Source organism: Juglans microcarpa x Juglans regia, chromosome 4S, assembly GCF_004785595.1.
Source record: "Juglans microcarpa x Juglans regia isolate MS1-56 chromosome 4S, Jm3101_v1.0, whole genome shotgun sequence".
Lineage (NCBI taxonomy): Eukaryota > Viridiplantae > Streptophyta > Magnoliopsida > Fagales > Juglandaceae > Juglans > Juglans microcarpa x Juglans regia.
The window spans coordinates 19,480,424-19,552,512 of NC_054601.1; the positions used below are offsets into that span (position 1 = coordinate 19,480,424).

Below are 72,089 nucleotides of genomic sequence, written 5' to 3' on the forward strand. Positions count from 1 at the left end.
AATTTAATTAAAAAATTATTTAAATTAGTAAAATTAAAATTAAACAAACTACTTAATGTGGATTATTTAATTAACTCATTAAAAAATAAATAATGATAATTAAATTTATATTTATGATGTTAAATGTTAATTGCTAATTTATTACTAACTTAGAGTATGTCACATTGTCAATGAGTCAATGACTCAAATTCAATGTATTATAAATTTATGATAATTTTCAATTCTTCCATGTTCCATCAATTAAACTTTTAAGTTTTTACATTTTGTATATGTAAATTTGTAATATGATTAATAAATCATTGTATTAGGTATATCATTATATGATGAATAAATCATTGTATTAGGCTATTAGCCTATTAGGTATATATAGTTATAACTTATAATGATATTAATACTATGCTATTATACATATATTATGCTATAATACTATAACTTTTATAATATGCTATTAAATTATTAATGCTATAACTCTTATATGAGTAAAGTTATTATAACTTATAATAGTTATATAGTTGGTACTTATTATAATATAATACTTATATTATACTAAATAACTATAGATTATACCGATACTAAATTACTAATAGTAATAGTAATATATATTATAATGATATAGTGATACTAATGCTATATATTATATAATAATACATTAATACCATAGACTTATAGTGATTAGTTATTATGAATCATGAATCCATGATTAGTATAAGTTATAACTATATAATTGTATTAGTATTAGACTATTAGTAAATAGTAATATACTAATATTACTTGTAGTGACTTAGTACAGGTTATAACTATATTATAATGATATAGTGATATTAATACTATATATTATATAATAATACATTAATACTATAGGCTTATAGTGATTAGTTATTATGAATCATGAATCCATGATTAGTATAACTATATAATAGTATTAGTATTAGACTATTAATAAATAGTAATATAATAAATTACTAATATTAGTTATAGTGATTTAGTACAAGTTATAACTATATTATAATATTTATATTATAATGATATAGTGATACTAATACTATATATTATATAATAATAAATTAATACTATAGACTTATAGTGAATAGTTATTCTGAATCCTGATTAGTATAAGTTGTAACTATATAATAGTATTAGTATTAGACTATTAGTAATATACTAATATTAGTTATAGTGATTTAGTATAAGTTATAACTATATTATAATATTAGTATAACTATAACTATAGTCTTAGACTCTTAGTCTATATTAGACTATTAGTTTTTTTTTTTTATTTTTTTTTATTTTTTTTATATACTATATTAGAGTCTAGAAGTAGAGTCTAGACTATTAATATAATACTTGTATAAGTTGTATTAGTATAAATATTAGTATTAGTATAAAATTATAAATATCAGTATTAGACTATTAGTTAATAATTATTTAATGGTGAGTTAGTGATAGGATTAGGTTAATTGGTTAAATGAAAATTAGATAATTAATATATATATATTTTAAAATTTTCATAGGGTTCGGTCTGAAAAACCCCTGGACCGTGGACCGGACCAAATGAAATCGGTCCTATAAAATTTGGATCGAGACCGACCTGGACCATTCCTGGTCCAGTCTGGTCAGTTTTTCCGGTCCGGACCGACTGATTCTCACTCCTAGTAGAAATAAGGATGACCAAAATATTGCGGCTTACCTCTCCAAAGTCGAGATACTAGACAAAATTGACATTCCATCTAGCTAAGATATCAAGATATGCCGTATATGATTGTATGTTTGCCAACAAGTATCTATCCAAGTCTGATTGGTTGTCTGAATTCTTCAGAAGCTCAATGGTATCACCAAACCTCTCACTCTAACTACACTTTTTCAGCCTATCGATATCGGGAGGAGGCAATGCAGTGGACGTTGAACCATTATATTAACACCCCTGAATGTGGCAAACTTATTATACAACCAAGTAAGAGTGTCATTAACCCTTGCAACAAGTTGATCCGCCCCATCCCTTCCCTTTAGTACTTTCCAAGCCAAACACAATGCTATCGATTTTGTATAACAGGTCAAGAACACTAGCCACATATAGGAAAATGTTGTTCCAACTTAAATCGCATCAATACTTCTCATACTTGAACTTCATGCTCAACGCCATCATCCGTAAAGTAGAATCATCCCCCTCGCACATTTCATCAAATTGCTCTTTCACCTAACAAACTTGCTGAGAATATTTATTGGATGTCACATACAAAGATCCAGAAACGGTGCATGTCACCTCATAAAAAAGCCTTAGAAATTTTACAAAAATTGGTATATGATCCCAATCATAATCAATGGGACGCCTTGATCTCTCTTCGTCCTCCCAAAGTGGCGAACATATTGCATGTCCTTCTCACCAATGGCATTAAAGGCCAATCTATATTGCTCGGTCATCCCCAACATCAAAAAGGTTGAATTTTATTTCGTAGGAACATCAAGACACAATATAATCTTGCACTATATGCCCGCAACACGAACAAACACTTTGAACTTCTTAAGCCTATTGGGTGAAGATTTTACAAATCTCACCACACTCCTTATTCTTGCAATTGACTCATAAACATCTCTTAGACCATCGATCATAATAAGACTGAGGATATGTGTACAACATTGAGCATGCAAAAACTCACTACCCAATATTGACTTATTGTCTTCTCTAACCTTATTCTTCATATACTCAAGTGTAGTATTATTAGACGAGGTATTGTAAACAGTTACTTTCACCTCCCATTCCAAACCCTAGTCTTTTACTACCTTCCCAATGGCTTCACCTTTGTGGTTGGCAATTAAACAAAAATTGAGAATCTTTTTATTTAACCACCAATCATTATTTATAAAATGGGCAGTCAAAGACATATATAGTTTAAGTTTTGGACTAATGTCCATGTATTAATGGTGTGACAAACTCTTTGTCCTTTCAATTAGTTTTTTTAATAAATATTTCTTTACATCGTATAATTTAAGAATATCCTTTACCACTGTATGGTGAGAATGAATGTTAAACCTAGGTTCGAAATACTTAGCAACGGCTTGGAACCCTTCACTCTCCCCAAACTAAAAATGTAACTCGTTTATTATGGTCATACGAGCTAAATGACTCATATACCCCTTCAGATTATACTTGGTAAACCCCTTCAATGTACTTCCCCCATAACTCTCATCTACCATCTTCTTAAGTCCAATCTCCAATCTAGGGATGGGCAGCGGGACCCTGCACCTCGTTGCCTTACCCAACCCTACAGGGAGAAGGACCAGCGGGGGTAGGGGGCGGGATGACCCTAGCGGGGCCCTGCCCCACCCCGGCCCCCGCTCCGCTCCACATATATAAAAAATATTTTTTTTATATTTATATATATAAATATATTGTATATAGATATATACAATTTATTAAAGACTTGAAACTGTATTCAAATTATTAGATTGTCTTGGTCTCCTAGGCCAACCTTTATATAGGATGTCAATGCAATACAATAGTCATATTTAATGTTGTATGACTATTGTATTGCCTTAACCTCCTATATAAAGGTTAGCCTAGGAGGCAAAGACAATCTAAAATATAATTATAATGAGTTTAAGTCCTTTTTGTATTTATAAATTTTAATTTATAATTTTAATTATATTATAATTTGGGTCAAAAAAATATTTTTGAACCCATAAATAATTTTTAGACCCAAGGGGTTGGCCTAGGTAGGGGGCAGGGTGGATGGAATTTTTCAAGCCTCTCCCCTGCATGGTCTGGGGCTGGGTGCGGGGAAGGGTCCCTCTCGCTCTGCACCATGCGGGTAGCACCCCTACTTCAATCTATATTGACTCTTTTCAACTAAGCAACGTCTTATCAGACTCTTCTTGCACTATTTTTCTAAATGGTCTTTCATTTTGCTTGTGAGTCATTGAGGTCGCTACCTTCTAACTTGGTAAAGTGTTCCCACACGATGGAAATAGGTTTTTTCTTTGGTGGGTCCATGGATGTAGAGGTAATGGTAGGTGTAGGGGTAGGGGTAGGGGTAATTGTAGGTGTAAAGGTAGAGGTAGGTGTAAGTGTAGGTGTAGGGGAGCTAACACTGGTGCTAATATTCGGACTTCAACTACTATTCATGTAGTCACAAACTCATAAATACTCGACATGAAACAAAAATTGCAAAATAATTAAAATCATACAAATCACACAAGCTCGAATGTTTTGGGGTTTCAAAAATTGTTTGGGATTTCAATTTTGAAATCCCAAAACAATATGGCAAGTAACAAAATAAATTAGGTTAAGGATTTCTTAATGAAACCCTAACCTAATTTAAGGATTTCAGATTAATCATTCCCAATTAATTTAAACAAACACGAACATCAATCAATCCCATCCCCCACAACATCCAAACCACAATTACATTCTCCAAATCTAATGAAACAATCACATCCTCCATAGTACATTGCAAAAAGGAAAAATAAACAGAAATGAGGTTTCATGAGATACTTATAGAGATAGAGAAAGCAAGGGTTTTGGGCCTCAGCGACAACGTGAACTGCGGCAATGAAGACGACGACGACACTACAAGAAAAATCACTTTTACCGACATAAGTGTTAGTAGCGATATAAAAATTGTAGCTAAAGGTTTATCTTTAGTGAATAAAATTTTAAATTCGTCGTTAATGTTACTTTAAACAACCAAAATTATACCGTCATTTATATTGGTCACAAATATATGAGCGGAAAATTTTTTCACCAAATGAGAAAATAATTGTGATGACAATTATAGAAATAGTAACGACTATAATCGTCGCTAATAATTTTGATGCAATAGAGTATTGCCAACTAGTTACATTTTGTCATAAAAAATAGGTTTTAGTGAAATTATAATTTTTTGTCAATTTTAGTCTAATAATTGACTTTTTGTGACACAATTTATCTTCGCAAAAAATAATATTTTAGCAACGATATAAAACTTATAGCTAAACGTTTATCTTCAGTGAGAAACTTTAAATTCGTCTCTGATATCACTTTTAACAACCAAAATTGCATTGTCATTTATATTGGTCGCAAATACATAAGCGGAAAAATTTTCCACCAAATAAGAAAGTAATTGTGACGACAATTATAGAACTAGCAACTACTATAATCATCGCTAATAATTTTGATGCAATAGAGTATTGTCAACTAGTTACATTTTGTCATAAATAATAAATTTTAGTGAAGTTATAATTTTTTTTGTCAATTTTAGTCTAATAATTGACTTTTTATGACACAATTTATCTTTGCAAAAGGTAATATTTTAGCAACGATATAAAACTCGTAGCTAAACGTTTATCTTTAGTGAGAAAAATTTTAAATTCGTCGCTGATATCACTTTTAACGACTAAAATTATATCGTCATTTGTATTGGCCACAAATACACAAAGCGAAATTTTTTTCTACTAAATGAGAAAGTAATTGTGACAACAATTATAGAATTAAAATGATTATAATCATCGCTAACAATCTTGTTACAATTGAGTGTTGCCAACGAGTTGCATTTTCTCATAAATAATTTCTTTTTAGTAAGTAAACATCATTTTTTCAGAAATAATAAGTTTTAGTGAAGATATAATTTTTTGTCTTTTATAGTCTAATAATTAATTTTATGCGACCCAGTTTATATTCGCAAAAGGTAATGTTTTAGCTACGATATAAAATTCGTAGCTAAAGATTTATCTTCAATGAGGAAAACTTTAAATTCGTCCCCGATATTACTTTTAAAGACCAAAATTCTACCATCATTTATATTGTTCGCAAATACATTAGCGGGAGAATTTTCCATCAAATGAGAAAGTAATTGTAACGATAATTATATAACTAGCAATGACTATAATCATCACTAATAATTTTGCTGCAGTAGAGTATTGCCAACGAGTTGTATTTTGTCATAAATAATAAGTTTTAGTGAAGTTATAATTTTTTTGTCAATTATAGTCTAATAATTAACATTTTATCATCTAATTTATCTTCACAAAAGGTAATGTTTTAGCGACGATATAAAATATTATTATAACTTTATAGTATTAATTCTTATTATTATTTTATTAGTATTGATATATGTATTTATTTTTTTATAGGATTTAATAAAAAGATAAACTTGATTTGGATATTAACATAAAAGAAAGAAATGAAAAAAAAAAAAAAAAAGAGAAAAAGAAGGCTTGGATGAAGAGATGTGATAGAGAGAGGGAAAAAAAAAGGAAAGAAAAAAAAAAGGAAGGAAAAAAAAAAGAAGAAAGAAGCATATAACTTAAGAAAAAGAGAGAAAAAGAGTTGGGTTGGCACAGAAAACGAAATTTAATTGATATATAAATAGATCGAAGCAAAGGGGCAGTACATGCACACTAAATGAAATCCAAAATATATATATATATATATATATATATATATATATATATAGATCAATTGAAGCAAAGTGGCACCTGCACGCCGAACGAAATCCAACAAAAAAATAAAAAATAAAATAAGTTGTGCTGCACAGGAGTATTACTGATTTGAGAGAAGAAACAACTGCGTTTATATATGTAATTTTTATTTTTTTATATTTAATTTTAAATATTATTTTAATGTTTCTTTGCATTCAAATTTTAGAATTTATTTTTATCAATATGTCTAGTTAAGTTTGAGGATGAAATCTCATTAATGATTATATTGTAGTATTATTTATGAGATTGATTTTTTCTCCAGTTATGTATGTGTTCAACGATCTATTATTCTTACTTCATATTAATTGAGAGATAAAGTTCTTGATATGGGTTCAATCATATTTTTCTCATGATACAAAATAATCTTAATCAATTGAGAGCCTTATTTATAATTTTGTCAAAAATAAAATCTTATATCTTTTGTGATTTGTTTTAACAGATATAAGTAATGATTTGATTTTATATCTTTAAGCAAATAAGAACATGCATACTTTAAATATTTTCTTAAAAAGGGGTTTCAACGATGCTATTTTTCATTATAACAAAATTAAATGCTAGATTATCATGTAAATATTACAGGAGAATCAATTTTCATAAATATATTATTATGAATTAATAATGTGGATTCCAAAACTTTAGTTCATTATCCATTAATAGTTTATTCGTTTTTTAGATTAATTTTCATCTTCATGATTTATTTTAGTTCTTTTATTGTTATTAGTTTATTAAATTAATTATTTCTTGTTTTGATTAATTGATTGTTTAGTTCTTAATTTTTTGTTTTATTTTACAACTCATCTTTCTGAACTAGTTTAGAATTTATTTGATTTATAATTAATTAGTTTTCTATGTTTTTACAAGTCCCTGTGAGTTCGACCTCGTTCTTGCCAAAACTATACTTTGGTATGATTCGTCCAATTGCGAGTACAATTAAAATTTCACATCATTCTTGCTGATATCATTACGTTCTAGAAGCACTGTAAGTGTTATTTTTCTTTCAATTAATTATTTTAATATTTATTTATATTCATGTTTTTGAGTTTATTTTTGAGAACAAGTCTATCTGAATTCTTAACTAAGATTGCAGACGAAACCTTATTATTATGAGATGTGATTTCTTTCCCAATTGTTTGTGTTCAATGATTAATTGTTCTTGATTCAAGTCAATTGATAGAGATGGAATTATGGATATGGGTTCAATCATAATTTTCTTACGATCTTGAATAATCTTAATCAATTGAGAATGATAATATCAGAATAATTTCACTACTTTAAATAAAGATTTATCACAATTAAATAGTGTTAATCATTATATTTTTACTAATTTTGAAATAATTATTTTTTCTCATTTAACTTTTAATTTTATTTTAATGAAGTAATTGAAATAATTATTTTTTTTCTCATTTTATTTTAACAAATATAATTGATGATTTGACTTTATTATTTTAAAAGAAAATGAACGTGCCTTATAATTTTTCTTCAAAAAATGGTTTTAACGGTATTATATTCCATAATAATGAAAGTTAATTTCTAAATTATAATATAATTGCATAGACACTAATTTTGATCCTCATATAAGGGGACAAACAGATAAGCATATATTTCTAAACTAAAAAACTTTCAAATAAACAAGTAAAGAAAGAAAGAAATAATACAACTAATAACAATATAAGCAACTAAAATATAAGCTAAAACAGAGCTGTTGCCCCGTAACTCTTTCTTCAACATACTGCTAGATATAGTAAAACACATTAGATTTGAAGCGCCCACAATAATATTTGTAGCCTCAAGCATAATTTTAGATATACCAAATCAAGTTCCATTTATTTTCTTACATCCAAAAACATAACACAACCCAACCAAGCATACCAACAACATCCAATACGAGTGAAGTTAATCCCAACCAACCAAGCATACCAGCAACAAACTCACTACAACTCCATCATTCAATCCCAACATTTCAAGATAATTCATCAATAAACATAGTCCAACTCAAATATAATCACGCATTTAGAAATTATTTCCGTGCTCACAAATCCAATATGACTGAAGTTAAAGATTAAATATTAAATCCATCAACTACAAACAGTCCAACCAAGACAGAGTCCAATATTTAACATCAATTCATAGGATTCCACTTCACACTCCCATATGCATAATCTAATAATTTCACAACCCAACAACATCACAAACCACACCAGCTTTTCTCTATCTACCACATCAACACAATCAATTTATAAAACAGATATATACATAATTTAACACACACAACCAATCACATAAACAACCTAGAGGAGATAAAGAGAATAGTTGTTATACTATAAACAATGGTTTCCGTGCGACTGGCCAAGAGTTGGGGCTGGGTCACGAGGGGGACCTCGATTTCAAGAAGCCAGCTGTGAGACATGGGAGGAGCAATCGTGGGTTGGAGGTGGTTGATCTCATTTGTGGTGGATGGTACTCGGCTAAGGGAGGAGGAGAACCGTGGGAAGAGAAAGGAAAGGAAGCGTTTGGTGCCGTGTGTAAGGGTGGCTGGTGTGCCTGTGCTCTTGGTGAGGCCGTGCTGTTGCCCACGGTGGCGCTGGGTTTCCGTACACAGTGGAGGCAAGAGATTGAAAGAGAGATGTCGAGAGAATGTGAGAAAGGGATCCTTGGGTAAGGAAGGCTGAGGGGGAGGAGGGCTTTTTACTGCTAGTGAGAAGTAATGGCGTTGGGTGGATCGGCGGCGACGGTAGCTCTTGCACCGTGAGGGTTTATGCCGAGAGGGAAGGGAGAGAGTACGCGCACGCGCGGGCGCTGGGGGTGTGGAGTGTCAATGAGAGTGAATTGGGGAGAGAGAAAGGGGGGGAGTGAGGGACGGCTACGGTTTATGGGTTTTAGGAAAAAAAAAATCTATTCATCATCTTAATTCTTATCATCCTCTCATTTAATACAAAGTAATTGCTTTATGTCAATATTATTATATATGCATGCATCTTTTAGAAGAGCTACACAATAGTAATTGTAAAAATGATTTCTTCCTATATTTTTTAGCCACTCCTAAGGTGAAACGAGGTCATGGTAAAGCACAATGCATATCATTTGAGAAACTGAGAAAAACTGGTCTCATTCTAGTGAAGATAGAATTGGCAATAAGGGAGCTACTGGAACAAATAATACAGCTTTTATTAGCAAGGTAGACTATATTGCTAGGCATTTTGCTTCCATTACATGCAAAAGCTAGAAGCACATCCCTGGAGTAGATAAGGAGGAATTGTATGCTCAGGTCCGCGTAAGTAATTATTGTGCTTATTTATTATTTTCTTATTTTAGTTTAAAAATTATGTAATACATTTATTTGATTCAATTATGTTTTAAGGAGAGTTCCTCCTTGATTGGATGAAGATGAAGTCAAAGAAAGCGTTAAAGCAAAGTTACAACGAAGCTATAATGACTATCACCATATATTGCACAAGATATTTAAGAAATACTCAATAAAAGAAGAAGCGATTGCTTATGTCCTAGATGATTTGAATCAAGCTGATTGGGAGATATTGTGTGATCGATGGGCAGACCCAAAATACAAGGTATCTCAACATTAAAGTTTGTCACGTATATATTCATAAGCTATTGTATTAGTTAGTATCAATTTCATCAGTAACAAGCATGCATAAAAAATTATTTTCTTCATAAGAAAATAAATGTAAATTGATGTCTATATTATTTACAAATAATGAAAACTTAAAATTCATGGTGGGCGTTGTATATATAGTAGGCTTGTGATGGAATTGGAGTTTGAAAATATGTATATATGTTAAGGGTAGAACTAGTTGGTTGGTACTAGTTCCATTTCTAAATAAAATAAATATTGAGTTAGGATGGACAAAGTGGCTAGCTGTTATCTACTCATAAACCTTGCAATTCTTTTTTTTTTTTTCTTTATGTTTTTACTCCTAGAATTAACTTGCATTTTTTGGTTAATTTCTTTTTTATATATATATATATATATAGAAATTGTGTGATCAAAATGCTTTGAATAGAAGCAACCTAAAAGTTAATCACGTGGCTGGATCAAAATCATTTGCTCGACTTTTCGAAGAAAACATATTTTTTAATTGTCATTTATACATTGTGATTTTTAATATTAGAGAGTTTTTTTTAATTTTTTTTAATCTGTTGAAGCGTGGGGAGGATACTACTCTGATTAATTTTAATAAACTCACATACTCGAAAGATGACTCTTTCACGACTCCTACAGCAGAAGAAAATTATGTAAATAATGCATTTTTCTTAGCGAAATATCTTACTTCAACTTGAGTCTTGATTTTTTATCGCAACTCTAGCATGTAGACGTTATATTTCTAGTTTTTTCTTTTTATTAGTCTAAGGAATCTAATATTTTTTTTGTCATTATCTTTGTCTAAGTTATTATATAGAGTTCCATTTTGAGTTAGAGTTAGAATATGCTATCTTGCACTATTTGCTTACTATAGTTCATAGATGAACTGATATAAGTAACTTAAACGTTATATACAGAGTTATTTTTTATGTGTAAGAGTTTGATATTTACATTGTTGTTTATTAGTTTTTATATTTGGTGTTTTATGGCACATGTAATTAGAATGTTATTGCATTCTTAATTATTATGATTATTTTAAAATAATGTATTAGAAACCCGAGATGAGACCTCTTGCTCACTTATGTTAACCATGGTTGTAAACTATATTATACAATAATGAACAAAAATAAAAAGTCAATTTCAACTTTGAGATATTACTTATGTTTGTTTTTTCTTTTGTGATATTTTATTTCTTAAGGTTAATTGATTTTATTTTACTTGGGTTATGCATTGGACTTAGACAAGTACAATGCATACATATACTAACTTACTTTTTTAAGAAAAACTTGCTTTTGCTTTTGCAGCATAGGATGAAAGATTTATGGAATGAGAGAAATGTTGTCGGGTCATCACGGACTGCAGAAGATATTTTCAACGAAGTTTTGGAGCATAAATCTGGATATGCCAAAGGATTGGAAAATTATGTCATACCTATTCCATCATCTTCACGCTTATCCAAAGTCATCCAACTCACTCAACAAGTAGAGAAATACAAAAATGAGATGGAGGTTTATAAGGAGAAATGGGAGGAGTCGGTGCAAAGGGAAGAATCTACGCAATCAAATATCAACAATATGGTAGAGAAACAAAGTGAATATGATCGTTGCCTTTCATAAATTATGGCACAATTAGAGACTCATAGAGAGTCCTAAAGAGACATTCAATTTCACATTTCTATTTTAGTTTGCAAAGAATAAACTTTATTTGAGTGTTTTTATGAACAATGGTACTAGATTTAAACGATGGTTTTAATTTTATGCATTTTGTTGTAGCACTAAAATTTGTTATTAATTGTTTTTTAATATTGATGATTATTTGGTCTTCTATTTATAAACAATGAAGAATTGTGCAATCATACGTGATGAAATATATTTGTTACTAATTCTAAATGCATGTCACCATTTACGATGATAAATATTTGTCACTAATTCTAAATCATGGTGTGTAGTGACGAGAGTTAGTCGTTGATTGAGTTGAACTATTGCATATTTTATACATTTAGAACTAATATATTTTATTTATTTCATTACATTATTATTGATTTTAGATGAAAAAATGGTTACGATGAATAAATCCGAATTGTGCTTTAAATTGGTTAATAGCATGATTTATGCTTAATTTTATAACTTGTGATTTAACTGGACAATATTTATTTACATGCATAACATATTTTTGATATTCTATTATTCTTATTTTATTTTATTTCTAATTTCTATTATTTTATTTCTAATTTCAAATTTAAAGGACTTTTAAGTGAGTAAGATGTTGGAACAACATAGGAACTTTCAACGAGGGTAGGACTCTTCAAATAAAGATAATGATGGGGTTTGAGAGTGATTCGGATCAGAGTCCAAAATGCGTTAGGAGACAGAATGGACAGACTTTAGTATTTTAATCACAACTTTCCGCTTAAATATCGGATTGATATGATTCTTGATGCTTTCAAAATCTATCTTAAAGGGCTACAAAGTTTTCTCTAATAAGGATTTCCAAATTTAAACTCCTGAAGCACGTACGTGGCTGTCAAGTTGAGTCCTAAAATTTAAGCGATTTTGTGTGCTGGAATATAAAGATATTAAGGTTTCTTTCCTACCCTATTAAAGCATATTATTAGCACGAAATTGAGAACTTTTTGCAGAGTAGGCTACGCATTTGAAGAATTCCTTTGGGGTCCAACTGCCGTTCCAGTCTTCTCCTTCATTGCCTACCACCTCCATCTCCATTTATTTGGCTTGCTCTTTTCATTCCTTACTTTTTATTTAATTTCATTTTAAAGTTTATAGAATATTTTTTGAGATATTTGGCTTAGACTTTTGGGCATTTTATTTTTTGTTTATTTACTTCGTGTTATTTATTTTTCTTGCTTCTTTAATCTTTCATTTAACAGTGATTACAATTGCTATGGATTAATTTTGAGAATTTGTGATTTGAATACAAGGATGAATCCTAGAATCTTGATTTTGAGGCTTTTCAATTTTCAGTTCGTATTTTGTCAATTACTTTCTAATCTAGTTTAATTCTTAGATTAGTTTTATTAATCTCTCAGTTCCATTGCATATGAGATCGATTAAAGCTTAATTAGGATTTAAATAATTTATGTTTTGTTGTTTAATTTTAAGATTAATTAAGATTGTTTAGTTTAGTTGATTTTCTTTATTGTTAATTTCAATTTGTTAATTTTTTTTACATTTCATTTCGACACTTAAAAATCTAAAAATATGAATCTAGTCCATGACTAGCGCCCTTTTCATTTTTGTTGCACTCGTCTATTCATTGCACATACCATCATTTTTATTTTCTCTTTGTGAATATTTTCACCATTTTAAATGAATTTGATTGTAAGTAGCTTTCTCTGAGGAGAAGAACTAGGAATTTATTTCTAATTAATACGCGACATCCTCCTACACTTGGGATAGCCTTTGTGTTACTTCTTTTTGAGTGAGTTAATCGTCACTAATAGTAAACAGTAGCGACAAATTTAACTCGTCATCTATGCTAGACACCAGGTTCTTATTGTATTATTTGTGATAAATAAATTTTGACGGCAAAAATTAGCTTGGTGATGACAATACTTTCTCACAAATAGTTTTCTATTAGTGATAGTTATTTTGATCGCTATAATGTTCATATTTGAGACGAATTAATTGTCTAATATTAATGATGAATAAATCTTTCGTCACAATTACGTTAATTTTTGCGAGTATTTTGTTTTATGGGGACTTTTTAGAATCGAGTATAAGACCCTTCTTGCGACAAAAATATCGTCGCTAAATATAGTATCTTTTGCAATGATATGCTTTTATTGTCATTAATAACTTTCAATGGCGAGATATTTTTGACAAATGTGTGAAGATTTTTTTTACTCGTAAAAGACAATTTATGACTAAAATTTAATTTTTAGTGACAAACTTTTTTCTCGAAAAAAGTTTTATTTTTTGTAGTGCGCGACAAGTGAGAGAGTTGAGAGAGAGAGAGAGAGGCTGGGAGCAGAGTGAGAGGGCTGTGAGAGATTGAAAGGCAACTGAGAGGTAGTGAGGAATCAAGACATCGAGGGGTTTCATTAATCTTGTAAGGAAACAACACTCCAAAACCACGTGGTTTGATTACAAATCTAATATATATATATATATACACACATATATCAAACAGGGAAAATCATGGGCCTTATCCCTGCACCTTTACAGCATGTGGGCGGATGCTCGCACACCAACACACAAAGGATGGGGGTCTCGCCCGCCCGCGACAATGGCCGGGCCCTAGCACAAACAATTTACCTACTATTAACAAAATTATGAGACAGTCCAAACGAGCTTAAGATCTCATTTAAGGTTCGTTTGATTAGACACTCAAGATAAAAGTTGAATAAAATATTATTAAAATATAATTTTTTAATATAATTTTTATTTTAAAATTTAAAAAAGTAGAATTGTTTATTATATTTTGTATGAGAATTTGAGAAAATTGTAATAATTAGATAAAATGAGATAATATTATTTAACAAACCAGGCCATGTCGCTTATTGTATCTTCCTTTGCTAGTTTTTCCATGGCTCGTAAAAGTTGTTACTAATTCCCCATAAACCTCATTAATCTAAATTGGATTCCTACAAATTAAACTTTAAAGAGAAAGGACGTGATCTAATTTAGTATTTAATTTGTTTTTGAACAGTTCTAATTTGAGGTAGTATTTGTCTTTGTTGGGTATCTCTAGGGCTGTAATCGAGTTGAGCCGAGCCGGTTTTTAACTTGTCGAGCTCGGTTTGACTCAAAATACTTGAACTCGAGTTCGAGAATATTTTTTTATTCTTTGTTGGAGCTTGATTCAATAAGTTAAACTCTCAATTCGAGCTCGAGCTTGTCCCACAAACGAGTTCGAGCTGAGCCGAGCTCGAATTGTTTATTTTTTTAATAAGATTTAATAATTAATAAATTAAATAAAAAAAAATAAAAGATCTAATATTGAATTTATACAACTGACAAGTAGAACTTCTATTAAATTATAAAATTTTAAAAAATTTATAAATAATTAATATCTAACTAGTTGATATTTATCTAAAATAACAATATATTATATATTTATATATATTATTAATACATACACTTAATATGATAGCATATATCTATTTCATATATAGTTTTCACATACTAATATATGAAATTATTAAATTTTATCGACTAATTATTATACAAATTATAAAATATACCTATGAAATATATTCACTATATAGACATAAATAATTAGATTACATATTATATATTTAATTATAAAAGTAGTATGCTTATATTATTAGTTAATACATATATATGTGTATATATATAGGTGTATGTATATATTTATCAATATATGAATGAGTTTTAATCGAGTCGAGCTAACGAGTTTACTCGAGTATAAACGAACGAGCCTTAACGTGCCTTAATAGAGTCGAATTGAGTTTTATCGGATATGTTTCATTTACAAATCAAACGAGTATCTGCTTTCAGGAACAAGTTTTTTTTTTTTTTTTCTTCACGAGTCGAGTTCAATTTGAGTTTAACTGAGCGAGTACCGAGTGAGCTATCAAATAGACTGATTCATTTACAACCCTAAAAATCTCAGGGGGAGCCTTGGCCAATGAATTTGCTTGGCTAACCCTTTGAGCCGGCCTACTTAAGAGTCATCACTAGTTACAAAATATAAGTTTGAGAGAAATTAGTAATTAAGATTTAGATTTATTGTACACTTAATAAATTAAGTGGGTAAATTAAATTGATCTTTAAGTAATTTATCTTATGATATTCTAGACATCCTAAAATAATAGGTTTATCTAGACATTGGGTTTTCTTCTGTTGATTGGTGAAGATGGTGACCAAGACACAGGAGACTGAGTTGAGCAATCTGGAGAGCCAGGTGGACAATGGAGGAGGAGGGGCTTGGGAGTACCTCTGCCTGGTCAGGAATCTCAAGGTCCGGCGTTCTGAGAAAGTTTTGAAGCATGGGCTATCGATCCTCAGCGACCCCAAAAAGCGATCCAGCCTTGGCCCCGATGGTGAGTTCCAATCTTGTTTGTTAGTAATTCAAAATAGGAATAGATCAGAACTTGGTTGGGTAAGGAATTTGTTTAGATTCTACATTCGGCTTCGATTTGTGTTTTCTCAATTGGATTCTGTTTATTATGCAAATGTCATTAACGTGAGCTTCTTGTGATGGGATTCAACAGAGTTAGTTTTTTTTTTTTTTTTTTTTTTCCGAATAATTCTTTTAGCTGGTTAGATTTGCAAGGCGTAGTTTGGGTTTTTGTGGTGAATTTGGGAGGTGTCTAATAATGAGAGCACCTACTTCTCCACCCTTTATTATAGGTAAAAAAAAAAGCTTTTATATATATATATATAATATATATATATATATATATATATATATATATATATGTAATACAATTTCATTAAAAGGAGAATCCAAGTACACATAAAATTTACAAAAGAGACACCTATCTAGAAGAAAATAATCTTTTTCTTTAATAGGAGTACCGTGCGAGTTCCGATTGTACCAAAAATAGAACTTCAAGGAGATGTTTTACAACTAGATTGCCAATACATCACCATTTACCAAAGCCACAGAAATTTTTTGAAAGGCTGTAAATCTCTCTCTCTGAATAGGTATAGCTTCTGCTCTTTTTTAAATATCTTAGATTCTTATATATCTTGCGGTAGGAAGAATTATACCGAGAGTGTAATCCTTCGCAGTGCACATCAATGAGAACATACCGTGATTATATTTATATGGGGTAGTATCTACAACTATAATCTTTTATGCGAGTAAAAAAAAAAAAAAAAAGGTAGAATTACAATATTCAGTGCAAAGAATCTGAAAAGCTTTTCTTCACTTTGTTGGCAAAGTGCCATAATGACTATAAAGAAGGAGAAACTTGGGATTTCTGTGTTGAAGACTGTAGAATTATGGATGAAGACTCATGCCAATGTGCTGACAAATGTGTTGAATATTTACTTGATCTCTTCATATCCCTGTCCAAGTATAATTTGCATTCAGTTATAATATTAGCTCCTTAAACGAAATGGATCATCATTGAGTACTGTCTTAGATCCCTCTATGATGCTAAAGGGCGCAGGGGATAGATGCATACAATGCAGAAATACTTGACTCTAAGCGACCTATTAATGAGGGCATACTTATGATCCATGAATCATTTTTTCTATAAGATGGGAGCTTTTGAACATAGATCAGATTACTTTTTGCTTTTTCTTTTTATTTCCTTTAACAGTTTTATTCTGATCCCTGTAGATCATCTCCAATAAAATGCTAAAGTGAAATGTGAGTCTCTTTCCTTTGAAGTTGTATGTCAATCTTCCATTAATAATGTTATATGTGTTAATTATTCATCTGGATCTTAAATGGCGTTTTGATGTACATAAGCATACAAAACGTAGAAATTATAGAACATACTTAGGCCTCATTGCTTTCTTGGTGATCCAATTATTTTGGCACCACTTTGATATGCTGTATATGCTGACAAGTAGACTTTGGGAATTGTTACCAAATTTCATAGCCAATGAGGGGCAATTTTCATTTGCTGTCCTCTGCAACAGCTTTATCTATCAAATTTTGTTTTCTAGTGGTGGATTTCCAGTCCATACTTTTGACTCTTCTGGCTATATATAGTTATTAGGTCTGTTAATTTACGATGCTCCTTTTACTGGACCAAATATCTGACTAACCATTATGTATTTTGTATGAAGAATGGACACTATATGAGCAAGTAGCAATTGCAGCTATGGACTGCCAATGTCTTGATGTTGCAAAGGTACGTTGAATTCCCTTATGTTTCATCCATGTGTGTGAGTTCCTCTTATGCTCAAAGGAGATATTAAGGCTCGTTTGTTTTCACAATTCATCTCAACTCATCTTATCTCATCTAATCATTACAACTTTTTTAAATTTTCACACAAAATAAAATAAACAATTCAACTAACAATATTTTATTCAATTTTTAACTTTAATCTCAACTCATCTGTGAAAACAAACGAGGCCTAAATCCATTTATATATGTGACCCCTTCTTTTACTTAAGGTAGCCACTTCTTTTTTTCTTTACTCTGTTTCTCAATAAATACTGGGAAGAAATATTAAAAGTAAAAAATAGTGTTGGGTTACATTAGAATAAAAAATAACAGTAGGAAGGGACAATGGATTCTCCATGCCTGCCATATGCTGAAGCCAGAGAAGACAAAGTGGATGCTTAGAGTATGACCGAATTTGCCATTAACTTTGGGATGGATGGTGAAAAATCACTGTAATGAACAACAACAAATCTCCCTCAATAATTATGTAATTGGTGCATGACTCTTGGGATTGGGAAATTGCAAGTAAGGTTGCGTAGACTTCTCCAATTAGTGGGTCAATAGGAGCAAGATGGGCTATTTAAACTTCTAAGACGTCCCCAGAGTGGGAGCATAGATGGTTGCTACAACAGTTGTAGTCAATATGAATCGACACATTGCTTATAATAAATACGATTCTTCATCTTGAAATTAATTTTGTTGGAGGTAGATGGGTGCAGAGACTAGGGGAATGTAGGCTTGGGTTGCTAGGGCTCCATGTCCAAGCCACTAGGTGATCATGGCATGCATGGGTGGTGTGTTGGGCTGGTTCAATGGCATCGAGGTAGTGTGATGGTGCACCACTTCAATCCTTTCTTGCTATGTTTCCATAGTTTAGAGCTTCAAAAAGAAGGAATGACTGTGAATTAGTCTGGGCTACACCAAAAGTAGATGTATGGTGCAAAAGGGGATTTGATCAATGTAGTGCCTTGGTGGTGTATGGCATGTGGATTGAGTGGCCATGGGAATGCGTGCTAGATGATGTGCATGAAAGGACAAGTTAGAAAGTGGTGTTTGTGGGTTTTTGGGGGTGGTGTGGCAGCCAAAACTGTTGAAGGTCTTCAAAATGGAGGGAAGGAGAATAATTGTGCGTTTTGGTGTTAGAAACTTTGACATTCACCAGGAGAATACACTGTGCTAACTTCCACTCGAGAAAATTAAGGCAAGCATGAGGTTTTAATTTCCCAAGGATGGTCCAATCTGTCTCAATGAATAGGCTGGGTGAAGGATGCCTAGAATGGATATCCCATCAATATGCGGATTTAATTGAAAAGTGGCCTTTGCTTTTAGGGACCCAAACTAACAAATCTTCAGATGGGTGATGAGGTAGGTGGATGTGTATAATGTTGTTGATTGTGTGAGGATAAAGGATGGAGTGATGATACTCTCCTTGCAAGTGTTGGTGGACGTATCAATGTGATTGGTGACGAGTGATTTTGCATGATGTTTGGCCAAAGAAAGAAAGGGCCAAGAATGGTTGTGTAGCAAGGGAATCCACGCAAATGTGGAGGGAAGATCCAGAGCCTACCAATTGGCAATTGTCGTGCATTAGTAGATTCTTTGTGCTGAGGATTCCTTTCCAGAGCCATGAGCCATTGGGGGCATAAAGATGCATGGAGACGGATGGTGGGGAGTGACAATCCATAGATTGTGCTAAATGTGGATGGAAGATCTAGAGCTAGCCAAGTAGCAAATGTCGCATTAGTAAGGATGCAAGGAGGTGGATCAACAATTTTTAAGGAATCTTTGGCAAAACGCATAGACCTAAGTGGTGATGGACAAGGAAGAGTGGAGGAGTTTTCATCCAAGTTTATCAATGATTACACATTTTTATTCAAGTATTTTGTGGAAACTGAGACTAACTTAATATTTGGGGTGGGTGCAAATGGAGTCCCAAGAATTTGGAGAATAATGATGGAAAATGGAGTTGTTGACTCCCCAAATGGAGTCAAGGGATGCACAATGTATATTTTGAGTGGGACGCTAGACATGGAGTAGGAAGAGCGGATAAGGCCGCCAATTGGATGACAGTGGAGGCTGCTGCTTGAGACAAAACCTTGGTCTTCCGACCACCAAGTTTTTTCAGAATGCTATATCTTCAAAGGTGCATTGCTTACAATATTGAGAACATCGGGGAAGTCCAAGATAGCTAGTTGAGTTTGAGGAGTGATGGAAGGGAAGGATGGTGAGAATGTGGTCTCTAAGTAGAAGGCCTAGTGTTTTTGCTAAAAAACTGTTGGAACTTTACATGCTTGCTTTTTGTCCTGATCGGGTTCTGTAGGTTCCTAGAGTGGATAGGATGATATTGACTTGTATTCTTCCAATAAAAGATGAAAAGGTTAGCCTTGAAAATATGGTAAGTGGAGGACCTCCTTTGCTGCAACGACTCGAGGAAGGTCCAAGCCACATTTGGGCTTAAACTCCAAAAGAACTAGTTAATGTTACAATTGGAGCCAATTGGAATCATTATATAGGACTTCAACTTTTCCCTTGCAATCCCATTCACCACCTTCCTATTCGTAACAAACATTTTGAGGTATTATGATTCCTCCATTAAATTCTTGACGTCCTCGTCAAGACTAATCCATCAATGGTGGTATGGCTCAAATCCCACAATTCTAGTTGAGATTGGCTTTGATACCATCTGTACTAAAACAAGGAAGGCCCATACTCCAAGGGGAGTAGTCAATGTTACAATTGAAGTGCCTTGGAATCATTTTATAAAGGGCTTGAACTTCTCCCTCCCAAGTAACATGGTATTCCATTCACTACCTTCCTGTACACAATCACATAATCTGAGATAATTTACCTGCTGAGCGTGGTGCCATGTACAGTAACTTGGAGTTCTACTGAGAGGGCATTGCCTTAGAGGTCGCAATGGGGATGAAACGGCCAAAGGGAGAGCAGGAAGAGGTTATGATGCATTGCTCCACCCATTTTATGTTGGATCAATTAACCTGAACAATTTGAGAATAAGGAGGAGGTAGGAACATTCCATGTGGTTTTAGGCTTTTTCCATATTGATCTTTGGTGCCAGGAGACCTTCTAAGTTTATTTTGGAATTTGACCAGGTGGAAGATTATGTGCAGTGGCGGAACCACATGTAGAGGTCATCGATGTGGCTCCACCAAAAAATTTTTAAAATTTAAAATTTAAGCATTTTCTTTGTAATAAAATTTAGAAAGATCCTCCATGATTCCCCATAACTTTGAAAAATCTCTCAAAGATTAGCCACCCTCCCAAAATTTAAAAGAACTCTTATCAGGGTTGAAATCGGTTCGGTTGGTTTTTGGGAAAACCGATGAACTGAACCGATCAGACAGGTTTCAATTCTACAGAGGTAATTTTGTTTGGGCCTTTTTTGTTGGACTGGTTAATTTTGTGACCCAAACGTATAATATTTTAGCCCAAATATCAATTTTTTACCCCAACTATGTAGAAGCAAGCTAATAACTTAATATTAATATTCATGTATAAGAGTAAGTTTATATTAATATGTAAGCATAAATAATTAGGTTACTATTGCATGCTATATATTACAATTTCATGCTATAATTCTTATCTTTATAATATGTATAATATGTTGTATATAAAAAAAATCATTTTGGTTTGGTTCGGTTCGGGGTGAAAACACAGAATCCAGCTCCAAACCAAAAAGGTGGATAATATGAAATTCAAAACTGAAACCGACCAGCTCATAGAGAGAACCGGACCGACCAACCGGTTCAGTTGGTTAGCTCAGTTTTGCGGTTTTTTTAACACTCCTGATTTGTATAACCTCATGAGGTTAGAAATAGTTCTCATGATGCACAAAAATTTCTAAATAAACTCATACTGTCCTTTAAAAATCTTACACATAAAAACTGTGACCCCAAAAAATTTCTGAAAATCCTAATAGATTTTTTTTTTTTTTTTTTTTAACCATGTTGTTATCATAAGATAACTTTATTACCTCCTTTTCATTTCCAATAACATGGCGATGATGACAGCATACCATATTAGTACTTTTTGGATTTAATCTTGCAACTTGCTATTCAATGTACTGCTCAACTTTAAATGAAATATAATCTTTTTGATGGTTACCTTGTCTGGAACAAGATGAATTTTGTATTGATAGAATTCTCTTTGAACCTATCTTGACTTACATATTTACATTTATACATCCTTTAATCAATGCCTGGTCCATTGATCAACTCACATAATAACACGAAATTGGTCAATAGATTGCTTTCTTGAATTCTATGTCTCAAAGTTGATAATTTTTTTCATGGGAACCTTTTACAGGATTGCATAAAGGTTCTACAGAAAAGATTTCAGGAGAGCAAAAGGGTTGGTAAGTTGAATAACCTATTGCAAACTGTATATGTGTGCATGCCTCTACTTATATCAGATAAAAAAGCATATGCAAGCTTATGCGAGTTGTTCTTTAGTGATTTGTGGTGTATATCATCCTTAATTGACATGACCTGCGGACTCGACATAAACACAGAGCTATATTTTGTGTCCTTTTTGAGTTTTTGTAAAAATTTGAATAAATGATTGATCTCTATCGATTGACCTGCTAAAGACCCATACCATAAAGTACTTGTTGTTTTTCAAATTTATAAAAATATCTGGCTTATTTTAATCTTAATCTTCATTTGAATTCTTGAAAATTAAAAATTTCAGACTTAGGGCTCGTTTGGATAGTGAGATAAGATGAGATGGTTTTAGATGAATTGAATAAAATATTGTTAGAATATTATTTTTTGATATTATTATTATTTTAGGATTTGAAAAAGTTGAATTATTTATTATATTTTGGGTGGAAATTTGAGAAAGTTGTAATGATTAAAGATTAGATGAGATGAGATGGGTTGAGAGTGTTTCTGTATCCAAACGGAGCCTATAGTTATAAAAAAAGAAATTTTAAATATTTTGAACTTATAATATATTCTTAATGCTATGGATGTTATCAATGTATTAATATGTGTAGATGAGTGACGTTGCAAATCACTAATTGTTTGGCGAAAAGCAGATAATAATGATGAAATTGAAATGGATCGATTAGAAAATGTGTCTACAATTCTAAAAAGAGACAAAAAAGAAGGCTGACCTAACACAAGTCAGAGCGACACATTTAGTTATTTGGGTCGGGCTAGGGTAGACTAATTGATGACCAAACCCAATTGACCTGACATGTATTACTACCCCTAAATCCCTTAATATAGCTTGGCATCAACCTCTCACTTGCAAAAGGAAAGCTTCTTTCATGATGCCAAAAGGAGTTAACTACCTTTGTGAAAGTGAAGGGCTCCTAATTTTCAGTCATGTGTTACTTATCAAAAAAAAAAATTTTTAGTCATATGTCAGTAAGGGCATGTATAGGCAGGCTTGCCTGCATATGTGTATATATATATATATATATATATATATATATATATATATTCTGTTAATGCTTTCAAGAGGAATAAATATGGATTGTAATAGATTTGAAATTTATGTAAATGCTTAAACCTTTTCTCATTTTGTGGCAAATGGTAATCATGAAAATAATAATTGAATATAGATACCCTAAAATAGTAATAACAAAACTGTGTAATACTCATGTTAGGCAGAGGCTTGATTATACACTTTTTCTGTCGTTATGTGACTACTGTTATTTATAAATTTTGACAAAATTGTTCATATTTATGCATAAAAATTGTAATATTCAGTCATTTTATCATCAAGTGCTTTTCGCCATTTGATGGTTTTTTTTAAGTGCAGTGAATATCATGGTTAGAAGCATTCTTCTTATCAAAATGGTTAGAAGCATTCTTCTTAGTAATAAGTACTAGGAGTAAAACCCCTCTCAAACCTGTGGCTTCACCTCAAATACTAGAATTAAGTGCCTCAACACCTTGTTGATTCCAAAGAACTCCAAGAGTTGGAAAACAAGAGAGTATTTGAGGCTGATGATTGTATTTTCACTAGCTGTTGATATTTGATGACTTACCCCTCCTTTCTTTTTATGACTGTATTTTTTGATGGCATTGTATTTAACATGGTATAAATCACAGGCAGGCTGGAGGCATTGTTGCTTGAAGCAAAGGGATTCTGGGAAGAGGCAGAAAAAGCTTACTCAAGCCTCTTAGAAGATAATCCATTAGATCAAGTAATTTATGTAACTGATTATTCATGAAGCAAAACATTTGTTTTTTGTAAGAATGGGTCCTATTGTTACTAAGTAAAAGAAAATGGAAGAATGGACTGTATTATTGTTTTATCTTTCTTGTGTGTGAAAATACGTGATCTCTCCTCATATAGTAAATATAAAAGCACTTATAAAAAAAAATTAGTATATAGAATATGATCAAGTGTTCGTGTGTGAACTTGCTTTAACTTTTTCATATACAGGCAATACATAAGAGGAGGGTAGCTATGGCAAAGGCACAAGGAAATATTTCTGGGGCCATTGAATGGCTCAATAAATATCTTGAAATGTGAGATTGATCTGAAAAGCTTCTCTGCGTCTTTCTGTCATTCATAAAGAGTTTTCTCATTAGAACATGTTACTAAGGTTGTTTTTCCTGCAATTAACAGATTTATGGCTGATCATGATGCCTGGAGAGAGCTGGCTGAAATATATGTCTCCTTGCAAATGTATGGCTTCTTTCAATATTTTTTCTGTTCTCCAAGGAAATTAGTGGCTACCAAATTGCCTCCTTTTGGTCTTTCATGATCTATGTCTGTGTCTATATTGTAGGTACAAGCAAGCGGCATTTTGCTATGAGGAGCTAATATTATCTCAACCCATGGTACCCCAGCACCACTTGGCGTATGCTGATGTAAGTGGTTTTTTTTATTTATTTTTACTGAGGTAGATTCTTCTTTTTCACTGTTCTATTCCCTTTTCGCCCCTTGATTTTTATGGGATTTTTATACTACTATGCTCCTGGAAACAAAAAAACGTGAGGTAGAGAATCAGGTATCGTTTGGATTCGAAGATGAGTTGAGATGAGTTGTGAATAGTAGTGAGATGAGTTGTGAATAGTAGTGAGATTTGTGAGTTAAAGTTGATGAATAATAATAAATAGTAGTGAGATGAGTTGAGATGAGTTGAAATGAGTTGAGATGACTTGCGAATACAAATCAGGCCTAAGTCTATAGGTTTTAGGTTTTAGGCTTTGAACGTCGTATGTTACAAATCTATCCGCCAGACAGTAAACAAGTTTAATTGGAATGCAAAATATCATGGCTCAATTCCACCAGTATATAGAATATGTGAATGCACATTTTGCACGCCATTGGATGATAGAGAAGGACATGTTTTATTCATTTCGCTCAGTGTCTTCCGTAGCATTCCTACTGCACTTGCCTACTTGTCATTCATCAAAGGCCTAGAAACAAACCAAAAAGACAACTTTGTATACCATTTCAGGCTTCCATTTTCTGTCTGGAATTGTGCCTTCTCATTGAAATTGTCTTGTACCTTCCCATGCTGCAAATTGTCTAATACATTGATCTATCTGAAAATCTCCCGTTCACCACCTGACAAAAACGGCTGTGATGCCTGTCTGATCAGCTTAGTTATATGATCTTCTTTCTGTCCGAATTTGTTGTTCTTGAGCTATTTTTGACTGGGCAAACAAACATTCATATATTGGTTATACCCATCATGTATGCTCAAGTAAAGGCTGAAGCTAGCAGGTTATGTCCTCTGCCCCACCCCACCCCTCTCTGCCACTCTGGCTTTTGGAGTAATGGAGTATTTGAGAAATGTTCTATCAGGACTCAGTTTTGGACACCTATTATCGTACTCCAGCTTCATGAGTTCTCCAACTTCTATTGTTATCCTTATTTTTTTTCCAGATGTGCGTACAAAATCAGTAGTGTCCTATTCTTTTGTGAAAGAGATGAGTTCCACAATGATAAGCTGTGGTCTTAGTGGTGGGTTTATATACTAGGCGGACACTCCTCCCCTCCTGCTAGCTTAAGCTTTTAGTTGGATTCATTGACATGGTATTAGAGCCTGGTTTATTATTCTGGCTCCATGCCTGGATTGCATGGTTATGACTGGTTTGCTTTCCCATTTATTGGATATGGTCTTGGTTGTGGGTTTATTACTTGTACTAGTTGGAGATATTTCAAAATCTTTGCAGGAGATTGAACTTGAAGATAATTTTAGACAATATTAAAGAATGAATATGAGTGCATAATTTTTAACAATAACCATTGAACAAACACCTCACTTTGCATCTATAAACAACAGGTGCTTTATACAATTGGTGGACTAGAGAACCTTCAGACTGCAAAGAAATACTATGCATCCACCATAGACTTGGCCGGTGGCAAAAATACCCGGGCTCTCTTCGGAATTTGTTTGGTGAGCTCTCTGTCTTACTTTTAACTACATATAATCATATACTTGCATGTGCGTGCACATGAAACTATTTCTCAGTTTCTGAGGTATTTTGGATTGTTGTGATCTTTAAGATCTAGTTCTCTCTGGCTGCACTTTATTTTTTCCTTCTATCCTGTCTTGCAGTAGCCAGTTTCTGACTAGATGATTTTATTTCCTCCCGTTATCCAGTGTTCTTCTGGCATCGGACAGCTTTCTAAAGGGCGGAACAAAGATGACAAGGAAAGCCCAGAGCTGCAAGCTCTGGCAGCAACAGCTTTGGAGGCAGACTACAAGCAGAGAGCATCTGACAAGCTTCCTCTGCTTACCACTGCCCTAAAAAGCTTGAAAGTTTCGTCATGACTTCCCTGATTATTGAAGTTTCTCGCATTTCTGTTGCACAATCCTCCAAAAACTACAAGGGTTCGTCAACAACTTGCTGCCCATATATCGTAATATTTGCTAATATTTCAGGCTCCAAAACTAAGGGTTGTCATTAAATCTAATCATGGGATTGCTGAAGTTAAGTGAGTTCAGCGAAGTCGATATGGTAACCTCGAGTCCTATTAGTCACTGTTTTAAGAATGCAGTGTTTACAAAATATGAACATGATACAGAATGACATTATCGTGTGCTATGCTGGATGATATGTTTGCATAGTGACATACGTGGTATGTAAAATAGGCCATCAAGAATTGAATTTAATAATAACTTATCTAAGCTAATATGTGATGATTTTAATTTGTGATCAAATTAATTATCTCGTAACGCAAATTCTAATATCTTACTTTATAAATCATTACCTATACGAAATATCACACTTCACTAATTTGGTAAAAATGTCATGACATTCTATTTAATTAAATTGATATCATAAAGAATAAGAAACATATTCCCTTATTATCCAATTAATAATAAAACATAATAATTTTACCAAAATCCAATAAAATAAACAATGAAAATTCATTTTACTAATTAAACTTGATTATACTTAAAATTCAAATCCTTGTAATTTATTATCATAATTAAATCATAAATGAATATTTAATAATATAATATAAACTGTATACAAAATGTAAGTGTCAACTACATGCAACAAGGATTAAATTAAAACCAAGTCAACATATTATATTTATAAGTAAAAGTAGGCTGATGTAAAGAGACTTATTTTAAACACATTTTGTCATGCCCACACATAAGCTAAAAACGTAAGATATCTTTTTTACGAAAGTTGAAAAGTGGAGTAAAAAAGGTTGGAGGACATTATTTTGAAATAATAAAAAAGCTTGCAGGGCTTATGGGAAGGCTGATACTAGGGGTGTACACCGATGGTTTCGGCGTTGGTTTCGGAGCAAAATCGAGACCCATCGACGTCTGCCATGAGAGTTTAGCACTGGCCGAAACCGCTCTATTGGGGAGAGAAAACCGATATTATTGGTCTCGACGCGGTGCGGTTCGGTTCTTTGGTTTGCTGTCAGCGTCTCTGTGACGGAGGAGGGATGCCGCGTCCATTGTCGAGTGAGAGTAGAAGCTTAGGGTTTAGGGTTGCAAAGAAAGGAGAAGATGTGGGAGGAAGAAGGAGACGCGAGGAAGAAGAAGAATGGGGGGTTAATGAAACCTAATTCAAAACGGCGTTGTTTGGTTTAAAGACAAATGGCACCGTTCTATATGTTTTTTTTTTTAAGTTCTACTTTTAAAAACGATGTTATTTCACTCATTTAAATGAAACGACGCCGTTTAATATACATATATTCAAAACAAAGAAAGGGTCGACCGGTTCAGCGGTTTCTCAGGGGTTCAAACCGGCGCCGAACCGCCGACGTCGGTTTTCCCTCAAATCCTCTATCCCGCCAACCGGTTCTTCACTGGTTTCGACTGGTTCCTGAATCTGACGATCGATCCGAGTGGTTCCTGTACAGCCCTAGCTAATACACGACAAAACCAAAAGGGCAAAAATGAGATTACACTAACAATGAGGCTTCAGCTTCTAGAGACTTTTTATGGAAGTTAAAATATATTGTGTGAAGGGTAATTTGGTGATATGCAAAGAGGTGCAGGGCTTTATTGGATAAAGCTGAAATGAAAGTAAAGGAGATCCGACACAAATGCATGAAAACATAAAGAGACGAATACTGGAGAAGAAAGGCATTGTGCGAATTAGTGAGGTGCTCGGGATTACCGTGAGAAAGCAAAAGCCGTGTGACAACGGATCTAGGTGGCTGGACAGAGATCAGTAATGGCAAAACTTCGGAAGCAAAGAAATATTGTTAAGAAAATGATGGTGAAAGAAATCAGAGATATTGGCGTGGTCTTACCGAGATGATGCCAGAGTGCAACGATGGTGGCTAGCGGCTAGAGATCAACGACAACAAAAACTCTGTGAGATAAGTGGGATTTGTGCTGTTAGCTTGAGAAGTAGAGGGTCAAAATGAAAGAGAGTGTGTGCGACAGTTCAACTCATCGAGGGACAACGTGCGGTGGTGGGTTTGGTGAAGATCGACGGTAACAAGAACATTGTGAGAGGCCTCTATTTGTGGCTAAATACCAGAGAATAAAAGAATAAAAATACATTTAGTCTTGATGGTGGTTACAAAGAAGGAATTAGGTGGAGGAAGTGTGTAAATTGATGAGAACTTACCACGAAAGAGATGGGAAGTGACGGAGTTGGATGACGATCTACGCCAGTCACGACTGGGGTCTCCTTCGAACGGGGTGGTGGAGAAGCATGAACTGGCTGGGCACTATTTGTTTATGTGAAATGAAAACTGATTTCTCAATTGAGTTTGTGTTGTTTGCTCTGTCAGTGTGTTGAGGAGTCGACAGAGGGAAAAATATATAGATAAAAATCAGGGTTTGTAGTGTTTAAACCAGAGTGGTTCTAAGAATTCCCAGTGGGAGGAGGACTCGGTATGATCATGAGATTAGAGAGATAAGCTTGGAGGAAGTGGTCTTAGCAGTTTGAGTCGTGGGGAAAGTGCAGTTTGAATTAAACACGTTTAAAAACACAAAGAAGTAAAAATTTTGACAAACTCTTCGTTCGTAATTAATAATTAGTTAAAAAATGTTTATGAAAAAATTGAAATAAAGAAACAGATAAATACTTTAAAAATAATGAATAATAATAATAATAATAATAATAATGAGTAAATTTACTTTATTGTATAATGAGTAAATTTACTTTATTGTCCAGATTTTGAACCTGTATGTTACATTCTATCTTCTATCACTTAATTTTGTTATCAACTCTTTCAAATTTAAAGCAGACTTTAACATCTACTAGGGAGGCAGTAGCTCTACCATTGAATCAACAATATTATCAAAAGATTGAGGCAGAGAATACAACAAAATCAGGATCTGATTCTCATCATCAAACTTAATATCAATATTTCTTATATCTATAATGATTTTATTAAATTCATATGGAGAGTATATAACGTTGTTTCAAATACAAACGGTTATTTAGAGACTTCGTCACAAAAAATTCTCTATCTTTTTCCAAAGTCTAACGATTGTTTGCTTATTAGCAACTTCTATAAAAACTCTATATGAGAAAGACAACAAAAGTGCACTATGCACTTTCTCTTCAAGTGCTGATAAATCTTCCTTTGGCAATGTTAATGGCATCTTGCCATCTTATCATTGCCAAGCCTTATTGTTGTAACAAGGCACGCATCTTGATGCAACATAAGTTGAAACTATTCTCACTATTAAACTTTTCTACTTAAAATTTGCAATAGCCATCCGTCAAAAGAAAAAACATCTGCACAAGCTTTAAAAGTAGTTTTTTGTGATAAGTAGAAATTTTAGGATCACTACAAAATAAAATAAAAAAGATAAGAATACATATTTAACAATCACACAAGACACTAAGATTTAAGTGATTCAGCTTGAACAAATGCTACATTCACTGGCAGAGACAATCTCAAAGAAATTCAATAATCAAAAGATAGAATATAAAAGATTGTTAACAAATCACTCGAACCTAAAACCCAATACACCCAATCTCACACACACATAAAACATAAAAGAATGAGAAAATATCCCGAAGATTTCTCTAAACTCATAACAAGCAAGATACAAAAGAAAGAATTATTTGGTTATACTACTTCTCTTTTTTGCACAGTATAAATAAAAAATCATAAATTCTCTTCTCTAAAGGCCCAAGCTCTCTCTCTTTTACCCTTTAGATGCATGCCTATTATAGATGCATAAAGATGGCTAGAGAAAGGAAAATTCCACAAATCTAGTAATGGGCTAGAAAACATATTTTCCACAAGTCAAGTCAATTGACTAGAACACAATTTTCATATGCCTAAGCAATAGACTTATTTTTTCGACTGTTAGATAAATCACTCATTTAACACATTCAAGAAAATTTATTCTTCTTGTAGATAAAGAAGCCAAGTAAGTTAACATTAGCAATATTAGTGGAGGAGAAGGAAGAAGAAGATGAAGGGGCCATGAATTGCTACAATCTCCTTTATTTTGGTCATAATCTCATTTATCGATTTACTTTATGACATGTTCTTGCTCTTTCTCCTTTTGTTGCAAACGTTTTCCCTCTTATATGCCCTCTATACCACTTTCTTTCTTTATAACTATATATCCCATTATTTCTTTTATTGTTAAAAGATTCTCTTTATCTCTTCTCTTTATGCATGGTGCCTTTCAATTTATAATGGACCATTGGTTGTGTTTATTAATATGGAAAGTTTTATACTAAACATGCTTAGAAGGCTCATCCATGGTCTGAACATTAAGTTGATGCAAGAAATAAATATCAAGAGATAAAAAGAAAAAATCTACGTGGTTTGGCACTAAAGCCTACGCTCACTGGTCTTATGGAGGGAAAACTCACTATTTATGGTGATTGTGCAAGATTTTCTGATCACTCTCTAGGTCATTGATACAATATTCATAGAGGAAAAGAACGAAGATGAAGAAGAAGATGCCCCAAGTTTGCTCCAATCTCTCTTCTTTTGATTGTAATCTCCCCTTGTCCCACTATTCCCCTTTGTTGTATATGTTGTTTATACTTTTTTGAGTGGCTAGCTAATACCCATTTTTTCCTTACATCTTCTGTACCCTCTCTCTCATATTTTATTCTTTACAATTTTATGTTCTTTTTGTCTCTTTTCTCTTTACATGGTGGGTTTCAATTTATAATGAGCACTTGGTCTAACTAATTAACAGGGTGAGATTTATACCCAACATGCTTGGATGGCTCACCAATAGCTTGAATAGTAAATAAATGCAACAAATAAAAACATTGAGATGTAACATTGAGACCCAGATTTTACGAGCTTGGATAAATATTTTATTATTTTATACCACAAGCCTATTGTTTTGTTTAAGGCTAGAAGGAAGATTAGTTTATTGGGCCCATTAGCCCTACATATTATTTGAGGATATACTATTGAGGAGATATGATTGGATATGAAATTATGAACCGAGATTCAATATGGAGTAGGTTTGGCCCATTAGGCCTATATATGGATCGCAAATGGATAAGTCCAAATATTTTCTAGCGAAAGCCAATTTAATATTTGGTTGTTAAATTCGTGATAATTTGGAACTAATCTTTTGAATAAGTTAGAACTAGATTAGATGTTAAGAAACCCTCTAGATGAAGGTTATCCACACTTTGGTTGTTATAAAAGAATTTTTGCACCAACACGAATATGTTACAGCTTACTAAGATTCTTTTGAGATAGAACTCTCATGGGTGGATGTACAAGCCATAAATCTAAATGTGGTATACTATAGTATGTTAAGATAAGTTAAGCGGTTCCCCTTAGTGTTTAATCACTTGATTAAATCAGTTTCACAAGCTATTAACTATTCAAATTCATGTCATTACACCCTTATTTATTCTTTTATACCTTGGTAATCACATTGGGCCAAGAAAATTTAGATTTAGGCTTGAATCCAACCGAAACCCCAAAATGAAGCCCATAAAACCTCAAAATTGAGCCCATTGGTAAGGCCCACTGAAAGCCACCACCAAGGGAGGCTTATTGAGGAAGTTTTTTCCCCTTCCCAAGGCCTAGATAAGGGTTAACACCACAACTTATTTCAGCCCTCAAGAGCCATTTGATGTAAGACAGAAAGGCTACAAGATTATAGCCATCCATTCAGCCAGAAAACTTTTGCTGCCAATAGCAGCTGTGCAGCCCTTTGACCCCCATCTTTGGCTATCAGCCTCCTATCCAAAAGTCACTCATCCACCCATGTCAACCCTACATCTTTTAAAATTCATCCTTTGCCTCCCACACTTCAAAATTTGCATTCACAATCGTTTTTCTAGAGAGAACCCAAGAGAAAGTCTTCAGGTAGTTTTCCATATTGTGCTTGCTCGATTTTTTCAAAGCCTTTGTAAGTATATTCTCATAAACTAACTTCATATAAGTTGTTTCTATTTGAGCCTAGTTTCCATTGGTATATTTTTTTTAATTGTTCGTAGAGATTTGACTAGTAAAAAGTCTATTTAAGAAGCAAAAGTCATACTGAGCGACAATCTGGATATTGTGTGAATCTTTGATTTTTTGATGAAGTTTTTGGCAAGATCTTGGTCCGATATTTTTATGGTTTAGATTTATTATGTTAACATACAAGTTGTACTTAGATTTGTTGCATGTTAAGAGTTTTTACTAAATGTTTTGCATGATTTTAGAAAGTTGGAAACTAGAGGTGTAACAATGGTTTCTGTTTTAAGTAAGTGTTGATCGTTTGTTATGGAAGTATGATCCTATGGTCTTGATATTCACATATGTTGATCTTATGACTTTGATCTATACATTAAGAAGTTATTTTTGAATATTAATGGTTTTGATCTTGATGAAAGAAGTTATTTTGGATTTGGATTGTGCGATCTAAGTCAAGAATGCATGATATTCTATTAGGACATAAGCTTGAAACCCATGGTTTGCTTTGTGTTTTAATGTAGTTTTTGCTACGTGATCTTAGGTTTAATGCCTAAATCATGTTTAGAACTTGAATATGAGATATATGATATTATTTCTTAATGATTTATTTAACGAGAAATTTAGATCTAGTGGTTTGGTCTAAAATCAAAGTATGTGGTACTCAATTTTTGAAGTTTGTATGCAAACTGATTATGTTGGTAGATGTTTTGTGATTTTTATGATCTTTGACTTATTTGTTCAAGCATGCTATTTCTTAGGGTTGACTCATGAACATGTTAGGAGTATGTTTATGGACTTTAGGAGTCCTTCGAGTTATTGGCAAGGGGAATAGTTCCAAATGCATTAAAGAGTTGTTTGAGATTTGGTGTTTAAGCATTTTCTTGTCATAAGAAGTTTATGACTTTTTTGACATGTATATTTTATGGTCTTAGCATGATTTTAAAACATCGGATGTGATGTTTAGATGTTGTATAAATTGATTTGAATATATGGTTTGAAATTAGATAGAATTGCAACAAAAATCAAGGCTTTTAGCCCTAGCATGTTTCGGCCTAAGCTTAGTTCTCATAGTTGTCCCGTGTTTTAAATTTTTCTAATTGTATATTTGGATTTAGTATAAAATTGTAAATTTTGTTGAGTTTTGAAATTAGGATGGAAAATCCTTAAATTAGGATTAAAATTCTCATTTTTCACAAGTAGAGGGGTAAAATGATAATTTTATTTTAAATCAGTAACTTTATATTTCTAAGTTTTTTAATGAGGAGTTTCTAACTCTTAGAAATATTTTCTTTCAATTCACGTTATTTTGCTCTAATTTACATCAAGCTACAATCACTATAAGTTGACCTCTAACTTACTTACAAGATAGTTGTATATGTATGATGGTGGTAAGAAACCATCATTCATGTTGGTTATGTTTATATATGTACATGTTAAGTTATGACATGCCATGTTTTCCTTTCAAGTATATAATTTATTTATTACATGTTATGTCACACCATGCCATGTTTCCTTTTCAAGTATATAATTATATGTTAAACGTTATGTCATGTCATGCCATGTTTATCTGTTACATGCTATGTTATATCATGTCATGATTTATTTATAAGTACATGTTTATCTGTTACACATCATGTTATGCCATGCCATTAGTCACACAAACATGTCACGTCACGTTATGCCATGTCATGAGTCATACAAGTCTATAAAAAAATATTTCTCAAGTCTAGTCATGTTACATCTATGTACAATCAATTAAGTTATTTTTCAAGTTATTATTATTAAATCATGGTAATTTTATGAGACAAGACTATACTATCATGGTAACCTCATGAGACAAGAGTATCATAGAAACTCCATGAGATATGAACACCTTGTAAGAACATCGTGGTAACCCCACGAGACAAGAATATGTTTCAAGTTCAACTCATGTTTAGTTCCAAGTTGAGTTTCAAGATTTCAAGTTCAGTTCATGTTAAGTTCATGTTCATGTTCATTTTTTGTTCACGTCATCTTTATTTCACGTTCAGTCCAGTTTCAAGTCAGTTCAATTCATATCAGTTTCCAAGTTATGTCAACACATGTCATGCTATTTGCAAAGTCATGTCACACTCATTCATGTTCATGTCAGCATTCATGTCTTTTACTATCATGTATGCATTTGGAAACTATTAGTTTAAGTTGGTTGTTAACTTGCTGAGATTTGTAATCAAATCTCATTTGATAGTCCCAACTACCATCTCCCCGAATGGTAGAACATGTGTCAAGATCAGGAGGACCCACGAAGGATCATCTGGACGAGGTCGATTAGATCGCAACGCGAGAAGGAGGAGCTCATTTCGTCGATGCTCCAATTTTTGGATAGGATTATGACTATCCTAGCCAAGTTGCGCAAGCTACTCCTTAGGCTAGTCTAGTAGTTATTATGTTCGTCTTATTATGTACCTGAGGAGCCTCGTCTCAAGTACTAGTGATGTTACAAACATTTTGGACAAGTACTGTAACTTTTGGACGTCAGTTATTATATGTTTATGAAGTATGCTTATGTTAATTTGGGATATGTTATATTTGGTGCATAGTATTGCTCAAGAAAAAAATTATTCGTTGTGAATATTGCATATTGTTAGATGCATGTTAGGTGTTTTGCATCTTTATCTGTCATGAATGGGGGCAGGTAATCTTGTGTTGCATATCCTGTTGCTTCAGAGTCCGTCAAATCTCAAACAGAATCTAGGGGCGTCACAACTTTATAGTCTATCATGGCCTCACATGTATAATGGAGGGAATTAGAAAATTTGGAGGTTGAAGGAGATGTCATTCTCATGTGGACAGGAGACCTTTTTAGTCGTTGTGAGTAGTGGAGTCCTTATTTCAATCTGAGGAGATTTCTTCCTTTTATAGAAGTCTATTTCCTTATAGTGATTGAGTCATACTTGTCTTATGAAACCCTTTCCTCTTACGTGCCTTTTCGTTATGCTTGATTTTTGGTCTTATCTCTGGGCTGAATTCTTGGTTATTGACTTTATACCTAACATTATCATTTGTTAATAAATGAATTTATCTAAAGATTGTTTGGCTTACGTGGCTTGAAAGTTATTTTCTATAGAATGTGTTGTACTGGATGTGAAGACTCATTTAAAAATGATGTTATGAAGTTTAGGAACATCATGAAGTGGATTATTTGAAAAAAAAAAACTCTGTTACCCATAACAAACTCAAACAAACACTCTATCTGCGTCTGTCTTATTGATCGTAAAGTTTTGGGTTTGGACAATTGGGTTAAGAACTAGCATAATCGATACAATTTAATCAAAGTTACCAATAAAAGTGTATGATAAGCTTTTCAATGAATGTAGTGCAAATTAGATGTTCAGTGCAATTATTTGCAGAGAAACAATTTACAATTAGTTTTATTCAAGATCCATAGACAACTATTAAGATGAAGAATATCAAGGAATCTATATTCTATATTGAGAAGCTCATACAATTTTGTGTTTCCATGATGCTTTTTCCAACTTTCCATCATGCTTTCGTTGTGGGAGCTATACATTGGTATTTTATGAGAGTAAAAAAGCTTTTTTTTTTTTTTTTCATTCATTTTTAGACTTGATTTGTAAGGCAATTTGAACAAATCATTGGAGGTAATGACTAACTTATTATGATTGTCTATAGGGATATAGTTCTAATTACTTCAGTGTGCACTATGATTATTATGGTTTAAGTTTATATGTTTTCTCTATTGGAAAGAGTATTCCATCATTGTATTTATTAAATACTACATGTGCATTTTCAACCTATAATTAGGTGAGTGAATGATCCATGTTTTCTCACAGTTGAGTCCTATAAGCCATTGTCAATAACCTTAATTTATGTATTTTGGTGACCTTTGACCATGTATGAAGTTGAGGTTTTAGTGTTGCCTATAACTATGTATAATATGGTTTAAAGGGACATTGTTGGGAAAGCTAAAGAACTAGGACTTACAAACATGAATGCAAAGAGAAGATTATTTGTTAACATACATGTATTGTGTTTATTTGATGTTGTGGCATAATTGCAGCCTACATCATTGCTCTGATTTATTTGGACTGAAGAGGAATTAGAGATGCTAGATTTGATGTGACAAAATGAGTCGAGGCATAACAAGTTACTTTCAAGATATTGCTTTGACGGTCTTCTCTATTCAGAAATTTGGTATAGTATTCCTATTTCTTTTTTGCAAGTGTGCTCAGTAGTCACATAGTTTAGTTTTCTTTTATAGGCCACTGCATATGAGTAAAGGGGCATCCATATTGGGGCATGCCACCTCTCTCTTCAAATCCCAAAGCATATAACACCTAGGGGTGGCAATATATGACACGACCCGTCAACCTAATACGAACACGACACGATAAAAGCGGGTTAGGGTTAAGTGCTAATGGGGTTCGGGTCAAAACAGGTTGACCCGTTAAGACACGATTGCTTAACGGGTTAAACCCGTAATGACCCGTTTAAAATTTTAAAATTACCCTTATAACCTAAAACTAAAAATAGTAAAAACAAAAAAACCCTAACTTGGTCTAATGTCCAGCCGTCCCCCCTTTCTGTTTCTTCTTCATTCTTCTTCAGAAACTCCTCACTCCTCAGTCCTCGCGACCAAGCCGCCCCCCTCTAGGCTCGCCGCTCCTCTTCACGGTGATGCCGCGTCGCCCATGCCCATAGTCCAGTGTGCTTTAGCCTTCACGCCTCACGGTGACGCTGCCCCCCTCCAATTTCACAGTGACGCCGAGTCGCCCACACGATTTAAACCATGGATTTGTAGTTGCCGCCGCCACTCCCCCGTCGCCCACACCCGTTGCCCACGCTGCGCCGCCCAAGGTAAGAAAATTTGATTTTTGAGATTTTTGCTGTGTTGTACAGTTGAACTCGATAGATTTTTCGAGATCCTCACAATCACAATCTCAATTGATTTTTGACACTGACCTAGAGCTCTAGAACGTTTGTTTGGTTGATTACCCAAAAAAAACGTAGGAGAAATTTGAAAAAAAAAAAACCTTCCCCTAATTAACGACTGCATAGCCGCCCCCCCCCCCCCCCCCCCCCCCCCCCCCCCCCCCCCCCGGTTTCTGTTTCTTTTCTTTTTTAAATCTGTATATTAGCTACTATTGAATTCTTATATCTCACTGAGAAGGCATTGCATAATTTGAATGGAAAAAATAAAGCATTTGAGGGGAAAAGGAAGTTAGGAACATGTTTTTTTCACTTGAGAAGAAAAAGGAAATCGAGATTGTGATTAATGCTATATGTTGATTTAGTTATTAGGAATTGACATACTTATCTCATTGAAGCCAAACAACTTGTCGGTTGGTTGAGTGTGAACAATTTAATATTGTTTCGAGAATCTCAATAGTTTTTATCTGTAAATGATAGATTTTCAAAATTTTAGCATACGGGATTGTGATTAATGCTATATGTTGATTCTCAATAGTTTAATGTTGGTTGAGGGAGGATGAGCAATTTGTGAAAATGGAAATGAAATGAACATAAAGTTTTATGTTTTGCTTTGGTATGTGCTACATATTGAGCTAAAAGTACCTTATAAATAATGTCCTACTCTTATATTTGTTCTTGTTGTTTGTTGTCAGATGAGTTTGGCAGCAAGTAAAAATGACGAGATGATTGATTTGGACCCGTTTGACTCAGAAGGTTTTCAAAATGAGGAATTTAAAGCAAAAAGAAGGAAAAGGTCAAACGTGTGGCCTTTTTTTGAAATGGTTCCTGACTCTGAGACCAATGATGGCAAGCCACGAGCCAAGTGCAAGATGTGTGGAGTTACTTACATGGCAACAAGCAAATATGGAACCGGCAATATGAAGCGTCACATTGACACATGCCCTAGGAGAAGTTCACGAGATATTAGTCAGATGATGTTATCACAAAATAGTGGAAATATTTCGGTAAGCACTCATAAATTTGACACTGAACAATATAGAGAAATTTTGGTAGCTGTCATTGTGAAGCTTGAATTGCCTTTTCGGTTTGTTCAATATTTGGGGGTGATATCTTTATTACAATATTTGCGTCCAGATGTTCCAATTATTTCTAGGAATACTGCCAAGGCTGATTTGGTTAAGATGTATCATTGAGAAAAAAAAAAGATTAAATGCATGTTAAATGATTCTCCTGATAGAATTAGTCTAACATTTGACTTGTGGACTTTTATAACCACTGATGGTTATATGTGCATTACAGCACATTTTCTGAATAAGAATTGGGTTCTGTAGAAAAGGGTTTTGAACTTTTCTTATATGCCACCACCACATAATCACATATCTTTGTCTGAAAAAAATTTATAATTTGCTATGTGAGTGGGGAATTCAATACAAGATTTTTTCATTGACTTTAGACAATGCTTCTTCTAATGATGTTTCAGTAGAGTTGTTAAAAACTCAATTGAACATTAAAAAAGCTCTTCTTTGTGATGGAGAGTTCTTTCATCTTCGTTGTTGTGCTCATATTATTAATTTGGTAGTACAAGATGGGTTAAAAGAGATTGATGTTACTATCCAAAAAGTTCGTGAAAGTATCAAGTATGTCAAAGGATCACAAACAAGGAAAGTAAAATTTATAGATTTAACAAATCAAATGTCTTTGGATAACAAGAAAGGGTTGAGACAAGATGTCCCCACTAGATAGAATTCTACTTATCTTATGCTTGAGAGTGCTCTTTTCTATTGTCGTGCTTTTACTCATTTGGAGTTGACTGATTCCAATTTTAAGCATTGTCCATCAATATCTGAGTGGGAAAGAGTACAGAAGATTAACGATTTATTGAGAGTTTTTTATAGAGAGACCTGTAATTTTTCTAGGATGAAATACCCTACAGCCAATCTCTGCTTGCTAAGTTTGAGAAATATTGGTCCGAGTTCAATGTATTGTTGGCTATAGCAATTATATTGGATCCTCGATACAAGCTTCATTTTGTTGATTTTTCTTATACAAAACTTTATGGAGAATGTTCCATAGAGTATATGAATGTTCGGAGCAAAATGTCATCTCTTTTCATGGAATATGATTCTTCTAGTGCTCCCACAATGACATGTTTTACCACGACTTCTGATAGCACAGTTACTAGAGAGGAAAGTCAGTCTTCATATGATAATTTTTTATTGGAGGTAATATCAAATAATATTTTTTGTTTAATGATTTATATTATATTGTTGTTTCATATCACATATTGGCTTGAAAATATTTTTATATGTTTTTTGTGTATAGGAATTTGATACATTTAGACCTGATGAACTTTCTGGCTATATGAAAAAAAGTCAATTGGATCTTTACTTGGATGAACCTAGGGCAGAAAGAAATGTAAATATTAATATTCTTTCCTTTTGGAAAGGAAATGAATTTCGTTATCCTGATCTTGTTCGTATGGCTCGTGACATTTTGAGTGTTCTAGTTTCTACAGTTGCATCTGAATCTACTTTTAATGTTGGTGGACGTATTATTGATCAGTTTAGAAGTGCACTGAAAGCAGATATTTTTGAAGCATTAGTTTACACTAGAGATTGGTTATATGGCAATGAGTAAGGTAATATTATTTTTATTTTATTGAATAAATGACTGTAATTTTCAATAATATAAAACTTTACTGATGTCTTTTTTTTAATAGAAACACAAGAAGAAATTAAATTGGATGAGTTAACTGAAGATGTAATGGAGTTGGAGAACAACAAAGGCAAGGGCTTGGAGGACGCTCCACCTCATTCTTCAACTTCTAGATTTGTTTAGATTTGTGTTTTTAATTTTTATTATATTTGGGATTGTAATATTAATATATTTACTATGTGTGTTTCGTTTATTATATTGGAGATGTAATTTTAATATATTGTTACAATGTGTGTGGATATTTGTTTGGATTATAATTTTAGACTTGTAGTTATTTTTTTGTAGATATTATTTATATTTAAAATTTATAATCAGGTAAAACGGATCGTGTCATGTCATATCGTGTTTGTTCAACCCATTAACATAAATGGATTGGAACGGGTCGGGTCGGGTCGTGTCATGTCAATTTATTTCTTAATGTGTCATAATGGGTCGTGTCGTGTCAACCCGTTATCAAACCATATCGTGTTCGTGTTTGAAATTTTGACACGAAACACTTAATGGATCATGTTCGTCTTGACCCATTAACTATAATGTATATACTCTGACATGATATGAATACGACCCGTTAAACGATTTGACACCCCTAATAACACCAAGCATTAGGCCAAGCACTTTGCCCAAGTAAATGAATAAAAGCCACTTCATTATGCTTGTAGCTAGGCATGGTATAAAAGTAGATATAGCCCTTCCTCTCCTTGTTAAAAATCGGTCTAGTTTCGGTTTTAGTATTTAGAACACCGGTTTAAACTAGACCGAGCCGATACATATATATATATATATTATTTTTAATTTTTTATATTATGTATAAAATATTTTTTGCATGATGGTTTATATTATATTATATATATTATTTGTTAAATTGCTAATTAATATAATATGAAATTTTAAAATCTTATTATTCATGTCTATTAATCTTATAAGATAAAATTAATATAAAATTTGATATAATATAAAACTAATCTTATAAATCTTAATATAACATTTGATTATGATATAACATAAATTAGTCTTTAATATAACATTTGAATTTTATAACATAAAATTAATACAACATTAATATGACATAAAATGAGGGATATTGGTCAATCACTTGCTAAAGTTTGATTGAAATATGATTTTGTTTATCCGTAAAACTGAAAAAAACCGAAAATTTCAGTTTCGATGGTGAATCGGGCCAGTATTAATTCTTAAATTTTCAAAATCGGTATATACCGGTTCGGTTTTAAAAAATATTCAAAACCGGATCGAACCGGACCGGTTAGACCCCTATTTGGAGTTGAAGAGACTGGAAAACTCCTGAAACAACTGAAATCGATTTGAATTTGTCACCCAAGGTAGTATTGCTTCCGCTCTGATCTATTTATTGTTTCTAGCATGGGGGGAGGATTACCAGAAGAAAAAGGAAAAGGAATTCTCTTATAGATGGTCCTGGGACCTTAAAAGAATGATAATATAAAGCATCCGAACTGATATAATGCAAATGGTCCCATCTGCTTTCTTTTTCTTCTTTTTTTCTTTTGTAGGCAATGGTCCATCTGCTTTGAAACGAATAATTTTGCTCTAAATAAAAGCACACATGAATGGTCATAATATAAAGTTCAAATCAGGAAGGAGCTGTAACAAAAGCTAAAATCACTACCCTATAAGGACACATTTCCAGTTCAGACAAAATACCTCAAGTATCAAAACATAAATTTCTCCTAGAATTACAAAGTAGTCTTGTGTACAACATGAATGATTACAGACAAAATATCTTTTCACAAAGAATAATTCTAATTCTATCTTCCATCTGAATCATATCCTCCTATTTTATCTACAACCGAGTTTGAAAATAACATAAGTTCACTCAGTCAAGATCAACAATTTCCTAACCCAACTAACACAATCAAAGAATATGCTATCCTGAAGAAATTACATATATGTGCTTGTATTGTGTGTGAAGCTGAGACACCACTGCCCGTTATAGAAAATTACTTCACAGGAGACACAAGTAATGAATACACGCTTCAAATTACATCAAACTTCAATATCTACTCGGGTTTTGATGGGTTTAAGCTTGACCCCAAGACTCTCTGAAGAGAGAAGTTCTGGTGCTATGCATGAATGGCTTGAAGGGCTAGTTGGGTTCGAGCTATTACTTGATGAGGAGGCAAAATGTCGTTGTCTGTAGTAACCGAGCCCCATCAAGAAGAACTCAATAGGAATTAGCATGGCATAGGGATGTTCTTCTGTCACCAGCGAGCCACAAGCTTGAACCTATCAAGCACACAAATAGGAACTCATTACACTTTGACAGAATGTGAGAAGTAGAATAATGACGTATGATACACATGCAGTCATCTAGTTCTAAGTCAACTCCATTCAAAAGCAAGAAGGTGAATATATACAAAAATAAACACAAGTTCCTTAAATCATTGATTCTAAATTGTCAACATTTTTTTTTTTCTGGCCTGCTGATTCAAAAACAGAGACCAAAAAAGCAGAAAGTTGAAGATCATCAATATTTTTGTATTTACAATTCAATATGAATTTACACTTGAATCAGATGGTTGATCATCTCATTGGATATCTATCAACTGCAGAAACTGTTCAAGAGGCCAAGGTGTCATTGTTTTTTTTTTTCTTTTTCTTTTTCTTTTTTCTTCTCCATGAGAGGTGCTGTTAGACCATAGATGCATGTTATTCTCTTTCTTTCAGTGCTACTTATTCCATTACCATAAATGAGAATTAAATCGGGTTAACATATTGAGAAAGGGGAAAGCGATGAGAAAAGCATGCTACCTCAACAAGAGCACAGCTTTTTCTGCCCATTTTACCACTCATATACACAGCTTCAGCGTGAAATTCACTACTTTCACCTACAAATATAAGTGTCTTACATTGCAACTTCTTCAATCCATCTGTAAGGTCAGGCCTCCTGCAGATAGACTGTATGAGCAATACACAAGAGGCATTCATACAGAATATGAGAATTCTCCGGACTTTTGAATGGCTTCAACAACATGCCAGCACTACTAAATTTTGTCTGTTCCTTACCGATCTACTGAACCGTACTATCACCGTCTCATAACAAGCTGCCTTAAGGCATATATGCGCACACTTGTTTCAAAACAAGTATCAATTTCAGCTAAAATTTTATAATGTGAAATGCATAGGTACCAGCAAGGTTGATTCTCGTTTCAACTATAAGCATGGGATACCAAATTCAATTAGGCATCACAAGAAAAACTACAATAACAGGTTCGAACCTTTATGGGTTATAGCCAGTCAAATTACATGGAACCAGAAGCTTGAAAAATGGAAAACATATCTGATAAAGCACATCTATGGAACAGACAAGATCTTACGTGTTAATTGCTTCAAGGAAACGCATGACATTCAAACTTTGCCTTTCATCCAGTAACTGTAAGCACATCTCAAATAAACCAAAAAAAAAAAAAAAAAAAAACGAAGAAAGAAGAAGAATCAACAAGGTTTAAGTGATGTAGAGTCATCACTCTGTCGATATTATTATTTAAATCAACGCAATTAGCAAGAAATTATCGAAACTGAGATTTCCATACCCTTCTGAAAGTGTGTATTATGTCAGATTCCGCACCATGCAAGCCACTCCTAAGTTCCTATAAGACAGGAGATTTTTTTTTTTTTTGACAAGTAATACGGAAATATATGAGAGTTATCATTTTTGGATTAGTAGATATATAGAAGAATTATAACATATATCAAGAGCAGAGAGTCTGAAAAGTAAGGTAATTTGAAGTACCTTACTAAAGTAACGCTGGAGGAGGCACTCCTTCAGAACACCACACATGCCATAAAAGTATAACAGATTCAGCAATACCTGCGATAGAGAAATCCATACAATTTACACAAATCTCACAATCAATGAGTCTGTAATTAGTTTAATTTTGTTTTTTCCCCTTCCATAAACATCATTTGATAAAAGAAAAAAATAAAGATAAAAAGGTCTTATCGCTGGTGTAAGTTCAATCCTTCATGTGTAATGTAGGATTTACACATGGAAGGATTGAACTGGCATTCTTAACAAGTCCGTTATCAAATGGTTCTACCTTTTGTATGAAGAAAGCAACAACATGGGGGACTGAACTATGAATAATAATCACTTTCCTAGGTAGGATCCACCAAGAAGAGTTTAGTTCTGAGGAGTGTTAGGACTTTGGACAATGAAAGCAGCCCACTGAAGGTATAAAAAGGTGCAGTAACAAACAAGGATCTCCCCTCCTGCCCATTTGTTATGTCAGGTCACTTACAAACAAGTGGACCGTAAAAAATTACATTGATATACACTGTTCTATTGCACTCATCTTGGTGTCCATGTTAGATACTGATACATGACATTGAAAATCATCTCTGCTCCATGTTGGATACTGACACCTAACAGTGCCTTCATTACATTAATTGCACACATTCAAATTAGTGATGCACTGTGACTGCTGCCACATATTATTTTTTCACATTTACAAGTGCCATTGACTTATTCGTGGAGATCAGAACCTTATTGTAAATCCACTCAGTCCACGAGGGTGCTTTACAAATTGGGGACACAAGAATCAACCCATGTACTCGCTCTGTGTATTTCATCTGCGGAATTGAAAAAAAAAAGTGACTTAAAAAATAAGAAAATAATGACAAATAAAGGGCAGCAGACTTTGGCCAACTTACTGCAAAGAGGGTAAGAATGTAAGCACCAGCTGTTACACCTACGCACATAACTTCTTTCAGCCTGAAGTAGAAATATCATAAAAAAGTGCTTAAGAAAAACTGCAACTGACAACAGCTGAAGAGATATCTTTTTTTTTCTTTGTGACAAGTAACAGCGGAAGAAATATATACGCATAGCTAGCTTAAAATGTGTTTGAGGAGGATATTCAGCCTCTTAAGAGAACCAAACGCAAAGCAAATATGCATGTTCCTTGACTTCATATATAAAGAAAAATATATAAACATGAAAATCTAATTCCTGTTTAATAATAATGTGGTAAATTTAAAAACAAGAAACACTAAGTGCAAATGCACTAGTAACTCTCACGTAACAATTTTTCATTACTAGCTGATCTAAAGCACGTAAATTAGTAAAAAATAGGATAAAGAAAAAAGATGGCACCGAAGTATTTGGCTGTTACTGCGGCATTACACAGCTTATAGTCCAGCATATATAATGGCACCGAAGAGGTGGTGCTCTTGGATTAGGTGCTGCATATCGACGGCGAGATTTCAGCTATGGTCAACCGTGGCTTTTTGGCTAGATTTCGGTTGGTGACACCAATCAGGTACTCTTAACATTTCTCATTTGTTGTTCACAAATGATATTTTGATATTTTGTGAGGCAGAACAAAATAGAAGCATTGGTGGCTGACCTCATGGAGATGTCTGGTGACTTAGTCCAACAGAATGTGAGCTTCACTAGGATTGCCCAAGATTGGGAAGTTGGCAGCTTTTTGAGTTTTTTCAGACTCTTGTACTCCTTGAGACCGAGTACTTAAAGAACTGACACTTTGTGGTGGTTACCTGCTAGAAAAGATACATTCTCAGTTTGCTCTTTCTATAAGTCCCTAAACAACTGCAGAACAATCACTTTCCATGGAGAAGGATTTGGAGAAATAAGACACCTCCCCAAGGCAGCATTTTTTTCTTGGACAACTTCTCTAGATAAGATTTTGACGATGGATAATTTAGGGAAATGCAGGGTGATTATAGTGGATTGGTATTGTATGTGCAAGAAAAGTGGTGAGACTGAGGATCATCTTGTAATGCATTGTGAGGTTGCTAGAGCGTTATGGGAAGATGTTTTCAGAAGGTTAGAGCTAGCCTGGGTTATGCCTGCTACTGTGGTCGAGCTTTTGGCCAGTTGGACAAACCTGGGTAGTATTCTATAAATCACAGCTGTATGAAAGATGGTTCCTATTTGTATTCATTGGTGCCTATGGCAGGAACAAAATGATTAGGCTTTTAAAATACAAGGAGTGTTCATTGGAGGAGATTAGATTACTTTTTGCTAGAAATTTATTTCTATGGGCCAAAGCTGTAGATTTTAATGGCCTCAATTTTCATGATTTTCTTATTTCCATTTCTTCTTCCTAAATAGGTGTTACCTCTTGTATACTTGGGCTATGCCTATTTGTATTAATACAATCGTTTACTTATAAAAAATATATGACAGATTCTCAAATCTACTGTTTTGTAAACCAAGCATCTATCTCATACATTGAGAATCTATCATCAAAATGCAACATAGAGGTCCTTATCTGTATGCGCACATCAAAGCCAAGAGGAACTATGGCAAGCCAGCAGTGGAGTAATTGGTACAAGCAACAGGGGTAGGCCTTACTTTTTGTTAACCAGGCAAAATAACTGATAAAAATACAAAAAAAGAACTTTTTTCCTTTTTATAAGTAAAATATTATATTACTAAGAATAGGCATATAGCCCATGTACACAGGGAAAATTGCATCTAAGAACTAGATAAATGGTTTTTGAGAAGTATTTTCTCCTTGAATCTATCAAGTTTCAACCTAAGGGGTTTGAAGTTAGCTTCCCCTACAAAACATCCAAGTAAATCTGAAGTTTTTTTAAAACACCACAACGTCTAGTCAACAAAACGATTTCACAGTATTTATCTTAAAAAAATGGTGAAAAATTAGTAACTACGGAAAAATGAAGAAAGAAGTTTTTTTTTTTGATAGGTAAAATGAAGAAAGAAGTTTGTTTTTAAAAATGCCTCTGTGGCTTCAAATAGAGTTCTAAAATTGAATACTTGACAAGATGTCACAACAATTGCTAAAACTCATCATCTCGTCCCCTTCAACTTCCAAACTCCCCCTAGTTTACGTTTATTAGATTTGCAACATTTTGGCATGGTAAAACGAGTCATCTGCCCTTTTCTGGAATTCCTAGTAACTTATTATGAAAATATCTAGATTCCAAAATATCTAGATATTATGAAAATATCTAAATTCCTAGTTCTCTTTTTCCTCTTACCGGCATTGGAAACTCATAAAATCCTTCAAGGTATCACACGTTTTAAATGGAGCTGGTGTCTTTTCCAATATTAGCACAATAGATCTATTTGGCCTGGTTAAATGAGTCATCTGACCTTCTCTAAAATTCCAGGCAACTTATTATGAAAATCTCTATATTTTTTATAGTATCAACCATGGTTCTATTTTTCCACCTACTGGTATTGGGAAACTCAACATAATCCTTCATGATATCACTTTTTGTTTTTCCTGGATGGAAATGATGTCTGCCAATATTGTGCATAACAAATCTTAACTTGGAACTCTGTGATATCCCAACACAAGAATAGACTAAACAACTTGAGAGAGATTTTGCATTTGTGGAAAAGAAAGAAAAAATGAAAGCTAGGATTCAAAAGTGGATAAGAATCAGTGTACACTTCCAAAGCAAAGGCAATCATGGACCTACATAATGGATAAAAAAAACTAAACGGGGAAAACCCGGTAAGGTAAAGAAGAGGAGAGATGGAACAAACTACATCTCAATGTAATCCACATTAATTGCCTAAGTCATTCAGTAGCCAACGAGAATCAAAGCCCTACCATTCCCTTTTTAGCCCCATTGCCGCCAATAGTAGTAAAAAAGTTAAAACTGGTAAAACAGAACGAGATTAACATACCCGAAGTAATCAAGAACTTCAGCTACCTGGTCTGCAAGGTCATTGACACTAAGCAATGGAGCATCTGGAGAAATGACTTCAGCTCCTACCTGCAACAACTTTTAAAAAAATGAAAGCCAGGGACTATGTTAATATCAGCGAGAGAGAGAATTTGCAATGCGATTCTTTTGTCCGAATAAATGCATAGAGGATACCGACCTCATGGCCTGGGGCATCAATGTGATAAATGCAGAAGTTATGAAGCAGCAAAGAATCTGCATCCGAGCAAAAGAATAGGCCTTGGAAACAAGACATGTCTGTAAACGCCCAAACAACATTAAACGATTAGAAACTAAGGAAACAATTTCAGTTCTAGCAAATTTGAATTGAACAACAAGAGCATAATAACTATCCCAGAAAGTAAAAAACACTACCCAATCATTGAAAACTCAATCTTTTCCACCACGTCTGGACTGTACAACAAGACCCATTACAGATAAATTCAAGACATATGAATTAAGCACAGTTTCTCAGTAAATCAAAGCTTCAATAACACTGACAATATTTTGAATAAAAATGCAAAAACCCACCAAAACTACACCTCCAAAAGCATTAACAATTTAAATGAGCAATAAATAAATAAATAAATAACGCATACGATTGAGAGCAACATCTGGATATGTTATCAAAGCAGGCTTTTCTTGGTCTCCACATACAAACACAGAGATTAAACCTTTGCTTGTCTTCACCACAAACTCCTGCAAGAAAAATAAAACAAACAAACAATAAGTAAACAAACAAACAAAGGTGAATCATAAACTCAAAACAAATATAGATTAGAGAAACAGTACAGCATAGAGATTAAAAAAACAGGTACTCTGCATTGGATAAAGCAAACAAATAAAAGGAAAAAAAAAAAAAAAAGTTCTTTGTTGCTTCTGGTCGCTTGCCTTCCCACCAAATGGCAACATATCAATGTGAATGGAAGCTGAGTCACTTGACTCGCCCATGGAAACTTTCTCGAGCAGTTGCTTCTTATCCTTACTCCTTCAGCTGCTGCTACTTTCTCCGCGGCTTTCCTTCCAATCTTCCGTTCTCCAAGCTTGGAGGTCTCACAAAACTACAGAAACAACCTAAAACGTAGTACAGGAATTTACAACAGACAAGGCAACTTCCATTGAACATAATGACGAGTTCGTCCCCCCATCAACGCTTTTGACTCCCTTGTCATTTAGTTGGTTTTGTGCCGCAGAAGTTACCGTTGGGCCGGATATTACGGTCAGCTCGGGAGTGTTTTCTGTTCTTGGTCCGTACTGATAGGGGCAGCCCTTTCAAAATGACGCCGTTTAGTGAGTCAAACGTCGTCGTTTTCATTGCTGACAAGGACAAAAGGAGGAGGGACAGAGACTTGTCAGGTAATAAAAATACTCCACCACGGGGTTTATGGTAATTTAGGAGAGGCATATTACAGCTGTATGACACCTGGAAGCGCGGAAAGGGGCTGCTTCCATACTTAAATCTATCGCAGTCCGCCAGCTCATATTTGTAAAAGCCCCTTGTCTTTCTTTTGTAAAGTTTTCCTACTAATTATTTCGGAGTAATTCAACGTAAAATCGTGTAAACGTTGTGTAATTATTTTAAAAATAAAGAAAAAATATTTGTAATTATAAATTATATAACTACCACATAATTATTTTAAAAAAAGTAAATAAAATATGAGATTTATATGAAAAAAATTAATTTTTTAATAATAAATTTCATTATTTTTCAAAGAGATTACGTGTTATTTACGCATTTCACGATTATATCTAGAATTAATTTTGAAAAAGAATGGGGTTCAATATTAAAAAATTAATTTTTTTCATGTGGGTCATATTTTATTCACTTTTTTCAAAGCGATTATGCGACGGTTGCACAATTCACGGTTGTAAATATCTTTTCTCATCATTTCAACACATCACACATCAAACTTTTTTTTTTTAATTTTTAATTTTTGATTTTTTTATTCTTGTTAAACTTATTAAATTCATTTACTCATCATCTATATATCACACATTTGGTAAGAGAAAAAAAGTATGGTGTGATGTTTGGGAATGATTAATAGAATTTTTCTTCTTTATATATTCAAGTTTCAAGTTTCAAATTTTGAATTTAATTTCTTTGTTCCAACTTTCCTTAAATTAAATAATGATGTGGAAGTCAATGCAACATGCTATATGATGACTTTCTAAATCTGTCTTCCAAGTGTAGAAGTTATCAAAGTAGTACATGGATGAATTTCATGGTCATTTCCACAGAGACAATAGTATTCATTCTGAACAAACATATAATGAAGTGTATCTTGTGTGAGGAGCTTATTTGTGAAATGACTATTTATGCAACCAAGAAAAGAAACAAGAAAAGTACATTTATGTACTGATTTGAAGGATATTAATGAAGAATGGTTTGAATCTTTTCTCTATTTTTTTTTTTAATAATGTTTTGAATGCTTGTAGGCTTAAAAGAAATGGAAATAGAAAGAAATGAGAAAAAAAATTGAATGCTAGAGAAATGGGTGCAGGAAATGTAGAGATTGAGTAATATCAAAACAAGTGACACAAAATGTCAAACACTTGGGCTACAAGAATGTTTCCTCCTTTACTGAACTCTAATTAAGAGGTCTAACTCTATAACTCAATTGTCAATCTAGTTTAAGCATTAACAATCGGAAAATGAAAATTTAAAACTAGATTTCAAGTCTAAAGTATATATATAGTGCAAATAAATTTACTATGAATACTAACTATGAAAAATCTTGAAAATATTACCAAGTTTCTACTATGCCTTAAGTCAACAGTAGAACAAGAACAAGAGTTTCTGATTTTGACTTATCTCAACAAAATCAACTTGCAAAACTATAAAATGGATTTTTATCATATCAGAATCACTCTAATAAGTAGTTTAGTGCAAGAGAATCCATATCTTGTAGCTCAAACTGTAAACTTAGCCTAACATCATTCTCTCAAGAAAATAGAAATTAAAACAAGTAAACTCAAACTCATAAAAGGGTGTTCTGTGCATAACAAAACTGCTGAAAAAAAAAAATCGAGAATCTACACAACTGAGAAAATAAATTCCCCTAAAAAACAAAGGTCTGAAACCGAAAATTCCCTCAAAGAAAGAGCAAACTAAGATAGAAAATAAAACTAAGACTGCCGAAAAAAGAAGAAGAGAACCCGCATGGAAAAATGCCTTCTTTTTATACTGTGTGTGACCTTGTCTCAGCCCCTACGTTTCACGTCTCCAGGTCCTTCCAGTTTGTGCTTCCCCTTTCTTTTCCTCTATAGTGTGCGTCTTGAGCTGCTCTGCAGTGCGCGCTTTGAGCTGCTCGATCTAGCCCTTGCTCTCGCGTCTACACTCTGCGTCTCCAACCCAGGTTCCATCCCACGTGCTGTCTCCTGACCAGGTTTGAAGCCACGATCTGCGTGTCCAGAAGCTACCCGTGTGAGCTGCTCTGCACCTTAAGCCACGTTCCAGCCCCTCATCCGTAACTTCCTCATTTTCTTTTTCCTTTCTTTTTTTTTTGTTTTGTGTTTCAGATCCCTAGCCCCTTAGCATTTGGGTGCTGCACATTCAATTGGTGGGTCTTTTCCAAAAATACCCTATATAAAATTGGGATTAAGTATTCACAATGGAAATGGTAAAATTGAGATATTAATTTTGATGGGGTTTAACAGCTGCCTAAATCTTTTTAAGAGCAAAATATCATGATTTAACAATAGACCTCAGTTTATAATTGACTACATAATTAAGGGTTTAATTCATTTTTTTGGCTAACAACTTAGTCACTTTATCAACTTAATTATGCAATTTTTTATACCTTATCACTATAAAAGCCACCTTATTAATGATATAATTTTTTTATCAAAAAAATTAAGGAATTTTTATTAATCATCAAAGATTACATCATCTCTCTGATAACAATCAAAAGAATACAATCCAAAATTCTTTAATATCAACTATGTCTTCTTGCAAGATTAGCATCTTTTGCCAAGTTATGAGCATCAAAGTTTGCTTCTCATTTTGCATGGAGCACAAACCAGCTTGAAAAAGACTATAGTAAGGATTTTGCATTTGCAAGGATTAAACCTGATTGACTCCCATCATGAGCCTCCTTATTTAATCTGGTGACCACTTGGAGAGCATCTCATTAAGGATAATCTGTACTTGAAGACCCATTTGTACAGAAGACCCATTTGGTTGCAAAATCTAACAACCATCATAGCAGCATAAACTTCAGCTTGGAAAGTAGTAGTATGAAGTTCTCTACTAGCTCTCAGAGTGCTAGTGACCTATCCTTCTGAGTCCCTCACAATAACTCTTATCCCTGTTCTTCCTTTAGCCCTTGTCTAAAACTGCATCCTAGTTGGCTTTATATATACCTGGAGGAGGTCTTTTCTAAAGAACAAACTTGTTGAGAATTTGTGCTTCTGGTAGGGATCGAATTCCTTTGAGACTCCTTGAAGATTTGTAAGTCCTCTTTGGCCTTTTTGATGATCAAATTTGGATGTAGAAATCCTTTATCATGCACCACCGAGTTCCTCCTCATTCATATAGTTCTTGTAATAGTGGTTGCCTCTTCTAATTCTTCCTTTGTCAATCTTTGTATCCACTGAGTCCATATGTCCATGAAGGATTCACTATAGAGATTCATCTTTTGAACTTTGTTGCAGCTTTGACTCCAAACATCTCTAGAGGTAAGACAATTCCATAATGCATGTCCTGCTATATCAGAAAACCTAGTACATATGGGGCACGTTTCAGTAGTTAAAACTTTGCTCTTGCACAAATTAGAAAAAGGGAGGGGAGCATCTTTACATGCTCCCCATATGAAGGATTTCACAATTCCATACAGCTCTCCACTCCAAATTTGAACACTTCCCTTGAGAGGTTTCCCCTTCATATATGTTAGCCAGCTCCCTATGAAGTTGATAAGCACTTTTAATCGAGAAAATGCCATTTTGAGAATGGTTTCATACTAGCTTATCTTCCCTATCCCCAATGCAAAGGGAGATACTTTTTATTAGTTCAACTTCTTGTTTGAAAAAGTTGGATATTAGACCATCCTTCCACCAATGAAGATCTTTATCAATTAACTCTTCCACCTTAGAATAAGCATGCAGCTCTTTAATCAGAGATTGAATCTTAAAAGTATTAGGATTGTGGATCCATCTATCTTTTCATATTCGAATTGTCCTACCATTCCCAATTCTCTATGTCAGTCCTTCCTCCATAAGTTTCTTCCCTTTCAGTATGCTTCTCCACAAAAATGATGGTCTATATGCAATAGAAGCATTCATAAAATCAGTTGAAGGGAATTATTTTTGTATGAAGAGTTGAGCAGGTAGAGATTCAGGGTTTTGCATTATTCTCCAACTTTGTTTTGCAAGCATTGCAAGATTAAAACTTCTGAAATCTTTAACGTCTAATCCTCCTTTGTCTTTTGATAGCCCTAACTGGTTCCATTTCACCCATTGCATCTTTGATTGGTCTTTATTATATCCCCACCAAAATTTCTTCAATAATCTATTGATTTTTTGGGATATGGACATAGGAAAAAGGAAAATCTCCATCATTTTCAAACTAATCATTCAAACTAATCATTACAACTTTTCAAATAAAAACAAAAAATAATTCTACTTTTTCAAATTTCAAAACAAAAATTATATTCTAATAATATTTTAATTTTATAATATTTTTTATTCAACTTTTTCTCTCTCCTTTCCCAAAACCTAATAAATATTTATCTCAAACTATCTCACTATTATTCATAAACCATCTTATTACTATTCATAAAATTCTCACATCATCTCATTCCCCAAGCATCTCCTTAGTCTTCCAATTTGTCATTCGAGACAAGGCTTTGTCAATAATTGATTTGAAAGTTGCAACTTTAGGTCTGCTACAACATTAGGTATACCAAGATATTTCTCAAAAGAACCAGTGCTTTTACTCCTGCAATATCCAGAATGTTTGATTGGATAGAATAAGGAGTGTTTATGCTAAAGAAGATGTAGGTCTTTTCTTTGTTTAGCTGTTGGCCTGAGGTTTTTTCATAAATATCCAAAATGTATATCATACGGCTCTGCTCCAGAGAATTTGCCTTGTAAAACAGAAGGCTATCATCAGCAAAGAGGAGGTAGTTGATGCAAATAGAGCACTTGCGAATTGGAACATTCGTGATAATTCCTTTTAACTTAGACTGATTGAGAAGTGAGGTAAGAGTCTCAGCACAGATGATGAAGAAATAAATGAAGAGAGGATCACTTTGCCTAATACCCATTGTGGATTAGAGAGTTTACTGTGGAACCACATTGAGTAAAATGGAATAAGAGACAGAAGATGTACAATTCATTATGAGAGTGATCCATGTAAGATCAAATCCCATTTTCTCCATAGCAGCTTCAAGGAATACCCACGCAATTCGAGTGTTCATGGAATGCGAGGTTTTATATGCCACAAGATTGTTATCTAATATCAACCTGTTGGGCACAAAAACACTTTGGTTTAGGGAGATAATATCAGGCATGATCTTTTTTAATTGATTAGCAAGGACTTTGGCTACAACTTTATAAATCACATTACACAAACTGATTGGTCTGAATTCAGTTGCCTTATTTAATTCCTTTACTTTGGGAATGAGAGTTATGAAAGTACCATTCAATTGCTATAAAGAGCTTCCATTCCTGAGAACATCTAGCACAAACTTGCAAACATCGCCTCCAACAGTGGCCCAATTTGTTTGGTAAAGTTGAGCTGGGAATCCATCTGGGCCAAGAGAGCACAATGGGGCCATTTAGAACACAACTTCTTTTACTTCAAATTTAGAGAATTCTTGAGAAGAGTCTTATTCCTATCTGCAGTGACTCAAGCTTCTAAACCAGCTAAGCATTCAGAAATATTAGTAGGAAAAGATGTGGTAAAGAGAGCTGAGAAAAAACTTGTAAACATTTCACCAATCCTTGGTTGGTCAGTAAGTAAATCACCATAGTAATCCAAGATTTGTCTAATAAAGTTTGTTGACCCCCTTTAGTTTGCATACATGTGATAGAACTTGGTATTCCTGTCTCCATTCCTCAACCAATTTTACCTTGCTCTTTGTTTCCATTTTAGATCTTCTGCCTCTAGGATTACATCCACTTCTTTTTGGAGCTGTTGTATGGTGCTAACATAGCTGCCATCTCCAATTTTTTGAAGTAGAGCAAGCCTCTGAATTTTGTTGTTAACCCCTTCTTGCTTTTGCTTGCTATGTGACTTCTAGTTTTTGGAAGCCATCCTACATTTGTTTGATCTTTTAGTAATGCCTGAATTTGTATCAACTCCATTATAAGTTTGTTGCCATGCTTCATAAATGGTTTTGGCACAGTTCTCATCTAGATTCCAAGCAGCTTCATATCTGAAAACTCTCTTATTACTCCTTAGGCTCGAGTTAAGAGATGAGGAGAAAATATGTAGGGGCTGTGATCTGAATTTTATTCTACTAGGACTAAACAAGTAACATCATTAAAATACTGATGCCAATAGGAGTTGGCCACAACTCTATCAAGTCTTTCATTTTTGAAGTCCCTACCCTTCCTGATATGAGACCATGTAAATCTCAATCCCTTGGTCCAAAGCTCACTAAGATAGCAGTAGTCCAAGGTTTCTTTGAATGCCTCCATTTGTCTTGGCCTGAAAGATGCTCCATTTTTTGTGTGGTTTGTAATCTTATTAAAGTCCCTTACATAGAGCCAAAGGATTGAGTTCTCAGGTTTGGGGTTTTTTTAAAAGGCTCCAACTGTTGTTCCTTTTTGAGGTAATGGGGTGGCCATAAAGTCCTGTCAATCACCATTGAAAAGCTCTAAGTTCATCAGTGATTGTAACATTAATGTGCCATCTAGAGAAGTTTATCAGGTCAACAACAATCTCTTGTTTCCAAAGTAGGGCAAAACCCCCACTCTTCCCATGTTGTCAACTACAAAGCAGTGGTCAAATTTCAATTTCCTTTTAATAGACTCAATCATATCCTTATTGCATTTTGTTTCAATAAGAAATAACAAATATGGGCACTTTATCTTAATCAAATGACTAAGGTTGCGTTTGGGTAGTGATGTGATATTAGATATTATGTAAATAGTATTGAAAAAATAATGATAGAATATTGAATAGTAGTAAAAAGTAGGTGAAAAGTAATAATAAAATAATAAATAATAATTGAGTATTAACCCTAAGGATTCGAACTGTTCGAGGGTTTGAGAACCCTCGACAGTTCCAGCTTATGAGATTCATTGGTAATGGAGGGGCTGGTGACTAGCTTCCGCCAATAATTCTACCATGTCAACTCCTAAGTAGGAAGCATAAATTCTTCATTTCTTATTTGTTGATTTGTAGAAGAGTTTATCTCTATCCCCTCCATGTCTAAGACATTTAATTGAGTATTCATTCTCTTTCGAGTTTGGATTATCTCCTTTCCCCCATTTTGATTATGACTATTAATGCTCCTAGCTATTCTCTTCCCTTTAGTGGCTTGGCCTGCCTTCTTTTTTGTGTCACAGAGGCCCAAATGATTCTCATGAACCTCTTGGGGCCCTTCTTTCAATTTGGTATTGGAATTTAAGTCCTTGTGCTCGAGGTCCATTAGACTATTTCACTCTTCCAGTTGTGAAGTGTCATTAGGAGTTGCCAAGTTAGTAGGATTTGGAGAGAACCTTTTCTAGGTTTTTAACATTGCTAAAATTGGGTGATCCTCAATACTGTAGTGTCCACGTAAGCTGTCTCTGATTCCTCATTTTGTATAATAGGGTCCTTTATTATCTCCTGAATTGGCTCTACTAAATCTTCTCAACTTTCATTTTCAGGTTGTTGACTATTGATCTATATCGGGACTATAACTTGACTATCAAAATGAGAAAAATACTTCCTTATAAGGAACAACCTTTGATTTAGCCTTGTTTTTTGGAAGGTATGATTTCTTACCAAAATTGTGAGAAGGTCTTTCCACGTCACCATCTTCTTCCTGTCGTTCTGTCGAAGGAGCACCCTTTTGCATCTTCTCTTCATTAGAATTATGACTAAGTTTGGAGTTATTCTTTTGAATAGATGCACGTAACCAAGTGTCATATTGATCTTGATTCCCATCATGCAGAGACTTGGCCTAGGAAGCCTTTAGACAACCTATTTTACCATACTTAATAACATCACATTTAAAATAGGAATTGGGAAGTCTTTCATATTTAAAAGATAATCATACCTTATTTTTCCTAATGTTAATCACCTTCCCTCTAAGAAGAGGCTTGGTGATATCAATTTGGACTAACTCTGAGGTAAAGACCCCAACTTATGCCATCCTCATACACATCAATTGCTTCTACCTCCCCTATCATTCTTCCCACTTGTTCACCACTTTCCACTATTTTATAGAAATGACTATTGTTTTGCTTTTGTTTTTTTTGGTTTAAATGTCTTTCTAGGTTAAAGAGTAGTCATTTTATGAGAATATTAATTTTTTAACATGAAGAATAACTATTCTTTCTAAAAATGGAAGGAGGTGACTATTCTAAATATATATATGAAAGATTTTTAAAATTCATTTTTAAAATTTCTTTTAAATTACATTGGTTGACTTGCCACCACTTTTGGTGGCCATCCGATTGTCAAAATCTAAAGGGGTGGTCGAACCACCTAAAATGTCATTCTAGAGGTGGTTTGACCACCCTTGTGGCCATCAAAGGGTGACTTGAGCTAACCCAATGGCCAGTAGGTAACTGGATCGAATCACCTTTAGAAAACACGGTGATTTAGCCTACCCATGTTTTGATAGATGGTCTAGCCACCCAAAAGCGGTCTAACATCTCTTGTGCTATGACAAACTTAAGATCTAAGGCCTGGTTTGGTTATACAAGTCAAATTATTTCATTTCATGTCATCTCATATAATCATTACAACTTTTTAAAATTCTCATATAAAATATAATAAACAATTCAATTTTTTCAAATTCCAAAATAAAAATTATATTCTAACAATATTTTATTCAACTTTCAACTTTTATCTCATCTCATCTAATCTATGTAACTAAACGAGACTTACTCCATGTACAATGTTTTTAAAATACCACAATGTAACATTCTCGTTATTTAGAAATAAATGCCCGTACAATTTAGAAATAGGTCATTGTACAACTTTTTATTATTATAAGTTTTTATAATAAATAAATAATTTCTAAGATTGATTAACAAAAAAAAAAAGTCATCTAGTGGACACCGTTGGTGGCTATGCAGCCACCCATCGCTGGCCACGTTCTTGTTAGGTGGCGCCAGAAGCAGCATACCCTCGTGATGGCCAAGTTTAGTGGCTATTACTAGATGAATTTTTTTTTTTTTATTATTTAATTTTCAAATTTTTTAAATTTCAGAATTTTTTTTTTATTATAAAAGTTTATTCTTCTTTTTTAAATAATTTTAACTTATTTTTTAAGAAATTAAGGTTGACACATGGAAGCTTGTGATTGGGCCACCTGTTTTCTATTAGAATTAATCTTCCTATCAGTCACTATTCACTATTCCACACTCGACATCCTATAAAAAAAGAAAGAAAAAACTGTTAAGTATGAGGTGTAGAGGTGAATAATGGTTAATGTATAGCAAAACCTCATTTGGATTGGGAAAGCTTCTAACAGCATTAGGGTGGATTGAGAGAGAGAGTGAGTTTGGACTTGGAACATGCATTATGAGCATGGCTAAATGGTATAAATTTGGGTTAAATGGCAAGACCTTTATGCTTATTGGACAAGAGGTGAAATTTGATTAAAAGAGAGAGTTATTGGTGATTTAGCAACAGAAGAATTGAAATGATCCGATCAAAAGAATCAATAAAATGTCCTTTTTTGAGTCTTTTTTTGGTGCTTTAATTCCCCAACTTTTGTGAGGAACCCAAGGGAATGGAAAACACATCAAGTGTTTTCTTCCAGAAATTGCCTTTTAATTTACAACTCTGCAAAACTTCATTAAATCTCTCAGCTTTTCAGAAAATGGTATCGTCTTAATCAGACTCATTCTCATTCCTTCTTCATGAATCCATACATCCAAATATGACAATTTTCCTTTTCCTTGTAGACATCCAAACAACAGAAACAGAAAACAGCAATAGTCAGATCAAGCCAATATATATTGTTCAAGTTTTAAGGTAAGACAGGCACGTTGTTGTAGTACACATGAAGATCTAGTCCTGGTTTCTCCCAACCCAACAGCATAACGAATCGAGATTGATTACTACTTTAAGAAGGATTTGGAACAGGCACTTTGTTCAGTTTAACTCGAATCAAGCTGAGCTTGAATTTCAAAAATTCAACTTGGGTTGATTACACCTGATTATGCTAAAATACAAAAACTAACATTATAACCCAAATATATACCAACGATTTGCAGAAGTAAGGAAGCAACGAGCACTGTCAAGCTCTTGACGCAATAATTAATGTAGCAAGAATTGCTGAAAGCAAGACTAGCAACTCATTACCTGAGTGAGGGGTTCAAACAACTTGAAAGCAAACTCAAACTTGAGTAATAAATGAATACAAATTGAACAAGTAATCGAGTTCCATGATAAACTTGAGTTCAGCTTGGACTCGGAAGAGCACAGCTTGATTCGTTACAGCCCTAATTTCCAAACATAATATCTGATTACAACAATATATAGGTGCGGCGGAGATTGATATCCCTACGTATTATGATCCATGTAGACACAAATATATACCTATACCATGATTTGCACCCACAGTGAAAAGATAAACAAGGAAGCAATGAGCAGTTGAGCACTCTAACCATTCAACAAGAAGAAAATTTTAGAACAACACTAGTAATGTCATCACCTGAATCTGAGATGGGTTCACGGATGGCAAAGAGACTCATCTAATTCTATCATAACAAAATAATACATTTCTTAATTTCTATGCCATACAAAAGATCCATAAGGAAATCGATCAAGGGAATAAATATTTTTTTCCTCAATTCTTAAATACATAGATTGCAAGGACTATTTATGCCTATATAAAGGATAGTCACTTTCTAAAGATTCTTCTGGAGTCAAAGATGAAATGACTACTATAAGCATTAAAACAGGCCTTTTACTGATAATGAAATTGGAATTGTGGATCTTGAGTAAAAGGTATGCCTGCTCGACTACCTTACTTGGCTGTCCATGAAAGGAACCCTATAAGATTTGAAAAATAAAGACCATTGATGATTGAATCTCCAGATTACTCACCACTCTTCTAGAATGCAAACTGTGCGCAACATTTTCTACAAATAAAGGCATTCTCCTGAACCTCTATCTCTTGACAGGCTACAGGAAGAAAAAGTGGACACAAAAGGAGTTGAAAATATGGGCCATACACCAAAACAAAAGCGCGCAACACAACTAGAGAGAGAAAGGCCACATGCCAACCTAGAAGTTAACAAAGAGAGAATTACTTCGTCCATATAGGAATCCTAAAAAAGTGAATTTAAGAAGTGATTTGTCAGTCAGATTTCTTTACAGTTTGAGTTTTTCAGTTAACTTTTTGTTGAACCAAGACTTGCCAAGTTAGTGTGTAACTTACCTTATGTAAAAAGCTTGTGTACACGTAGTAGTTCTCTAAAAGATATTAAGAAGGATAACAGCGCACTCGGGAGGTTTGAAATCATAGACCCACGTTTTGCTTCATAATTATCCTCAGCAAGCTGAATAGTTCATAGGAAATAAGTCAAATCTAAAGAAGAGAGGACCTCTCTCATATAAGGTGAAAGCTTCTTGCTACCTTGAGCCGGGTTTGATCACTAAGAAACATAGCAGAAGAATCCCCTTTAAACAAAGAGATCTCTTCCCAACCATACAGCAATGGGAAGTCCATTAACATAGTAAGTTCTTCAATGCTGTTAGCCACTGTAAGTTGGAGAGAGAATTTCAATGAAGCTCTCATGTGATCGTGCAGTCCTAATCTCTGCATTGAGTCAGCAATGCATAATCTATTGTGCCTTTGTAATTCTAGTCTCTGCATTTGAGCCTACAAGTTTCATGGGGTCAGCAATTAGACAAATACATACAGAAGCCATCGACAGCCATAGGTGAACTGCTTGAAACTACATTAAGAACCAAAAACAGAATAAAACAGTGTTTAGGTTTGTATATAGTACCAAAAGAAAGAAATGAGGAGACTCAAAAGGACTTCGCAGTGTGTAAAATTTAATGAACATCCTCAAATTCTCACACAAGGCCTCTTATGAGTTGGGATAAAGATTGAAAGGACCATTTCTTCAGCAGATATGTTAGGATAATGATTAAATAATCACAACTTATACCACTTCCCCACCCCCTTGCGCCAATAAGCATTATTGGCATGTGCTATTGTCAGCCAAACCTATTTGAATCTCCACAAAATACCTAGCATAGAATGAACTAGTGCAGGGGTTGCATTTTAAGAGGACAATGATATTTTCTCAACCCTTTTCCTTTCTAAAACCCTATATCCACCACTGTGACACTCTAAAAGAGCCCCACAGTCTACTTTAGCCAAGACCTAGGAAACCATATACTTTTCCTTCTCTATTCATTTTTTTATTCCAAGCGTTTGTTCAGTAAATTTACAGCCTTTCCCAATGGAATGCAGTCTTGGATTTAGCCTCCATTTGACTTTGTTCAACAAAAGTTTGCATCACAGATTAGTTGCCATGTGTTGCATTCCCTACAGTATTTGAGAATCATATTTGTCTTCTTTTGTCTATTGTGACTGTTACTAGGGACAAGAGATCTCTTCAATATATGAACTTCATCTTAATATTCTAAGGTAGAAAAGAAGAACAAATATCATATGCTTTCCATGACTTGTCGGTTCCTGTTTTTTTCCCCCTTTGTAATGTCTTATGAAAATTCCAGAGACTGCAAAACCAATCACCATTGTTCTCATGAAATTTTGCATAGGAAGTTAGGGGTGCTACCAGCGCTCTAAGGCCAGGTAGCCACCCAACCACCCGCCCCCTGTCCCCACCTAGGCGGGGCGACCGTACACATCTGCTTGCAGGGCAAGCGGAATGACACCACCACAGTCCGAGAACACATTTTTCACAAAAAAGTCCAACAAAGTAGCATATACATGAAAAAAAAAAGCACAAATCCAACAAATCGCACAGATTTTCATAGATCTGAAGATCTGTGCACAGACCCACGGGCCACTGCTGTGGCCATGGGCCATAAAGATCTACCCATGGCTGCGGCCGTGGGTCATAAAACTTGCAAACCCACAGTCGCAGCCTTCGGTCTTTAACTTATAGAAGATATACAGCAGCGACCATGGTCTTGGATCATAGAGACCCACAGCCGAGCCATGGTCTTACCGTTGTAGACTGCAGCTTGGCTGTGACCCAAGATAACAGAGAGAGGATCCGGGCTGAAGGAAGAGGAGAAGAAGAAGAGAAGATGGAGGATAAGAGAAAGGCGAGAGAAGAGATGAGAGAAAGGAAAAACCTAGAAAGAAGACCGGAAGAAATGAGAGAGAGGTAGACGACGCAGAAATGGGGAAGAAAAACTTATATACTAGGGTTTGAGATGTGAGGAGTGGGGGAGAATTTACCCTAAAACGTCATTTAGGTATAAAACTTATTTTCTTTAATATATATATGATATATATATCAGGTGGGTGAAACTTGGGCAGGTCCAAAGCCCAACCGGGTACTCACCTGCCTTTGTGCATGGGCGGGCACTCGCCCGTCCGCCTACCTAATGCAGACGTGCAACCCCGCCAGCCCCAAGCGGGGGGTTGGGAGGCAGGTACGGGTTCCTGTCCTCTAGGCCTATAGGAAATGAACCTTGTTGAAGGTAGCAAAACTATGGCTCATTTTGTGTTTATCTTCCATTATATTAACTACATTTAAGGGAGAAAAATAATATGCTTCAAATGGTCAGAATACACATTTAAACCCTGAACTGTTCATATGTGGGATGATGGCAAAGTGAAACTCGAAATTTGGGACATGCAGTTTATGCTTAATTTATACATAGAAAAACATTAGAAGTCTGAATCTTAACATACAGTGTCTTAAAGGTAGCATCACGTATCGCTAGGCCAAGACAACTTGGGATCACACAAGGCGTAACATAAGTTCATTAGCTATAACAGTTACTTTTTCAGCAGTGACTATAATGAAAAGAAATCAGGACATCATACCAGCATCAATTGATTTGTTGGAATCCAAAAGTCGACAATTCACACAGAAGTATCAACACAAGTTAAACCAACAAAATGGGAGGGAAAAATTGGGACTGTCACCCTTTAAATGGACACCAAACGTATATCATATGCAGAAAAATTCTAGCCTTAGCATCATGTCTTCAGCCCCTGGAACATAAGAAATCAAACCCAAGTAATGGTTATATTCCATGAAATGGAAAATGCTAGAATTGGTCTAGGTCTTTAATATTGGTTTTGACTTAAAATAAGAGCGTACTCGCAGTTAAGGCAGAGAAGTCTCACACAAATGTTGATGAGTGGAGCTCTCAGTGATTGTTTCCCAAATATACTTGACAGGTAACAGGAGCCTTTTATGATGATTAATTGAACTTAAATTCTCAAAATCAGTGAAATTAACACTGTAAGAAAGATATACAGCCAAGTAATAACAAAGTTGCCTCTGATCAACTAATGGCTAAAAATAATGTGGAGGAAAAATGATAGGAAGAAAACAAATGAACATTTAATTAAATTTAGTGTAATCTGATTACAAATTGACCAAGTGTTATCAACACTTGCTAAAAGCTTGTTAACACTCTATGAAAATCCTATCAAATTTCTCTATTCATTCTTCCAAGCATACAAAATCAGTGAGAAGCCAAGACATTGTGTTTCGGAACCCAAAAATCTTTGCGAGCAAGACCACGGAAATGGATTTGGATCGGAAATGGGTTGGCTAGCCCACAACTTCTCAGCTGAGAGGCAAGTCTTGAACATAAAAACAGCATTTCCTAGTGATGCACCAAAGAGCCAATTATAAACATCCCAGAAAACTTCTACAGCAAGCCCATCAACCAAGATGGTATGGTTCCCCCGAAACTTCCATCGAAGCTGCTTTACCTGCATTACAGGCTTGCTATCTACGCGGATCATCAGGCATGGATCATTGATACTGGTAGAGTCACATTCGACCACAAGATCATGAATTTGACCACTGTCACAAAATTGAGCTTTGGTACTAAACACTTTCTTGCCATAAATATGCTCTCTCTTGGCAATGAAAACAGCATTAGAAGGCACAGGGCTGGCATTAGTCTTCTTGAAAGCTTCTTTTCTCAAATCCCCAAGAAGAAGAACCATTTGCCGATCAACAACAAACGCAACATAAAATCCCTCCAAAGGCTCAGGCGCAGGACCAAACTTGGCCGCAGAAAGGTCCCAAAATATATCGATTTTACAAGAATATGCTTCTAAGCTCTTGGACACTCTCCTCTTGGAGAAAAACCAGGGTTTAATATCGACCTTACACAGACACTGATTTGATGAGTCATCGATCCCAATTCCAAGGCATTGGCCCATTAAGTTCTTACTCCATGTGACAGTAATCAAGCAAGACCGACCTCGTAAACAACATTGATAGACACAAGTTACTAAATTCTGGGCAGCCTTGCTCGTGCTGGACGAGGAAGAATCAGCAACCTGAACCCCATTTTCACCAAAACAAGATGGGAAATCTCTCATCTTCACCCCGAGAACTTGCATTACAAATCCTAAACTTTCTGGTATTTTTGACAAACAGTTGTTGCTCACTTTTGCAGCACAATAAAAGGCAAAGGAAAAAAAAAAAGAAAAAAGAAAAAAGAAAAAAAGAAAAAAGCAAACTGAAAGCATTCAGAAAATGACAGCAGATAGACGAAACACAAACATGGAAAGCAAGAAGGGACGCCTACCTCGAACTTATCAGTGGAATCAAATAACCGTCTTAGAAATGCTCCCAAGTCTGCTTCTCAAGCCCAGATGTGATCTGCTTACAGACTCTTCGATGCATTTCTGCACAAGCCCATATATCAAGAAGTCCAAAGTAAGCAGAAGAAGGTGTGCATCTAAATTGAAGAAAAATCTGGGAAATGTAGGGATTAAAATAACTCGAAGCATTACAGAAAGAGGTTAAAAATGAGCCTAGCAAGTCATATTAAAAAAGGAAGTAATAGAGGCAGAAGTAAGAAGATGCAAAGAGCACTCCCTCCCGATCGATTCTTTATAATACATTTTTCTTTACAATATAAAAAAAAAAAAAAAAAAGAAAAAAAAACCTCTCCAAATTAGTGTCCTAACGATTCGAATATGAATTGAGATGAGTTATGAATAATAATGAGATGAGTTATGAATAGTAATGAGATTTGTGAGTTAAAATTGATGAATAATAATAAATAATAATATGATGAATTGAGATAAGTTGAGATGACTTACGAATACAAACTGAACCTAAATCTGTTATTTTAAAGATATTTTTATATTCTGCTACAATAAATTTTTAGATATAGAGAATACTATTTATCATTGTAAATATTTTTAATTAATTTCTCTTCTCTCTCTCTTGCTAAGTTATCTATTTCTTCAACTCTCTTTATTCACATTATATAATTATTGAGAATGAATATTCTCATAATATATTTTGAAAATATTTTCATTATATAACTTTTTTTATTTTTTGAATTAATTTATATTTTGATTTAGCTTATAAATTTAAATTAATTTAAAATAAGACATAATTATATTACATTGTGTATAGAGAGATATTACAAATATCAAAAGATGTGAGGATACCATTAGTAGTTAGAGAAAATATTTGAAATGAATAAAAAAAATTAAAAAGTATAATATTTAAATAATATGAAGAAAAAATAGATAAGTTGATGTATGATATATTGTAAAATTCAATATGTAAAATAGAAAAATTGAATTTTGGTGATGTATTTTAAAAGATAGGATGAATAATCTATTGAGAGTGCTAAGAAAATGTTTTTTAATGATGTTATGAATTTTTTATTTTTTTTAAATGTTTATCATGATTAAAAAAATGCATGAAAAATAAAAAAATAAAATAGACTTTTCGCGACATTTCTTCAGGACATTTTTCGGTGGCTGTTGTGTCACTCAAAAAAGTGGCCCGAAGAATTGTCCCGAATGGTGTATTTTACTTTTTTATTTTTCTTTTCTTTTATTTTCATATATTTTTTTAATTATCATAAATATTTTTTAAAAAAATTAAAAAAATTCACAATATTATTAAAAAATACTTTCTTAATCACTAATTATAAAAAAAAAAAAAAAAAAAGAAGGAGCATGCGTAACACAAATTCGGAATTCAAATTCGGGACCCAAAATATTTCTGATGCAAAAATACCTGGAGATGGTGACAACTTAAATAGTCCCAATGGAGCTGATGGTGAAAGGGTAGTGTATAGACAGCAAATGGGTATTTCCAGATTGGCTGTGTAGTGAAGTTTACTCGACACTGAAAGGAGAAACTATCCACTTCTAAAGACTTTCCTTTTCAGCTATACCTCATGAAAAAGTGAAAAGACAAAAAATTTACTTGCAAAATAGAGACCCAAAGCAGTTTCCCATTTTGCCAAGTTGAACAGATGACAAATGCCATTGATTACACGAGAAATCATCTAGTTTTGGTTGGAGTAGGGTGTAGGATATATGAAGGATGTGAAATGTGGCTTGCTAAGGGCTCGAGAAACCATCTTACCTAATCTCATTTTATTATTATAATTTTTTCAAATTTTTACATAAAATATAATAAATAATTCAACTTTTTCAAATTTTAAAACAATAATAATATTAAAAAATAATATTCTAACAATATTTTATTTAACTCTTCTAAAATCATCTCATCTCATTTTATTATCCAAACGAGTCTTAAATCAAATTAAAAATAAAATAGTTAAAATTTGGAGAAATTTAAAGAATGAGATGTGGATGTTCTTCCATGTACATATATATATATATATGTATATATTTCCATGATCTCATTCAGAAGAAACAAAAATATCATGACAGTATACCTTGAATTGGAAAGACCCTATCTTCGATTGCACCCAAAGGAACGCCCACGATTATATTAAAATTTAAGGCCAATGCAAAAGTGTGAATATGGTGTGGTGGGATACATTTCTTAAATACGAGGTTAAGGAATCTGCCAGTGCTGTGTGTCTATTGTTGGAGTCACGGACACACACGACAATAAGTGAAATCATACACAGCATATATAGGGCTTGAAAGTATTAGTAGTGGATTTAATAAAATTATATTTTGATCAAAATTTAACTAAATTGCATAAAAATTTACTGTAATAAATTCACTGTAATAGATTCAATAAAGCTACAATATTTTAAACTTTGATCATTTTCACTAGCCAAATCTATTGAATCCAAATTGCTGATCAAATATTATTTTGATATAAAAATTTCCTCTCCAGCGTATTATTCGTTTCATGCGAGCTCACAATTCTAGAAAATTCTTTTTCATCTCAAAAGCACAAAACGTCCAAATCTCAAACTCAACAACAAAAGGCAACCGGTCTCCATCAGTCATCATTTCAATGACGTGTCATAATTTTGTTGGAGTGCTTCAAGTTTTAGTTCTGCAATATTATTATTAATTGATGCTAATTTTTTCTTTTAAAATCTAATATTAAAGTTAGAAAATTAATGTATACTTTTTTAATAACGAATAAATATTTAAATTGCAATTAGAATTAAAATAAATAAAAATGTAAAAAATAATATTTTAATAGAATAATGATAGATTTGTAAAGTCTGTTATTTAATATTATTAAAAAATAACTAACTAAATTTATAAAAATGAATTCTTTAACTAACTTTTAGTTAAATTTTGTTGAATTCACTACTAATACTCTGAGCATATTTATTAGTAGAATGACATTGATTATTGATTGATCTAAGTAGATTAATGTGTGGGGAATGCAATGATGTCACGAGTGTGAATCTTAGATGATCAGAAAGCGACAGATCGTGGCTTTTTCAACCTAGAAAAAAGGAAAACAAGACCAAACATATGAATGGGAGAAGAAAGGGAAGATCTCCTCCACCCCTTACGGCTCAAGGAAAGGATGAGTTTGGGATTTTTCTTTGAGAGAGGGGAGAAGTTTGAGAGTAACCTTTTCTTTCTTTCACTTTGGTTGGTTGTTTCGCTCTTACACGTGTATCTTGACCAAAATGTTGCTCTACTTTGACAGTGAGAGCTGTAAGAAATCCCAATTGCCTTTTACCAAATGACCCTTTTTTGCTGGGCTCCACCAAAGACTTAAAACACACAATTTCAAGTGCTTAATGTTATTTTTTGGTTCTTAAACTCATCATTTGTATTCAAATTTTGATTATTTTGCCCTGTTAAATTCTTCAACTCACCAAATTATAAAAACTTAACCCATATTTTCCTTTTTTTTTTTTAATAATTTTTAACTGTAATATAAATTCTTTAAATTTATAATAAATTATGTCAAACCATATATATTAGGTTTGCAACCCACTTGGTACAGCCTAGTTTGTGTCCAACCCCGACCTGTCCATTTAAGTTACCAAACCGAATAGACCCAATCTGAACAAAATAAAATCGAGTTGAACCTGTACGACCCGACCCACAAAAAAAAAAAAAAAACTTACTTTCTGCACATCGATTTACAAAATCTCTCTATGATCTAAATCTCAAATCCACCATCATCTTCAATCTTAAGAAAAGACTCAAAAAATACTTGCAGAATGGAAGAGCCACTTGCAGAAGAAAAACGACTCACACATCCAAAAAATCTACTTTCTGCATTACTGCCGCCACTCACACATCCAACTGTAAACCACTCAATGGCCACCGCAGGAAGCAAGCACCCACGTTCCACTGCCAAGTCAACTGTGCAAGCCACCCATTGCTGTCGAGTCCTCTCCTGCATGACAAAAACCACCACAAGTGAAGCCTCTGCATAACCAACTATCTCTGATTCTATGCATGAAAATAGAGTATTTATGGTGCTCTCAGCCGTTTCTTGGAGGCGGCCTATTACGTCACCCACACTTCACGTTGCTTCCTCTCGACACCGTTTTCTCTCACTCTATGTTCCCTCTCTCGCTCATCTCTCAGTTAGCTCCCTCTCTCATTTTTTTCTCATGTTATCCCTCTCTCATCTTTTACTCTCTCTCTCTCTCTCTCTCATCACTCTCAGACCAATGACTTCTACGCTGCACCACCATGCAGTGCGTCTCTCTGCTCTGTGCCCAATGCCAGGTTCTGTCTCTCATTCACTCTATAGTGGCTCTATTTATTTTTGAGAGTAAGTTTCTACCGCCCAAGAGTTTTCCTTCTTCATGTATTTTGGCCTCAACTTATAAGGGACATTATATACTCCCGTAACCCTAGTGTTGAAATATGAGTCTGGGAAGATAAATTTTTTGGACAAGTTGACACCCAAGACAAAAACCTAGTCGGGTTGGAGACCCAATCAGATAACGATCCGATAAAGTTGGTTCAGGCTGGGTCACTTTAAACGGGTCCATTGGTTAACGGGTGTTTTGCACAGCCCTAATATATATCTATAACCACACTAATATATATCTATAACCACACGGCTGAATGGATTTTAATTTTAGTTTCTATTAACTACTACTAAAATAAAAGATGAGTGAATCACTATATGAAAACAACAATTCTAGTAAATCAAACCCAAAAAAAATACTCTTTTAAAACAATTATAAGTATATTTATTTTCAAAGTTTTATATCATTTTTTATTTATATTAAAAAAAACATCGGCTTAAAATTCAAAAGTAAACAGTTTTTCAAGTTTTACCCTCATTTTCTAAAGGCATGATGTCATTTAAACAAGAGTCCACTTCTAAGGTCCAACTATTAGCCCATCTTGGACAGATTATGTAAGGGCTTTTTTTTTTTTTTTTTTTCTTCTTCTTCTTTTCTTTTTTTTTTTTTTTTTTTTTTTTTTTTTCCTTCTTCTCTTCTTCTTCTCTACAAAACAGGTAGGAAAAATAGAGAAAGAAAGGGAAATTTCATATCTAAGAGCCTCATCTTGGACAAATAGGAGGGCTTTTTTCCCCTTTCTCAAAAAAGATAAAGTTCTATCCACATCTTCACTATCATCTCAAAAGGTTAGTTAATTTGAAATTATGGTATAATCACTTATAAAACTCAGTTTCACCTCATAAATAGTCAATGTGGAATTTAGTGCTTTAATTTCTAATCTAACCGCTCTATAAATGAGTTATTTATTTTACATATGGGATGAGTTAAAATTAAAGTTAAAAATTGAATAAAATATTGTTAGAATATATTTTTTTAATATTATTTTTCTTTTAAGGTATAAAAAAACTAAATTATTTATTTTATTTTATATAAAAATTTGTGAAAGTTGTAATAATTAAATGAAATGAATTGTAAAAAATTATAAAAACAAACGAGACCAAATGTCGGGTTGGTGTAGCCAAATTCTATATTGAGTCATGCATGCATCCTCAAGCCAATAGAATTTTTCTTTTTCCACCCAACAGACAATGGAAAGGGGATTTAGGAAATTTGATAGATCAAATCCACCACACATTACCTTTCTGTTCTGCAAATAAAAGTTGTGCTAACTTATTCACCACGCCACCAACCATAATTCCAGCCGGCATGGGCGCAATCCTCGGACTAAAAAGTATCAGTTTAAAAAATAACTCTTGATTCTCATGGAAATGGTTTCTATTTTTTTTTTTGGTATGTATGAATAGATGAAGCACCTGAAACCATATTTTTGGTGGTAAAGTCTTTAGACCAAAGCATATCTACATTTGTTTTAGCAATCATGAGTTAATTTACTTGTGACATGATACCAAGCAAAAGATATATATATATATATATAAATATTTATAAGTAATATTAAATATAGTTTTAGGATGTACAAATATTGTGCACTCTCTTTAAAAAATAGATTTTGTTATATGGGTCTTATATTTGTTTAATTTTTTAAAAGAATTACGCATGATTTACATATTCTAGAACTGCATAAATCATTTCCTTGTATTTATAAATATGCATTGATATTCCTTTTTCTCAAGTGCATTGTTTATTTCATATTAATTTTAGTTAGTTAAATTCCACCATTCATTTGACTTAAAAATTTAGATTAAACACCTTTCGCTCATGTGGATTAGTTCATGATATAATGTGCTGTTTGCTTATTGAATTTTGTACTTTGGAGAATTTACTTGAAAGCTGGATAATACATACACGGGAAGATCAGGGAGAAGAAAATGGAAAAACAGTACTAGTTCTGTCTTGAGTAACTTTGTGACTTCCCTTTCTCCACCTTCTTCTTATTTTACCTCTATTTGGAGTTATAGTTATCCATTTAACACATGCATGATCGAACAATGAAATAAACTAAAATTGTAAGGCCTAATAACATGAGATTTTTACTTAAAACTTAATGTCAATACAGCATGAGATGCAATCTCCATCTCTCTAGATCTATACTGATACACATACACACATACACACATACATATAAACATAAACGTAGGAGGGCACGTGCAAGGAATGCTCGCACCCTAGGGTGAGCCAAAAGTGCTCTCACTCGAGGCGAGCATCGTGAAGGAGCATGAATGTCACCACCTTTATGAGCAAAGTGGAAAAGAAAAAGTGCTCCCCAAGGAGAGCAGATGCCATGGGCGAGCAACAACTGCTCGCACCTGAGGCGAGTAAAGGCGCTCACCATCCAGGAAAGTACCGTGGAGCAAAAGTATTCGTCACCTTGTTCGAACTAATCATCCCTAGGGTAAGTAAAGAGTACTCGCATTCGATGCGAGCATCATCACCCAAAGGCGAGCACCACTTTCGAAGCATGAAAGTTGCCCCTTGGCGAGTGGAGTGGCACTCTGGGAGAGCCAAAAGTGCATATCGGAGGCGAACAAAAGTGCTAGCACTCAAGAGGAGCAACAACATCTCACACTGGGGCAACCAAAGAATGCTCCCAACCAGGGACAAGTACCCTGAAGAGCAACAATACTCGCTCCAAGGCGAACACCATA

General features: G+C 33.8%; 3 protein-coding genes and 1 long non-coding RNA gene across 9 annotated transcripts; 2 read left to right on the forward strand and 2 right to left on the reverse strand.

The window, feature by feature from the left end:
* The first annotated feature begins 15,889 nt into the window (after window positions 1-15,889).
* LOC121263486 (ER membrane protein complex subunit 2-like) lies at window positions 15,890-26,661 on the forward strand. Of its 3 annotated transcripts, none has more exons than XM_041166398.1 (9): window positions 15,890-16,076; window positions 17,782-17,846; window positions 22,206-22,258; window positions 23,967-24,057; window positions 24,300-24,385; window positions 24,486-24,545; window positions 24,649-24,730; window positions 26,155-26,268; window positions 26,476-26,661. In XM_041166398.1, exons 1-9 carry the CDS (start codon window positions 15,890-15,892, stop codon window positions 26,644-26,646), a joined length of 909 nt encoding a protein of 302 aa, XP_041022332.1. In that variant the 3' UTR covers window positions 26,647-26,661. The 3 variants fall into 3 exon arrangements, with proteins under 3 accessions (XP_041022332.1, XP_041022331.1, XP_041022333.1); XM_041166397.1 differs by having other exon boundaries at window positions 22,206-22,254; window positions 23,963-24,057; XM_041166399.1 differs by having other exon boundaries at window positions 22,218-22,258.
* An 11,783-nt stretch (window positions 26,662-38,444) lies between these two features.
* On the forward strand, window positions 38,445-40,177 carry LOC121263792. The gene is made up of 3 exons (XR_005940344.1): window positions 38,445-38,644; window positions 39,772-39,862; window positions 39,963-40,177. It is a non-coding gene; the product is annotated as an uncharacterized LOC121263792 (long non-coding RNA).
* Window positions 40,178-42,038: 1,861 nt separating this feature from the next.
* On the reverse strand, window positions 42,039-49,268 carry LOC121263491 (protein NDL1-like). Of its 2 annotated transcripts, XM_041166404.1 has the most exons (11): window positions 48,945-49,268; window positions 48,653-48,752; window positions 48,214-48,311; window positions 48,016-48,104; window positions 45,042-45,102; window positions 44,874-44,960; window positions 44,122-44,199; window positions 43,922-43,978; window positions 43,706-43,761; window positions 43,140-43,275; window positions 42,039-42,614 (listed from the first exon to the last, which is right to left on the reverse strand). In XM_041166404.1, the coding sequence occupies exons 1-11, from the start codon at window positions 49,002-49,004 to the stop codon at window positions 42,375-42,377; spliced, it is 1,062 nt and encodes a 353-aa protein (XP_041022338.1). In that variant the 5' UTR covers window positions 49,005-49,268; the 3' UTR covers window positions 42,039-42,374. The 2 variants fall into 2 exon arrangements, with proteins under 2 accessions (XP_041022338.1, XP_041022339.1); XM_041166405.1 differs by lacking the exon at window positions 44,874-44,960.
* A 14,443-nt stretch (window positions 49,269-63,711) lies between these two features.
* LOC121263661 lies at window positions 63,712-66,689 on the reverse strand. 3 transcript variants are annotated; one of them, XM_041166691.1, is made up of 3 exons: window positions 66,396-66,689; window positions 64,939-65,091; window positions 63,712-64,797 (listed from the first exon to the last, which is right to left on the reverse strand). In XM_041166691.1, the coding sequence occupies exon 3, from the start codon at window positions 64,748-64,750 to the stop codon at window positions 63,830-63,832; it is 921 nt and encodes a 306-aa protein (XP_041022625.1). In that variant the 5' UTR covers window positions 64,751-64,797; window positions 64,939-65,091; window positions 66,396-66,689; the 3' UTR covers window positions 63,712-63,829. The 3 variants fall into 3 exon arrangements, with proteins under 3 accessions (XP_041022625.1, XP_041022624.1, XP_041022626.1); XM_041166690.1 differs by having other exon boundaries at window positions 64,939-65,108; window positions 66,396-66,518; XM_041166692.1 differs by lacking the exon at window positions 66,396-66,689 and having other exon boundaries at window positions 63,712-63,988; window positions 64,030-64,797; window positions 64,939-65,216.
* Between the last annotated feature and the right edge of the window lie 5,400 nt (window positions 66,690-72,089).

Coding starts and splice junctions, on each gene's coding strand:
- LOC121263661 (XM_041166691.1), bottom strand. CDS start 64,750: ATGCAAGTTCTCGGGGTGAAGATGAGAGATTTCCCATCTTGTTTTGGT.
- LOC121263486 (XM_041166398.1), top strand. CDS start 15,890: ATGGTGACCAAGACACAGGAGACTGAGTTGAGCAATCTGGAGAGCCAG. Junction 24,546..24,648: donor ATATATGTCTCCTTGCAAAT/GTATGGCTTCTT, acceptor TCTATATTGTAG/GTACAAGCAAGCGGCATTTT. Junction 26,269..26,475: donor CTCTCTTCGGAATTTGTTTG/GTGAGCTCTCTG, acceptor CCCGTTATCCAG/TGTTCTTCTGGCATCGGACA.
- LOC121263491 (XM_041166404.1), bottom strand. CDS start 49,004: ATGGGCGAGTCAAGTGACTCAGCTTCCATTCACATTGATATGTTGCCA. Junction 48,312..48,652: donor TCCAGATGTTGCTCTCAATC/GTATGCGTTATT, acceptor GGGCGTTTACAG/ACATGTCTTGTTTCCAAGGC. Junction 43,276..43,705: donor TTCCTTGAAGCAATTAACAC/GTAAGATCTTGT, acceptor GTCTATCTGCAG/GAGGCCTGACCTTACAGATG.